General features: G+C 37.3%; 1 protein-coding gene across 3 annotated transcripts; it reads right to left on the minus strand.

Moving 5' to 3' along the window:
- Positions 1-2,213: 2,213 nt before the first annotated feature.
- LOC149827556 (uncharacterized) lies at positions 2,214-56,178 on the minus strand. Of its 3 annotated transcripts, XM_090019480.1 has the most exons (14): positions 55,918-56,178; positions 46,394-46,459; positions 45,977-46,224; positions 43,931-44,060; positions 43,718-43,820; positions 39,351-39,471; positions 35,677-35,739; positions 35,442-35,480; positions 33,684-33,764; positions 33,491-33,538; positions 7,078-7,128; positions 6,923-6,991; positions 2,830-3,069; positions 2,214-2,740 (listed from the first exon to the last, which is right to left on the minus strand). In XM_090019480.1, the coding sequence occupies exons 3-14, from the start codon at positions 46,157-46,159 to the stop codon at positions 2,444-2,446; spliced, it is 1,425 nt and encodes a 474-aa protein (XP_089875606.1). In that variant the 5' UTR covers positions 46,160-46,224; positions 46,394-46,459; positions 55,918-56,178; the 3' UTR covers positions 2,214-2,443. The 3 variants fall into 3 exon arrangements, with proteins under 3 accessions (XP_089875606.1, XP_089875607.1, XP_089875608.1); XM_090019481.1 differs by lacking the exon at positions 46,394-46,459; XM_090019482.1 differs by lacking the exons at positions 46,394-46,459; positions 55,918-56,178 and adding an exon at positions 46,315-46,353.
- Positions 56,179-72,089: the final 15,911 nt, after the last annotated feature.

The following is a 72,089-nucleotide window of genomic DNA, read 5'->3' on the forward strand; positions in this document are numbered from 1 at the left end:
CGCTTGTGTGTGTGTGTGTGTGTGTATATGAGTTCTTGGTACCATATCCATCATTTGTTTTTAAACCAGAAAGTTACCTTATCATATGATAGTTGAAGGAGATGTTTGCACAAACCTACTCCAGTATGTTTGCACAAACCTACTCTAGCGTGGTCCAGTATAGGATGAACTTAAATTATGATAAGGGAGTTGATTCCATGATGATAAGTTTAAAACTTTGCTTATTTTCATTTTTTCTAGAATGAGTCTACTAGTTCTTTTATTTTAGTTCAGTTTGTAACAGTGTTCTTAAACTGAAAATATAACCTATATAACCACCGAGGTGGCCCAGGTTTGAATCCCTCTGCCACATGGGGCTTAAGAGATATCTGGTAGGGGTCTGCCTAACCCCAGCTTGCCTTCCAAAAAAAAAAAGAAAATAGAACCTATAATCTAAAAAACGTTATAGGGTCTGATCAACAAAAAGAGTTTAAGAAATTTGAAAATCTAAAGCTTCTATTAGGTGGAAGTTGGTACTCCAGGAGCACCTTATCATTACCATGGGTTAAACTTTTGGATATACACACGTAAACTTCTTTTATGGTTAATTGAAAAAATCAAGGGTTTGCGTTCGTCAAAGGTTTCACTGCCACTAAATGTGTGCTACAAATAACAAAACTTGGGTGAGGTTTTTATTATCATGAAAACTGTAGGTGTGATTTGAGAAATAAAAAATATATATTGTTTTGAGGGTAAACCAGAAACTTTATCCTATTAACTCAACTTGAGTTAGTGATTACCCAAGTTAAATTGATGAAAATGCGTTCTAATTAACAGAATAAATTTTAGTTGCTTCTTTAAGAATATCTAAAACTCACTATTCTTTTTACTATGGTACAAACTTTAGGTGAGTGTTAAAAAGAGAAATTTAACCTATGTTTTTTCATGTGAAAGCCAGACACATCAGAGTAAGAAGTGGATGCGAGAAGCGATGTGTATGAAGCATGAAGTGAGAAGTAAAAATTTAATAAATACTTGGATGCATGAAGAGCGAAGCCTTTAGAAAGCATAAATAGAAGCAAGCAGCAATGAAAACAGGTAAAAATTTACATAAAAGGTAGTTGAAACTTGGTATTTCTACTTAGAATGAATCTTATGCATTTTTATCAAAATATTCATTGTCTATACATTTTTTGTGCATTAAAAACATAATTTTTTAAGAAAAGAAATTACAATTCTTTTAACATGAAAAGCATTTCTAATATCATGGAAGTTCATTTTCACACAAGAACAAGCAAGCTTTCCATATTTAACAAGTGCGATTCTCTGTAAGCTTTATAACACGTTTTTTTGGTCCATGAATGTTGGTCACAAGGTCAATCTTGTGACCAAAAACAAGGGTCTTAAGGGATGAGCATACCCAAGTGAGAGTCTCTATCACAACTTCCTTTTTATGTTGTAGTAAACTTCAGAAAGTGGTATGCTTATGATTTGCAAATACAAGATCTTGAGAAAATCCAAGAATCACATAGGGCATTGGAATCTTGGTATTAGAAGCAGCGGCTTTGAAAATTTTGTGGGAGCCATCTTAGAGGAAAGCAATCCAACAGATGGTGCTTGAGCGAGGATGAACGTCACCAGAGAGACCCTTGACCGATTACTGTCAGGCGTACCCTATTGATCCACACTCATTAACATAAAAGGGCCACATGACTTATTCAAAAACTTCACATTTTCTATTCATTGCTAAATGCTCGTTAAGGGTATGTTTGGTTAAGCACCATGATTCTCATTGGGCCCCATTTTTTCATGCAAATGAGAGAATGAATCTCTTTTTTACAGATTACCAAACATGTGATTTGAAATCTCATACAAATTAGAATGAATCTCATTTGCACAGCAAAACAAACATGTGATTCCAAATCACATGAGATGCAACCAAACATAACCTAACACGCACTACTGGTCTGCTTCATATTGTACGTTCCATTGATTCTTTCACGGTTTCACCTTTCTTTGGCTATTTGTTAATTCTGAAAACGATGCCTCTTCCCCCTCCATGTAGAGCAACACAGCAGTCACCACGCAGTCACCTCTCATTATTATCAAATAGATAATAGTTGCTTTTTCCCCCATTTCTGTACAAGGTAGATGTCTCCCGTAGTAATAACGCATATATATATATATATATATATATATATATATATAGAGAGAGAGAGAGAGAGAGAGAGAGAGATGAATTACCGTTTCTTTTCTTAGATAAGAATAATTGTACAAATGTTGGGTAGCTGCTCGTACACAGCATGTGGTACACGAGTCCCTGACTCAAATGCACCCAAATTAAACAGGATAAGCAACACCCTTCCGACCTGCTTGGTCATGAATCATGATAACCTGCCTGTGACTTGGGCCTACCAGCATTCCATCTCCAGCACCCCCACACCCCCTGCCCAAAAAGCAGGGTTTATCGAAGGCAGTTATGAATGGGAAGAATGAGTGGGTGATCGGAGATCCCTGGCGTCAGTGGTTGTGGATTTCTTGCAGGCAAGGATGAGCTCTCATGGCCAATTGGTGTTTGTGTAAGAGGGTTCCATCTATCATAGATGATCCGACCTCCTCGGCCCATCCTACCATGAAACCTGAAGGTTGGCATGGTGCCACCATTTTCATTAGGCGGATCAGTAGGACCCACAATCCTTGCTGCTGCCAGTTTTTCGGGATCAAGCGGTTTGGTAAATAATAAGACTGGTTCATGGGGATCCTGCATCATCATTTTATGAGGTTTGATTCCTTTAGCAACAAACATGCAAAAACTTGACACCAATAAAGTTGGGAAAGTTTAAAGGTTACCCTTTTCTGGAACCAGCCACGTGTGGGATGCCTCCTCCTAAACTCCCGCTTTGTGCGCCCTGCTGGGACTGTCATCAGCATGGAGTCTGAGCTAGGCGGATGTTGCGTAGTGGCAGGTCGAGCATACATGAAACCGTTTGGCATGTCATCTGAGTCAACAAAGTCCTCTTCACTTGATGCCAATTTGCAAGATGGAAACCCTGGCAGTGATAAGCCGTCTTCAACGAGCTGAGTTTCATGCTGAACAAAATTGTTTGCTTAGACACTGAACTAAAAAGCATCCATTAAGCACTCACATCATCATCTAGATTGTGAATCTAACAACGTATTCTGTACGTTCATAGTTCAACAATAAAACTTTAGGGACTATTTGTCATATCATCAAAGGGTTCCTGGTTGCACATTCCAGTTCCCAGTGGATAAAAATGATACCACAGGAAGAAAGATAATGGCGAGGGAACAGGAACGCATATAAAGTAATCTTGGAAAGGTTTGTGAAAATACAACAACAACAACTACGCCTTCATCCCAAAACAATTGGGGTCGGCGATATGAACCAAAAAAGAAAATTATTCTGGGTCTTCCACATGAATCCGTCACCTCCAATCATTTCTATCCAATGCCATGTCCTCGGTGAGGTTCAAAGCATTCATATCCTTTCCTATCATCTCCATCCAAGTCTTCCTAGGCCTACCCCGACCTCTTTTAACTAATATATTTTTCCATTTCTCCATCCTTCTAACTGGAGCATCATTAGGATTTCGCCGAATATGTCCAAACCACCGTAAACGATTCTCTCTCATCTTATTTTCAATGAGTGCAACACCTACCTTCTTACGCATCTCCTCGTTCTGAATCTTATCTTTTATTGTATTTCCACACATCCATCTAAGCATACGCATCGCAGCTACACTCATTTTTTTTAATATGATGTCTCTTGGCAGCCCAACATTATCATATAGTAAAGCGGGCCTAATAGTCATCCTATAAAACTTTCATTCAACCGCAATGGCATTCTACGATCGCACAACACTCCAGTTGCACTTTTTCATTTCATCCACCCAACATTTATCCTATGATTTACATCTCCATCAATTTCTCCATACTTTTGAATGATAGATCCCAAATATTTGAAACAATCATCGACCGGTATTTCTTGCTCACCAAGCTTCACTACACTCTCATCACTACTTCGTTGCTTACTAAACCGACATTCCATATATTCTGTTTTACTCTTACTCAACTTAAAACCTCTTGCTTCCAATGTTTGTCTCCATAATTCTAACTTAGCATTAACCACAGCTCTAGACTCATCAATCAAAACAATATCATCAGCAAACAACATACACCACGACACATTTTCTTGAATTGATCTCGTAAGCTCATCCATCACTATAACAAATAGGAAAGGGTTTAAAGCAGATCCTTGATGTAACCCAACCGTTATAGAAAAATTGGTTGTCACCCCTCCACAAGTGCGAACATTGGTTACTACTCCTTCATACATATCTTTAATTATACTAATGTACTTGAGAGAAACACCTTTCTTCATCATTGTCCACCAGAGAACGTCCCTAAGTACTCTATCGTATGTCTTCTCCAAATCAATAAAAACCATATGCAAATCTTTGTTCTTCTCTCTATATCTCTCAATAAGTTGTCAAAGAAGATGTATAGCTTCCATAGTTGATCTTCCAGGCATAAAACCAAATTGATTCCCCGATATCATGACAACCTTCCTCAACCTAGACTCAATCACCCTCTCTCAAAGTTTTATACCACGATAGTTTGTGCAATCTTGTATATCATCTTTATTCTTATATAGAGGCACCAAAGTACCCTTCCTCCACTCATTAGGCATTTTATTTGTCCGCCAAATCTTGTTAAAAAGATTTGTTAACCATTCCAAACTTTTCTCTCCCAAGCATTTTCAAGCCTCGATAGGTATACCATTTGGGCCAACTGCCCTTCTTGATTTTATTTTCTTCAAAGCCTCTGCAATTTCTTTCTTTTGAATCTTGCGCATGAAGTCATGATTCATCTCATGAAAAGAAATGGAGAAGTCTCCAAGATCCTGAGCATGACTTTCATTAAATAGCTTATCAAAATAATCTTTTCATCTCTCCTTAATCTCCCCATCTTTGACTAAAACCCTTTGCGTTTCATCTTTGATACATCTAACCATACCCAGATCCCTCGATTTCCTATCTCTCATCTTTGAGAGCCTATAAATATCCTTCTCGCTCTCTTTGGTATCCAACTTATCATAAACCTCCTTATATACCTTATCCCTCGCGTTTTCGAACTACTTTTTTAGCTTCCTTCTTTGCTATCATCTACTTCTCCAAATTCTCATTATCACGACTCTTACTTAGATTTCTATAACACTCCCTTTTAACCTTAATAGCTAATTTGACATCCTTGTTCCACCATGATGTATCCTTACCTAGCGGTGCACCGCCTTTAGACTCACCCAATACCTCCTTAGTCACCTTTCTCATGCCACCCGCTATCTTATTCGACATTGATTTTGAATTCTCCTCGAGACACCAATCAACTTCCTTAACTACCTGCTCTACAAACATTCATTGTTTAGCTCCTTTCAATGTCCACCACTTAATTCTAGGATCTATCCTATGTCTATCCCTTTTGCGGCATTGTCTAATTCTAAGATCTAAAATTAAGACTCTATGTTGTGTAGCTACACTTTCTCCTGGTATAACCTTACAATCGATACAACAACCCCTATCTCTCTTTCTAAATAGGAAAAAATCTATCTGACTCGTATTAACCCCACTTTTAAATGTTACTAGGTGAGACTCTCTCTTCCTAAACCAAGTGTTTGCTAAGATTATATCATAGGACAAACCAAAATCTAAAATCCTTTCTCCATTTTCGTTTCTTTCTCTTATATCATAGCCTCCATGGATACTCTCAAATTCATCCTTACTAATGCCTACGTGTCCATTAAGGTCACCGTCGATGAAAAGCTTTTCTCCATAAGATATCCCTTGTACTACTCCATCTAAATCTTCCCAAAATTGACGCTTAATGGAATCATCTAAACCTACTTGAGGTGCATAAACACTAATAATATTAATAATATCCGTACCTAATATTAATTTAATAAGTAAAATCCTATCACCCTTCCTACGGACCTCAACTACATTATCTATAAACTCACGACTCATAACAATCCCTACTCCATTCATATTCCTATTTATTCTTGTATACCAAATCTTATATCCCCAAGGTTCTATCACTTTTGCTTTCTCACCTACCCATTTGGTCTCTTGTAGACATAAAATATTAACATCTACTAACTCTACCAACTTACCAGTTAAAGACCCTATGTTCCAAGTGGATAACCTAATTTTATGGTCTTGGACTAACTTCTTTACCCTCACCTGTCCCCAACAAAGTGAGGGAACCCTTGCCTATTTGACACCACCCCCGAGCGCCGGTGTGACGCGTCGCTTCTGGACGACGACCTAGCAACCCTTGCCCATTTATCACTACCTCCGGGCCTATAGAGTACAGTGCGTCGCTCAGTAGGGAACGCCCCCAACGAAATTCTTATATTGGTTCATATTCATAGGGTATGACTACGTTTTTATGCTGGCTGTCACTGGCCTACCGCAACCCTCCTTTATCTGGGCTTGGGACCGGCAGTATATAACTAAACAGTTATACACAGGCGGAAAGGTCTGTGAAAATAAAAGGGATAAATTATCATGCCCTAAAATGCTTAGTAGCACAAGTTCTAGAGTTATGCATTGCTTCAGCAGTGCCAAATGAATCCTGGTTTTAGGGAAATTGCAGGAACTTGGCATAAAAAAGCTATAAGACACTGTGTACTGGAAATTGGTTCGAAGTAATATCAAGCATAAGGGAATAACTATCATAGAAACTTTGATATTTTCTTCCAATAGAACTGCAAACGATGATAGTGTCAACAGAGATTATTGTACCAAGCACGAGCAGCCAAAACCTCAACTTCACAGAAATATAAATGAAAAGAGGACTTTACCTTTTCTCTCAAAAAAATTAAAAAGCATGAAATGAGGACTAAGAAAGAGAGAGAGAAAGAGACCTTGTATTTTAGTTGAATTCTTTGAAGGCTCACTTCACATTCCATGAGTTCACGTTTCTTCTCTTCTCTCTGCACAAGGTAGTTACAGATAGGGGTAGTAGAATCCCTACTACACATCTTTTAAAGATTCAAGTACATGCTTCCATATAACTTACCTTAATCAATGTTTCCACGAGTCCTTTCACTTTGCCTAAGTTCCGCATAACCTGAAATACGTGAATTTAAATCAATCAAAATAAAATGAGAAGCATAGGAACTGCATGCTACCGTTCAAAGACAAGCTGATTTCATATTTTCATGTGCAAGAATTATCTAGGACCAAAGACATTTCAGAAAAAGGATAAATGAGTTTTTAAAAAAATCACGCCTAAAGTTCAACACTTTCAACAGCTACTGTAAGCATGCAGATACAGTTTACTGAGAAAAGGTCTCACCTAACAAGGATTTTAGAAATTTACTAGCCCAGGAATTTTCTTTTAGGAGGCCTACCTTCTTTTTATTTATGAAGAAATTACTTGACACCAGAAACCATACGCCACTCCGTGTAAACTACCCACCAGTACAAGTTTAGTGGGCTGGCTAGAGTGGCTACAGATGGATGGACTTGAGAAGATCTCAGGATCTCAGCCTTTTGGAACCCCTGTGCTCCATTTCTAAAAACTCCAATGGTGGGTAAGGATGGGCTAAGCCCATTTCCTGGTGTTAGGTCAAATCCTAGATGAATCATCCTGGTCTCCCTGACGAGGTTCTCTATCATCAAAATCTAACAAAAGGGTTCTGTAATTTATGCTCCGTTTCATCAGATAAAATAACTTTGAACCCCTTTTACGGACATTTTCCAAGGCCCTATCTGGACGTATTTCATTAATTAGAAATAAAATTTACAACAGTAACACAAAAAAACTAAACATTAATAAACTGATAAAAAACAAACATGTAGACAGTGCTTGGGTGCAAATCAGGGTTACCGGAAGCGTTATAGGACCCGAGGAAGCGTGTTTCGGAAGCGCGAAATGTGGCCCTTCCGAAACGCGCTAGGAAGCGTCATAATTAAATGGGAAACACACTTCCCATTTAGGGGAAGCTCGCTTCCCCTTCTCTTTTTCTTCTTTTTTGTTTTTTCCTTCTTGTTTTTCCTTTTTTTCTGCTTCCAATTTTTTCCTTCTCTTTTTTTTCCTTTTTTTCTTCTTATTCATATTTCTCTCTCTCGATCTTCTTGTTTTTGTTATAGTTTATGTTTTTCAGTTATATTATATATTTTGTATTTCAGTTATTATAATATGTATATTATATATATTTTGTATTCCTATGTTTCATTCTGAGTTACTGAAAGCTTCTTAGATAGGTGGGAAGCTTGCTACCTGGAAACTCGCTTCGGAAGCGTGATACTCCTCGCTTCCAAAACTTGATGAGAACCTTGATTCCCCACACTTTTCCTATGCTTTCCACACACTTCATCTATTCATTTTATATGTTCTCTTACTCAACTTTTCATGTTTTTCATGTGTTTTCTCTCTTCTCACTCACTTCCATGCGCTTTCTCTAAATTGGTAATTATATTTTGTTAAAAATTTAATTCTTACACTAAAAAATCATGAAATTTAATATTAGTCAATTTTATTTTAGTTTTTATTTGTGTTTCATTTTGATTCACATTCAATTATTATATTTTCTTTTTTATTCCTCGCTTCCCGCTTCTTATACATTTTAAAATGTATCGCTTTCGCTTCCTAGTCTCCAACCTTAGTTTCGTGTATATATGTGTGTGTGTGTGTAATTCATATATAATTTGTTTGACTGTTTCTGAGTTATATTTTTAGTTGACTGCTTCCCAGTTATATAATTTATATTTCTAATTGACTGTTTCTGGGTTATATAACTTATATTTCTGGTTGACTCTTTTTGAGTTATTTAACTTATATTTCTGTGGTTGTTTGTTTCAGAGTTATATTTCTGCTTGCCAAATGCTGAGTTATATAACTTATATTTCTAGTTAGTTGTTTCTGAGTTATATTTTTGGGGGGACTTTTAGTCTTATTTATGTGATTTTTAGCTTCCCTTTCGTTTCCTACTTGCTTCCCTTTTGAATCTTTGTTCGCTTCCTAGGTCACTTTCGGTTCGCTTCTCTTCTCGCTTTCGAGATGATTCTCATTTTGCTTCTAAGTTGTCCCTTGCTTCCCGCTTCTTAAAATTTTAGAAATACCTCATTTTCCACTTTCACTTCCCGAATCTCTTCCCGCTCTCGCTTCTCCCACTAACAACTCTACAAGCATTAGATATATATATAGTTAAATGTTCCAACATATGGTTGTTTGGATGAACTATTATTCTTTACTTTTATAACTATTTACGAGAACCTATGTCACATGGGTGCGGGTGCGGTTGCGGGGATTCGGCACTTCCAAAAAAACCAGGTGTGGGGGTGCGGCAGGGGCAAAAATGTATATATATATATATATATTTTTTATATATATATATTTATATATATAAGGGGGGTCCGGGGGTTCCCCCAGCGCGGGTCAACGCACCCAGGGTCTAAAACATATAGAATTTTTTTTTAAATTCCGCAACCCATTTCATAGGGAATTTTTTTTCAAAAAAAACCAAAAAAATGGACCAAAATGACACTGAGTGCGGTCAACGCACGCAGGGTCGAGTTGACCACACCCGCACCCGCGTTGAGTCGCGTCGACGCGGGTGCGGCACCCTGCTAGCCGAATCCCTGTGACAGATAAGAACAAACAAAAATAGCTTTATTTCTTAAAAAATGTGGGCCTACTGAGGTGATATGGAGAATGAGACACAGGCAGCACCAAGACCTTCTAATGCATTCTGGTGGCACCCACCCTCTTTCCCCTTGCTCCATCAGACACACACATGCATGCTTACTTGCACACCCACACGCATGTGTGCATGTGCACATCCACATACTCATATACACGGATGAAATCAAGAAAGCCATGAGATCACGGGTAGGGATGGCAGCGGACCGGGGGGAAACGAGGCCTCGCCCTGTTTGGACCAGGGATTGAGGACATGAAACAGGGGATGGAAGTTAAAATCAAAATCCATGTGGGGATGGAGGCAAGGATGAACTTACTCTTTCCCCCTCTCCACCTCTCCCCACTCCATCCCTGATCCCCATTAAAGAAATTACTATTATACTCGTATACATAATATAAAATCTTATATATTCCTAACCATAACATAAAACCCTTTCTTGAATATTTGCTATCCTTCCTATAACGAGCCGCACAAGCTCCCATTTCTCTCCTCTCCTTCATCTAAAGGCGGCAACGGCAGAAGGACCGGGGAAACAGGGCCCCGCCTCGCCCCGTTTGGACCAGGGAAGGAGGACATGAAATAGGAAATGGACCGAGGATGGAGATTAAAATCAAAACCCGCGCGGGGATGGAGGCAGGGATAGAAGGCAAAATTTTGAGATGGGGCAGGGGTGAAGACCTTGTCCCCCACACCCACCCCGGTCCACTGCCATCCCTAATCACAAGCAGGTGCTGGTGGTGATAGGGGTGTTGTGGTGATTAGGGCACAAAGCAATGAAGCAACTGCAGCAGGTATTGCCAGCACACAAATGACAACACACCATGCTTGCTTGCACCATAGATCCATCCCCTTCATCTCTCTCCATCTTACCTTCTTTTATCTCTTTCTTTATCTTTTCCACTGGTGATGTCATTGTGCCTCCATTCCACCTCTGCAATTTCCATCCAGTGGATCCCATATCTCATCCATTCTCTGCCCGGTTCAGAAGTAATGTGCCTATGGGCAGTCTCAAGCACAGAGGAGGAATGTCGAGCAACATCTACTATTAATATGATGCTTATAAATTCTATATCCAAACATTGTTATTATTATGAACAAAAACAAAGAATCGTTTTTAAGTAGTATTTTTATTGATTGTTTATAGAAGTGCATGGATGTACGAAAAAGGGGATGCACTACATCCATGGCTTGCAAGGTTGCGACTTCCTGGCACTCAGCTGGCACTATGTCACAACTCCTCCCCAAATAGCCCAGGCCCATTTCCGACTCCACTAAACCTTCATCAGCAACTCAGCAGTCACCCTCCCTCAGCCACCTTCTTCTTCTTCAAACAACCACAACAACCAACTAGGCTGAAATCCAACACGACTAGCAGCAAGGTGTTATGAGAGGTAGAGTTTTTAATTTGAAGAAGATTGGGTCATGTGCATTGTGGTTAAAAAGAATATATGGCAGGCAGTGAAGGGGATTCTAATTCCACAAGATTGACGACAATCATTGCGCAAGTGTGGAAAAGGAGATCTGAAAATTTAATCACCCTTCACATGCCCTTCCTAAACTGCACCACTTTCCATGGAAATTTCTTCACCTTGTAGGTGTCCCAGAACCCATTGGCAAGCTTTACACGTGGCATTTCAAAAGACCAGTTGGAGGTGTACACACAACCCACATGAATTATGACTTTTGAGATGCTCAAGCTGCTTGGGAGCTGCTATGGCAAAGCTCATCTTGGACAGTCATAAGGGACAGGAACAATCGAGAGCCCTTGATAGAGACACAAATAAAAATAGAAGAAAGTCCCCATCTTGATTCTGGAGAGAGATTTCTGTTTTTATTCAGTAAGAAGTACAAAATATAAATATGAATAGGTCATACAACTGAATTTATTTCACATACGCATAAATATTTAAAAAAAGATTGTGTATCAACGCATCCAAGTACCTAAGAAAAGAACGAAAAGAAAACACTGCAAAACATTATTACCAGGTTCTTACGCCATCTCTTCTTAAAAACTAGCTGAATAGTTAGACACTGGGAAAAAACATTGTGGATGAGTGAGACTATCAAATATTTTAAAATGTCATAGTAAATTACCCTGTCACATGGGTGCGGGTGCAACACGGGTGCGGTGCGATTTTAAAATTTTTGGACACGGGGACTCGGCTATATATATATATATATATATAAAGTGGAAAGACATCACAGTCACAGTCACAGACTGTGCAGCCCCCCCCCCAAGATTTTTTTTTAAATTCTGTAGCCCAGAAAATTTTTTTTAAATCCAAAAAATGGACCAAAATGACCCTGGGTGCATTGACCGCACCCAGGGTCGGGTTGACCGAGTCCGAGCTGCACCAGTGTCGGTGCATGTCGACGCGGGTGCGTCGACCTTGGAGCCGAGTCCGTGTGACATAGAAATTACCTTTTATGCAAATGATCAGAACTATACACCCTTAGTGATTAATGTCAGCTGACCAGAAGAACTAAGAAGCTTCACTAATAAGAAAACTAAAGGAGCTACAACATACAGGGGTTGACCCCCCATGGACACACTACAAGACAAATTCTGTTGACCTTCTAACTTCCTATGAATACCCCTAATAAATAATATTATGTACACTTGAGTGGTGTAGCACCAAAGACTAGTAATACACATGATACACCTATAATGTAATGAAGTGCCAAGTGAGAGAGGCGAAATCTCCAAGAGAGAGCACGGAAGCACGTACATACACAAGAAGCCACTAATGGGCAAAATAAACCACAAAAAGTGGTCAAGCACACAAAGAGGTAAAAAAATATAGTTCACTCATGAAATGCTTCATAAGAAGCTTAAGAAATACATGGGGCCATGCCCCTTATTTATACACAGCAAGGGACCCAAGGAGGGGCTCCCATAGAGTCATTGGAGCCCCTCCAACGGTCATATTTATGACCGTTGGAGGGGTCCAACGACTCTATGTGGACCCCTCTCAATTAAAAAAGAAAAAGTAAAAAGTAAAAAAGGAAAAAGAGAAAAAAAAGGGAAAAAGAAAAGAAAGCATATCTAGGATATGCGTGTACAAGTGAAATGACAGAATTACCCCTATCGGGTATTACAAAAAATAAATATATATATTTATATATGTAGATAGACACATAGACATATATATGATAATATATATGTGTATGTGTCGTAATCTATATATATATAGATATATATATACATCATATTTTAACATATACTACACTATTTAGCACTCCCCACTAAACTAGAGATGATGCTAAAGAAAATAACCCAAATTTGGAGAGGAATGACTGAAAGTGTAACGGGGTCAAACTCTTGGTGAATACATATGCAACTTGTTCTTTTGTGCCAACATGCTCCAAAGTTGTGACTCCATCTTCATAGGCTATTCTGGTAAAATGACAGCCAATCTCAATGTGCTTTGTTCTCATGATATTCTAGGTTCTTGGCAATATGAATAGCACTCATATTGTCGCAAACTCGCAAAACACAGTAACCTCAAGTTCTGGTAAAAGCTATTTAATTCATATGATTTTTGCGATAGCTAGAACTATAGCTCTATACTCTGCTTTTGCAGTAGACAAAGAAATTTGTTGTTGCTTTTTGCTCTTCCAAGAAATCAAAGAGCTCCCAAGGAACACACAAAAACAGGTAGTCGAGAAATGATCTCTGGTTGATCTTCCAAAATCTGAATCACAAAAAGCTATTACAACTATAAAGGATGAAGATGAAAAGAACATCCCAAAATGTATAAAGTCTCTTACATACCCAATGAACCTAAGCACTGCTGCAAAATGTACTGAAGTAGAGAGGCATAAGTTATCTATGGTCTAGTAATAGTCAAATATATCAAGTTGCACACTAGTTGCCTGTATACCACAAGATCCTCAAGTTTTTTTTTTCATCTAACATCCTCAACTTGATATTAGTCTCTATAGGGGTAGTAACTCTGTTTGAGTCATCTGACAACCTAACCTTTACCACCCCTTCTCGAGTGGGCAACTTCAAGATTAAGGAAATACTTCAACCTCCCCAGATCTTTCATTTCAAAGATGTCAGCCAGTTTGTTCTTTGTATTCATTAGTTTCTGCAAAATCATCCCTTGTAATAATCATATCATCAACATAAAGAAGCAAGATATACAATTCCCTTGAGAATAGGAAGAAACAAACAAAGCAGGATCATGGAGACTTTGCTCAAATCCAAGAGATCTCACAGCAGTGATGAACTTCTCAAACCAAACACAAGGTGCTTACTTATGCCCATACAAGGTTCTCCTCAATCTACACACCCTTCCCCGAGAATCTAAATATCTAGGTGGTAGCTCCCTATATACCTCCTCATACAAATCTCCATTTAAGAATGCATTTTTCATGTCCAACTGCCAAAGACTCCGCCATCTTATTGTAGCAACAATAAGCAATGCTTTTATAGTAGTCATATAGGTAATAGGAGCAAATGTCTCTCCAAAATCAATTCAAGACTATTGGCTATATCTCTTAGCCACCAATATGGCCTTGTACCTTTAGATTGACCTATCTGCATTAGTCTTAATCTTCTAGATCCACTTACACCCAACTACATTTTTTTCTTGTGGGAGTTCAACAAGATCCCAAGTCTGCATCCTTTCAAGCGCACTCAACTCTTAAGCCATTGCACGCTGTTATTCCTTTTTAGAAAAAGCATCTGCATAGGAGTTAGACTCAACATAGGAGTAGATTAGAGCTAAGTAAACACGATGTTGAGGAGAAAAGGAATCATAGGACACAAAAAGAGTGAGAGGGACAGGTATTCTAGAGCGTCTACGTACCTGGGGAGGAGTGGGAAATGACTCTGAGCTTGTGTGCTCTGGATCAGATGGGAGAAAATCAGAATTGGCCTCTAAGTTTTCTGTTTCTACTATCTCCATCTGATCTAAGAATGGTATCCCCACTACACTTCTAGCATAAGTTTGTCCAAATCGATTGTCTCCCTCTAAAATTTCAACCTCATGAATCTCCATACTCTTGTCAGTTCTTTCCTCAGGAAATGGTACTAAACATATGGTAGTGGACTGGAGCGGGGTGAAGAACAAGGTCTCCACCCCCGATCCATCTCAAAATTTTGCCTTCCAACCCCGCACGGGTTTTGATTTTAACCTCCATCCCCGGTCCATTTCCCGTTTCATGTCCTCCATCCCTGATCCAAACGGGATGAGGCGGGGTGGGGCTCTGTTTTTCCGTTCCTTTCGCCATGGTCAACTTCCGCCGTTAGAGGAAGGAGAGGAAAGAAATAGGATCTCGTGCGGCTCGTTGGAGTAACAAGAGGAAGGGGAGAGGAGAGATTCGAGAAAAGGTTTTACGTTAGGGCTAGGAATATATATATATATATGATTTTATAATATGTATAAGGGTATAATAATAATTTCCTTAACAAGGATAGAGGACGAGGCAGGGCAGAGCGGGAGCAAGAGTAAGTCCATACCCGCCTCTATCCCTGCACGAGTTTGATTTTAACCTCCATCCCCGGTCCAAACGGGCCAAGGTGGGACAGGGCCACGTTTTCCCCCGGTCCACTGCCTTCCCTAGGTGTGTCCTCATGAAACACCACAACCTTGATATTCAAACTCTTCGTTCAATTGGATCATAACACTTATATCACTTTTGCCCATGAGAGAATCTCAAGAAGCAACACTTCAGAGATCATGGTAAGAGCTTGTCTTTGTATCTACCAAGCAACAATACAAAGCAAGTACATCCAAAAATCTTCATCATATTATAATTAGGGTCAGTACCATATAATTTTTGAAATAGAGATATACCATTGAGTGTCCCTGCTGGCAACCGATTAATTTGGTATATTGCCATCTATGTTAAATAGAAATGGTTGTTTGGCAGTAGTACCCGTGTCAACACGGCTTGACACGGGTATTGGTACCGGACGCAGCACAGGTACGTGCTGGTCCAGGTCAGGTCGAGTCCAACCCTGACCCATCCCAACTATTTTTTTTGGTTTCTCGAGCGAAAGACAGGGAGGAAGAAGAAAAGGAAAGAAAAATGAAGAGCAAGAAGAAAAAGAAAAATGAAGAGGAGGAGCAAGAAGAAAAAGAAAGAGAAGGAAGAAAAAAAAAGAGGAAGAAATATAGAGAGAGAAGGCATATCGTTAGGGTTGGGCCCAGAGTTACCAGAAGCTTCTTAGATAGGTGGGAAGCTCACTTCAGAAGCGCGATACTCCTCGCTTCTGAAACTTGATGAGAACCTCGATTCTCCCATGTTTCTCCTATGCTTTCTATATGCTTCATCTATTATTCTTATATGTTCTCTTACTCAACTTTTCATGTTTTTTATGTGCTTTCTCTAAATTGGTAATCATTTTTAGATTTTGTTAAAATTTTAATTTACACTAAAACATCATGAAATATAATATTAGTCACTTCTATTTTAGTTTTTATTTGTGTTTCAGTTTGACTCCCATTCAATTCTTATATTTCTTTTTTTTATTCCTCGCTTCCCGCTTCCTATACATTTTAAAATGCATCGCTTCTCGCTTCTACTTTCCATATTGTTTCTCACTTTCACTTCCTAGTTTGGCAACCTTGGTTAGGGATCTCCTATTCTTCTTCTTCTCCTTCCAAAAGAGAGAGAGAGTACCTCCTCATCCTCCTTTTCTTGCAACAACTCGAGAGAGAGAGAGAGAGAGGGGAAAAGGTCGAAAGAGAGAGAGAGAGCAAAAAGGAAGAAGGGCCCTTCTCCCTTTTATAAGATATGTCATATATATGGAACCTAATATAATGGATTCATATATAATCTAGACCCAAACCCAAACTCTCTCTCTCTCTCTCTCTCTCTCTCTCTCTCTCTATATATATATATATATATATATATATATATATATATATATATATATATATAGTCGTGTTTGTTAAAATGTAAACTTGTAAACATATATATATAATAATATTATTATATTTATATTTATATTTATATATAATATTTTTCTTTTTCTGTATTTTTTATTTTTCTGATTTTTGTATTTTGTCATCTAGTTCAATTTGAACTAGAATGACATAACTAGTCAAGTCTTAGTTAAGACTTGACTAGCAATAGAGTCGTTGGACTCTAGTCTAACGGCTCTATTTAGAGCCGTTGGACCGAGTCCAACGACTCGACTCTATTGAGTCCCTCATTCTCTCCCTCTCTCATACTGTGTATATATATGGGTACAGCCCCTCTTGTAATGTATGTAAAATAATTCTTAAGCATTGCTTTCTCCTTGTTTAATAAAAGAATATTTTTATTTTTATTTTTGTTTCCTTTTATACCCTTCTTAAGGGTTATGCTTAAATGTCTTGTTAAGACATCATTTCGAATCTCAGTTCATGTTTGGAAGATCATCATCTCATTTCATGGTATCAGAGCCGCGGAAGTATTAGACCTTGAAGAAAAGTTGCCTCGGTTTCCGTGCCCGTTTGCAAAAGTGTTCACCACTTGAAGAGAAGTGTTTTATCACTTAGTTGGGAAAGATTTCACATCTTGTTGTATTGTATCTCTTTCTTTTTTTTCACTTCTCTTCTTGTTTCTCTTCTATCCCTATTCTTTCTCTCTCCTTGTAATCGATGGATGCAATGATAAAGTCATCATCATGCCTATAAAATTGAGCGATACAAACTATGTAACATGGGTTTCAATCATGAAGTACCATATATGGGGAAAAGGCCTATGAGGGATTGTGGATGGTTTTGATTCGGAACCTAAGCTATCTCTTACTAAAAATGAGAGAGATAAAGAGGTTCCTCTATCGGAAGAAGAGAAAATCAAGGCTTTAGCCTCTTACGAGAAAAAATGGAAAGAGTGGAGAATATCTCATGCGAAGATAATGTCATGGTTTATCAATAGCGTTGATATTAAAAAATGTTCAAGTCTTGCCAAGTTTGATCATGCCGATAAGGCATAGGAATACCTTAAAAATATGTATTCCCTTAAAGATATTGCACACGTATGCAATCTCCAAGAAAAAGTTCGAATGATGACTCAAGGAGACAACAATTTGTGAATATTACAATGGTTTGTCCGAACTTTGGGAACAACTTTCTCTTTTAGAACCAAAGTGGCATTGTGTCGAAGACATCGAGCTTCGTCAGAAACAACTCAATGTTGAACATTTTTACCAGTTTATAACTAAATGATGCCGGAATTTGAAACCACTAAATCGACCCTCTTTCACTGGAAAAAAATTCCTTCTATTGTTGAAACTATTGAAGAATTAACAACAACAACTACTACGCCTTCATCCCAAAAACTATTGAAGTTAATAGAAAATCGTCTCCGGAAAGGTTCTTCTAAAACTGGAGATGATTCTGTTCTAGTTGTGTCTAGACCAGGGAATCATGTTTGATCTTATAGACCTCCTCACTTTAATCGTCAAAATGGTGACTATGACAAGAAGAAAGTTATTTGTCATCATTATCATGAACCGAGACACTACAGGCCACAATGTCCCAAACTTAAGGAGCTGAGAGAGAAAAGAGTTGCAATTGCTGGATCGGAGCCCAAAGATCAAGATGCACCAGTTTTCATGGCCCAACTAATGGAGATTTTTTAGCCTCTCATCAAAAGTGTCTCTTCTTCATTTGAAGCTTCCACCGGCGCAGCAGCCTCATCTTTTTCCGATTCAGGTAAAACTTCTTGGCTCCTTGACTCTGGTGTATTTTTTCATATGACCCCAAATAATCAAAGTCTATCCGAATGTGTTAAAAACAAAACAAGTGTGTCAAAAGTCTTTACAGCCGATTGGACTTCTCTTAAAATAGAAGGAATAGGAAATTTTAAAAAAAATTATAAAACAAAGAAATTTTCTATTCCAGAAATTAGATATGTTCCTAAATTGAATTTAAATCTTTTATCTGTATCTCAAATTTCTGACTATGGGTGCAATATTTTTTTTTCATCTCATGGTTGTTGGGTATAGGATCGCCAGTCAGGCAAGCTGATTGGGGAAAGCCATAGAGAAGGAGGACTCTATTACATAGATTTTTTGGAAATGCCGAAGAATGCTTTTTGCTATAACATTCAGAAAATTGAGTTGGAACTGTGGCATAAGAGACTTGGTCACCCACATATAGCCAAAATCCAACTTTTTCCAAATCTAGGAAAATTTTGTAACTCATAATCATTTGACTGTAAAGATTGTATTCTTGACAAAATAAAAAGATTACCATTTCAGAACAGAACTTTTTTCTCTTCAAGACCACTTGAATTAGTACACTCGGATGTTTGGGGTCCTGCACCAGTAATTTCTAAAAGAGGATTTGCTTACTATGTTATTTTTGTCGATGATTTCTCTCAACATACGTGGATTTACTTTCTTAAACATAAGTCTGAAGTATTTTCATAATTGCAAACATTTCATAATATGGTTAAAAACAAGTTTCAAAATGATATTATCATTTTTCGCACAGATTCAAGGGAAGAGTTTTTATCCACAAATTTTAAAAATTATCTTAAGTCACATGGCATCACACATCAAAGATCTTGTCCTTATACACCTCAACAAAATGGGTTGGCAGAACGTAAACATCGCCATATTATGGAAACCACTAGGACTTTATTAATAGCAAATCAAGTCTCGAAAGACTTTTGGGCAGAAGCTGCCTTAACTGCTACCTATCTGATTAATATGATGACATCCTCTTCTTTATAAAATATCACTCCCATTGAAAAACTTATGAACGTTTCTCCAGACTACTCTAGACTGAGAATATTTGGGTGCAAATGTTTCATATTTACCGACAAAAATGATAAACTTTCTCCTCGTGCGATTCTTTGTGCCTTTCTAGGATATGCTGAAAATCAGAAAGGTTATAGGTGTTTTGACTTCAAAAATAATAGATTATATGTGTCTAGAAATGTTTCCTTCCTCGAAAAGGAGAGCTTCTTTGATTTTGAAAAACCAAAGGAAGACACTGAGTACCCTTTTTTGTTATATCTAACATCAAAATCTGATGAATATGATATTGACTATAACTTTGATAATGATCAAGGAATTATTGATCTTGATCATAATGTTGACAATGAAGAAGTTCACAGAGACACTAGTATCCAATATTTCAGACGACAAGGGTCTAATCCTCCATGTGCACTTGAAAAATATTCTGACATTCCAACTAGACGATCATCCTGAGTCTCGAGGCCTCCAGGAAAGTTTGTGTCATACGAGTCCTTCTCACCTACATATAGGGCATTCATTGCATTAATTCACTCATATGAAGAACCATCTACATATCTCCAAACTAAAAATGATGTAAAATGGATAGAAGCCATGAAAGCTAAATTAAATGCACTTGAAAAGGCTTCTACATGGACTATTCAAGATCTTCCTCCGGGGAAGAAAACTATAGGATGTCGGTGGGTTTATAAAATTAAAACCAAGAGTGATGGCACTCTTGAAAGATATAAAGCATCATTAGTAGCCAAAGGTTATGCCCAAGAATATGGCATTGATTATGAATAAACCTTTGCTTATGTGGCTCGTATGACAATTGTCAGAACCTTAATTGCCTTAGCTTCTATCAAGAAATGGTACATTTCCAAATGGATGTCAAAAATGCCTTTTTAAATGGAAAGCTAGTTGAAGAAGTATACATGGAACCCCCTCCTGGTCTAAGTATTCCTAAGAGTAAAGCCTTCACTTAGAAAAAGCCCTTTATGAACTTAAAAAGCACCAAAAGCTTGGTATGATAGGTTTAGTTGTGTTATGATTGATATTGGTTTTCAATTCTGTTTAGCTGACACTGCTTTGTTTGTTAAGAATTCTGTTGCAGGAATCATTGTGCTTCTTCTTTATGTGGATGATATAATCATCACTGGAAGCGATAAACAGGAAGTTTAAACGATCAAAACACTTCTTAAATCTCATTTTTAAATGACTGATTTAGGCTTATTGAGATATTTTTTAGGCATTCAAGTTGTTTATTCTCCTAGAGGATATTTATTATCTCAGACTAAATTTGCTTTTGACATTGTTTTCAGGTCTGGTATTACTGATGATAATAAAGTAGACACTCCAGAAGTTGTTAATGTTAAAATGAAGATTGATGATGGAGAACTTCTTGTCGATCCTACTCCTTACAGACAGCTTGTCGGGGGCACTTTCCTATCTATCCATTACCAGACCAGATATAGCACATGTTGTTCACACAGCAAGTCAGTTTCAACATGCTCCTACTTCTGTTCATATGGGAGCAGTCATGCGTATTATCAGATACATCAAGTCCTCTCTTTCACGAGGACTTTTTTTGTCTTCTTCCTCCTCTCTTGATTTACTTACATATGTTGATGTCGATTGGGAAGGTGATCCCAATAACAGACATTCAACCAATGGTTTTGTGTCTTTTTAGGTGAATCATTAATCTCGTAGTGGTGCAAAAAACAGCAGAAAGTATCTCTATCATCCACTGAAGTTGAATACAGAGTCATGGCAACCACGACCATGGAAGTAGTTTGGCTCCGACGACTGTTTGCTGACATGAGAGTTGAAGCAACAAAAGCTTCACAGATGTGCTGTGACAACAAAAGTATGATCTACATTGCAAGTAACAAAACATTCCACGAACGCACCAAACACATCGAAATGGATTGTCACTACGTTAGAGAGGAATATCTACATTGGACAATTGATCTGCCATCTATGTCACATGGGTGCGGGTGCGACATGGGTGCGGCGCGATTTTAAAATTTTTGGACACGGGGACTCTGCTATATATATATATATATATATTTAAAAAAAGTGTAAAGACACAGCACAGTCTATTGTGCAGCACTGTGACACAGCCTTTTTTATATATTTTTTTAAATAAAAAATATAAAAAATGTAATTTTTTTTAGTTTTTTCACCCTACAAATGAACATTTTTGGACTCGGTCAACGTTGACCAAGTCTAGAACAAGGACGGACTCGGTCTCGACTCGTTGACCGAGTCCGACTCGACGTTGACCGAGTCCGACTTGGCGTTGACTGAATCTGGGCCGTGTCTACACCCGTGTTGGGACGTGTCGACTCGGGTGCGGCGCCTCCCTAGCCGAGTTCGTGTGACACAGTCTGTCATATGTTACTTCAAAATATCAGTTAGCAGACTTCTTTACAAAGCCTCTCGTTGCTCCCCGATTTCACTTTCTCTTAGGCAAACATTTGCTCATTGTACTGTAAGTTTGAGGGGGAGTGTTAAAATGTAAACTTGTAAACATATATATATATATAATATTTTTTATTTTTCTGTTTTTTTTATTTTGTCATGACATAACTAGTCAAGTCTTAGTTAAGCCTTGACTAGCAATAAAGTTGTTGGACTCTAGTCTAACGACTCTATTTAGAGTCGTTGGACTGAGTCCAACGACGCTATTGAGCCCCTCATTCCCTCCCTCTCTCATACTGTGTATATATAGGGGTACAGCCCTTCTTGTAATGTATGTAAAATGCTTCTTAAGCATTGCTTTCTCCTTGTTCAATAAAAGAATATTTTTATTTCTTTTTGTTTCCTTTTATACCCTTCTTAAGGGTTATGCTTAAATGTCTTGTTAAGACATCATTTCGAATCTCAGTTTGTGTTTGGAAGATCATCATCTCATTTCAGTGTTCTCGTACCTGCATTTTTTGAAATTATCGTGTCGTACCCTTCGTACCCATACCCATGTGACATAGATTGCCAGGAATACTGCATTAGCCCAATAGTCCCTAGGTACACATGTAATGAAATAAGCGGAAGAAACCAAGAATGCTAAAGCATTCACTATGTCCCACACGGACAAATGCAACAAGCACAAGAGAGAAAATCCACTAAGGGATATACAAAGGGCCTTATAAAAAGGCTACACACATGAAAAATAATATCACTATTATTGAAGAGGAGCTCTCAAGAGCAATACAACATACATGGGGGGTTCCCCCTATTTATAAGAAGAGGAGACCAAAGGGGCTCTCAATAGAGTCGTTGGGAGCCCCCAACGGTCACATATGTGACCATTGGGGGCCCCAACGACTCCATTGTGGGGCCCCTTTTCGGTATCCAAAAAATACAAAAATAAAAAATAAAAAGAAAAATAAAAAATAGTGAAATACGAGGAATAAAATAAGTACCCCTATGGGGTACTTTGTGAAATGACCATAATACCCCTGTCGGGTATTATGGTATTATTACATATGTTTTAACACCCCCCCTCAAACTTTACGGGGGAATGACCGAAAGTTTGAAAAGGAGGAACAAGAAGCGAGGAGCAGGCAGGGCTTTGGTGAAGAAATCAGCAAGTTGATATTCTGAAGTGACATATGGCAGTGTTACTGTCCCACAAAGATATTCATCACGTACATAATGACAATCCATTTCAATATGTTTCGTCCTCTCATGGAAAGTGTGGTTGCTGGCAATGTAGATAGCACTTTTGTTGTCGCAACAAAGCTTCGAAGCCCCGGTAATTTCGACTCCCATATCTTGAAGAAGACTTCGAAGCCACACCAGCTCCATTGTAGTGGTTGCCATAGCCCTGTATTCTGCTTCAGTAGAAGACAATGAGACTTTCTGCTGTTTCTTGCACCTCCAAGCAATTAGCGAATCTCCTAGGAATACACAAAAGCCAGTAGTTGAGATTCGATCATTTGGGTTTCCTCCCCAGTCAGCATCAGTATAAGCTAGTAAATCTAAGGAAGAGATTGAGGATAGGAATAGCCCTTTAGTCAAAGTATTTTTAATATATCGAATGATCCGGAGCACAGCACTCATATGCACAGATGTAGGAGCATGCTGAAATTGGCTTGCAGAGTGCACAGCATGAGCAATATCGGGCCTGGTGATAGTCAGATAGGTGAGGGAGCCTATGAGTTGCCTGTAGGGCGTAGGATCGTCCAGCAGAACTCCATCCTCCAGTCGTAGTTTAGCATTGATAACCTCGGGAGTCTCCACCTTTTTATCATCTGAAATCCCAGATTTGGAGCATATGTCTGCAGCAAGCTTCATCTGTGATAGTATATACCCTCGAGGAGAGTATGCAACTTCTATGCCAAGAAAGTACCTGAGAAAACCCAGATCAGACATATCAAAATTATGTTTTAACATATTTTTAACTTTAAGAATACCGCTTTCATCATTGTCAGTGATGATCATATCATCAACATAAAGCAGAAGGATGATGATACTATTACCTGCATTTTTAACAAAAAGAGCAGTGTCAGTATAACATGAGCGAAATCCCAATTGTAACATGATAGCACTAAATCTATCATACCAAGCCTTAGGGGCTTGTTTAAGACCATATAAGGCTTTTAATAACCGAAGGGTTTGACCTTGGTTAACACTGATTCCCGGCGGAGGATCCATATATACTTCTTCATTTAACTGACCATTAAGAAAGGCATTTTTAACATCTAATTGGAATATAGGCCATTTCTTAGATGATGCTACCGCAATTAAAGTTCTAACGCTTGTCATGCGAGCCACGGGAGCAAAAGTCTCCTCATAATCGATGCCATATTCTTGTGAGTATCCCTTAGCAACTAATCTAGCTTTATAGCGCTCTAGGGAACCATCACTTTTTGTTTTGACTTTGTAGACCCATCGACATCCTATAGCTTTCTTATTTGGAGGAAGGTGAACTATTTCCCAAGTTTTAGCTTTATTTAAAGCATCTAGTTCAACTTTCATTGCTTCAACCCAATGAGGTATACTTTTTGCTTGATTATAATGGGAGGGTTCATAGTAAGAATGCAAGGCTATTAGACAAGCTCTATATTTAGGTGAAAGAGTTTCATATGAGACAAACCTATTAGGTGGAATTGATTCTCTAGAAGAACGCCTAAGGGAGGTTTCTTCTAGAGGTTCATTAAGCCGCAAGAATTTTTCTAAAGCACTAATAGGTTGGGCTTCCTCACGCCGAGTGTATACTTGGAGATTGTCACCATTAGTTGGTGATACATCATCATCATGAGAATCATGAGTATTTTCTAAAATTTTCGGATGACTCAAAGAGTCATCATTTGAATCTTCTAAAAGATCATTGATAAACATATAATCAATTTCATTTGATTTTTCCAATATGTCAAATCCATTTTCATCTTCTAAAAAGGTTACATCTTTTGAGACAAATAACTTATTGTTTTTATGATCAAAGCATCTATAGCCTTTTTGATTTTCACCATATCCTAAAAATACACATTCTATTGCTTTAGGTGACAATTTATCTCTTTTATATAAAAGAACAAAGCATTTACACCCAAAAATCCGAAGACGATTGTAGTCGGGTGTCATATTAAAAAGTTTTTCATAAGGAGAGATATTATTCAATTTTGAAGATGGCATCCTATTGATTAAATAGGTGGAGGTTAACACGGCTTCGGCCCAAAAATTTTTAGGAATATTTTTAGAAATGAGTAAGGATCTAGTGGTTTCCAAAATATGCCTATGTTTTCTTTCCGCTAGACCGTTTTGTTGAGGAGTTCTTGGGCAAGATTTTTTATGACAAATGCCATGTTGTTTTAGATATGCTTGAAAGTCATTTGATAAGTATTCTCCACCCGAATCGGATATAAGAATGGATATTTGACTTTGAAATTGATTTTGAATTTTTGCATGGAATTCTTTAAAGAAGTTAAAAACTTCCGATTTAAAGTTAAGAAAATAAATCCATACATATCTAGTATAATCATCAATAAAAGTAACATAATATGAATAACCACCTTTAGATAGAACCGGAGATGGCCCCCAAACATCGGAATGCACCAATTCAAAAGGTCTTGTTGTCACAAAGGATCTAATAGGAAAAGGAGTAGACTTCATTTTGCCAAAAATGCAATCTTTGCAATTGATATCTTTTTCTTTACAAAACTTGTGTCCAAAAGGAAAAAGATACATTTTAGAGTAACTTGGATGTCCAAGCCTTTTATGCCAAGTTTCAATATTTTTGTCTTGGACATAAATACAAAATGAGGTATTTGGAAGCATTAAATTATCCATAAAATAAAGGTCTCCCTTCCTATGGCCTTGCCCAATCCGCTTCCCGGACCGGAGATCCTGCACAAAGCACCCTTGGGATGAGAAAGATATTTCACATCCATGGTCGGCTATTTGAGAAACGGAAAAGAGGTTAAGATTTAATTTTGGAACTATTCTAACTTTTGGAACAAGGAAATTTTGAACATTTTTAGAATCAAGAGTTCCAACACCATTTATTTTGAGAAAAGTTCCATCGGTCGTAGAGACACAAGACATTTTTGAATTGGTGTGCACATTGGTTAATGCATTTTCATGAGGGGTCATGTGAAAAGAAGCTCCGGAATCTAAAATCCAAGAGTACGTACCGGGAGGTGATGATGAGGCAATGGCGGCACCGGAGGTGGAAGAAGTGACCTTTAAGATTTGTTGAAGAGCCAAGGAGATTTGTCCAAGAGTGTCTTTGAGATCCCCGTTCTTGCCGTCATCTTCTTTGGTGGTGGATTCTTCAACGGAAGCCACCTTTGGCTTGAATGCCCCATTTAGCTTTGGGCAAACGGGTTTAATATGTCCCGGCTCATAACAATGGTGACATATAATCATTTTTCTTCCACCACTCCCTTGCTTACCAAAATGAGGTGGTTTGTATGTTTTAACATGATTGCCGGGTTTAGATACGGCAAGAACTTCCTCTATGCTTTTACCCATGCTATGCCTAGTCTCTTCTTGAGTAATCTCGGCAATAGCTTCTTCTAAGGGAGGAAACGTGGATCTATGGAGAAGTGAGGATCTCACTTGTTCAAATTCGGGACGAAGCCCAAATAAAAATTGAAACAATCTATCTTGTTCCATTTGTTTTTGTCTTAGAACCACATCCTCCATAGATACCCATTTAGGCTCTAAAAGAGCCAATTCATCCCACAAAGGATTTAGAGCACTATAGTAATCTTGTATGCTCATGTCGCCTTGTTTTGTGGTTCTTATTTTTTCTTGCAAGAAATAAGCTCTTGCAAGATCCTTTTGGGTAAATATACCCTTCATAAAAAACCAAGCTTCATTTGCCCGGCGGAATTTTGCAATATTTGCACATACCTTAAGTTCGACATTATTCATAAACCATGCAAGGATTTTTGCATGGTTGCTCTCCCAATCTTCCATTTGATGATTATAATCTTCAATGGCCTTGAGACGAGCATCGCCTTCAAGTGCTTTCTCTTGATCTCCTTCCATCTTTGTGAGCTTAAGTTGGGGTTCCGGAACGGTTCCCATTACATAACCCCAAAGCTTCTTGCCTTTGAGATTATTCTCCATTGCGGATGCCCACATCATGTAATTTTTTCCATTGAGTTTGAATGATAGATCGATCTTGACTTCCATTGCTACACAAGGAAGATGTGAGAAAGAAAGGAAGTAGAGAGAGACAAGATTTTACCTTTAGAAGATCTTATGGCTCTGATACCATGTAATGAAATAAGCGGAAGAAACCAAGAATGCTAAAGCATTCACTATGTCCCACACGGACAAATGCAACAAGCACAAGAGAGAAAATCCACTAAGGGATATACAAAGGGCCTTATAAAAAGGCTACACACATGAAAAATAATATCACTATTATTGAAGAGGAGCTCTCAAGAGCAATACAACATACATGGGGGGTTCCCCCTATTTATAAGAAGAGGAGACCAAAGGGGCTCCCAATAGAGTCGTTGGGAGCCCCCAACGGTCACATATGTGACCGTTGGGGGCCCCAACGACTCCATTGTGGGGCCTCTTTTCGGTATCCAAAAAATACAAAAATAAAAAATAAAAAGAAAAATAAAAAATAGTGAAATACGAGAAATAAAATAAGTACCCCTATGGGGTACTTTGTGAAATGACCATAATACCCCTGTCGGGTATTATGGTATTATTACATATGTTTTAACAACACATCCACCAAAGAACAATGCTCAAATAGTCTCCAAATTTCCAAAATGTGTTTGTTTTTCCTCTTTGCTACACCATTTTGCTCGAAAGTGCATGGACATGACTTCTGAAGTTCTATTCCTTTTTCCTGCAGAAAATTTTCATACTACTTACTCTCCACCTAAATCAGTACGAAGCACTTTAAGTTTAATAGAAACTGAGTCTTAATCATCACACAAATTTTCTTAAAGATATCAAAAAGTTCATTTATATTCTTCATGAAGTAAACCCATGTATATCTTGTACTATGTAGTCAAAAGCCCCGACTAGTCGGTCTAGGCGTAAGTAAAATGCCTAGGCTTTGCGATTCCTAGGTGAGTACCTGTACCAATTTTGCCGACTAGGCACCGACTAAGGCGCCTAGTCGGCGACTAAGCTTCCTCCACCTAGACACGAAGGCAATTTAGTCATGTATTATTATATATTATGTTTTTTTTATATATTTGTGCACGTGTTTGTGATTTGTTCTGTAAAATGATGAAAACATGCTTTTATATATATATAGTGTTACTTTGCTTTTGAGATTTTTTTTTGAAACATTGAAAGCATACACAATTAATTTTAATTGATTATGTTTTTTTATATATGTGTGACTTTGTTTCTAATGAATTTTTCTATAAAAGCCTGAAAGCATGTTTAGTATTATGGATTATGTAATATGTTATTTATATATGTATGTGTATTGTACTTCTGTGAAAGGCTGAAAGCATATTTTGTTCGATTATACTAAATATGTGAATAATTGAATATATATATATATATGTGTGTGTGTGTGTGTGTGTGTGTATTTTGGTTATGTATATTAATATATTTTGTGAAAGCATGTGTAATTTTGTACTTGTGTGATGAAAACATCTTATTAGTAAAAGAATTAAACATATTTCTATGTATATTTTGTATACTTTTTTATATTCTAATTGGGGGTACCAACTAGTCTAACCTAGTCCTCGACTAGTCTTTTTAGGGGTCTACTAACTAGGCACCGCCTAGCACTTTTGACTACATAGATCTTGTACAATCGCCTATAACAGTGAAAATATAAAGAATCACCCTTAGACAAAATGGGTAAGGACCCCACACATCTGAATGTAAAAGATCAAAAAGAGACTCAAACTCTCTATCTCTCGCCCCGAATGGCAAAGCACGATCCTTTGCCAACCTACAGCTTTCGCACTCATGTACACGCTTAGACACAACTAACTTTGACCTACCCAAACTCCCTAATGCTACCAAATGTTGCAACCTAGATCTGGAAATATGCCAGAGCCATTAGTGCCACAAAACTGACTCATCCAAAACGGCCGCACTCAGACCAGCTCCATATCTTTTTTGCTCGCGCATGTGTAGCCGATCCAAATAATAGAGATCCCCTTTTTTATGGTTGATCCAAATCCTCTTCTCGGATACTTGATCCTACACAATACAATCAACAAGAAAGAAGGTGACATTACAATTGTATTTAGTAATTTGACCAATAGAACTGAGACTCATGGCTAACGAAGGAACATAATAAACTTGTATGATATTCAACTTGCAACCAGGATAAGAACTTGAAGAAATGCAACAAATTTTGGATACTATCATAGAGGAGCCATCTGTAGTGCAGAAAACACCATTGCAGGGTTGACAATGGGTTAGAACATATTCATTTGCCGTCATGTGACAGGACGCACCTGAACCTATCAACCATCCTGAAGCACAGTCAAAGATACCTGCAAAAGCAATACCGAAGGAAGAAGGGACAGAGGAAGAGGCAGTTGATCACCAAGAGAGGAGTTGCAGTTGAATAATTTGCCACTGCATCTTCTATAAAATCTGAAGTTCACCACCACTCGGCTGTTTTCAGGATTTCTCAACAGAAGAAGCGATAGAATGAACACCAACCTTAGTATGGTCATCCTTAGGCTTAGTGCCCTCACCATTAAAAGACACTACATAAGCTCCACCTCTCGTATTTTTCAAAACTGGACAGGAATTCTTCATATGGCAGAAACTCTTGCAATAGTGGAATTGAATGGAGCTCATGTCACCTTTACCTCTAGCTCTACCACCACATCCTACCACCTGACTACAGAGGAACTGCAATCACTGAATCATTGGAAGGATACGCTCCAAGAGACTTCAGTTAGTCTCTTCAGCAATAAACTCAGCTAACGCATTGGTCACAGAAGGCAAGTGCCCTATGTAGTATGGCACTCCTCACCCTATCAAACTTTGGGCGAAGAGCCATAAGAAACTCAATCAACCTGCTTGTCTATATATGTTGATCAAGTATACTCACAGACCTTTCAACCACTGCACTTCTCGCACTTCATACACTTTTCACAGTTACTATACCGTTTCATGTGTGCAAGTGCATCCCATAGCCTCTAAATTTCTGAGCAGAATTCTTTTATAGACTTGTTCCTTATAGATCTTGCATGAGTTGATATTACTTGGCCCAGTTTTCGTGCTTATACACTTGCTTGAGGTACCCCTAGGCTTCCTTGGCTTCTTGAAATTTGGACAAGCATCCGCAATAAGAAATTTTCTGTGTCGGAAAAGAAATGTTTTTTTGGAGATATACTATTTCACTAATCGAGTCACAAGTGTAACATATTCATACCTAACGATTTTCCACAAAGTGGTGACAATGTATATAACTTTACAAATCTCAGCCCCTTTCAACTTATTGTCAGCCTCTTTCATATATGAATCTATCTGATTCAGAAGGGAAGAACTTGCATCAGTATCTCAGTTTCAATTCAAACATGGGTTTGATTCACACTCCATGTTGTGAGAAATATTTACCATCTACAAAAAACAGAATCTTTGTCCAAAGAAATGCGTTGAGAAAGGCAAATGTATAGAAGCCTTTCAATGAGATGTTATCACAGATATTTCTTGCTCAACTGACCCCAATATCCAAGCCTTAACCCTTGCATTATTTACAATCCAATCCTCAAACAACTTGTCATAATCAGGATTCGTTTGCTTGGGTTTTGCCTTTAAGCCATTCAAGTATCCTCCAAGCCCTTTTCCCGCAATTACAACAGTCATAAAGACTGCCCAATATGAACAATTCATTCCGCCAGTTGTATGCCTTCTCCCTTCTTCAAACCTCACTACAATTTTAATAAACCTGCACGAAAAATCAACAAGCAAAGCACACTTCCAAGAGATAGAATATTATTGTGCTACAACACCCTGCACAATAATATTTAAAGCAAGTGCACACCAACGATAACAACCAAAGAGGCTAGATGCAACCCAAATATAAGCTATCCTCACCGATAGCAGCCACCCAAGATAATTTTGAACACCAACACTCGAGCAAAAGTATCACCAAGAAACAGCCCGAGCGAATACTTCACAAGAAAGACCAATCTCCAATCAACCAAAATGAAAACAAGTAGAGTCCACACAAATCTGATGCAAAGCACAACTCTACACAGCAATATAGGTCACGACAGCCAAAAGAGTAGACTACCGTCCCACATAACCACCTCAATAAATCAATAGAGCTCCTTCAAAATCAGTATGACACCCAAAACACTTCTAACCAGTGTTATTAAAAACGCGCCTCAAGGCGCAAAAAGCGCGCCTCGCCTCAAGGCGAGGACCTTTCTGCCTTGAGGCGCAGGCATAAAGCGTAAAAGGCTCGAGGCGTACGCCTCATACGCCTTGAGGTGTACGCCTCATACGCCTTGAGGTGTACGCCTCATACGCCTTGAGGCGTACGCCTCGAGGAGAAATGTGCCTCAATGTGAGGCGTTCACGCCTCATTTGACCAAAAATGAAATTTTAAAAAATCATGCCCCCCAACCCTAATTAGGGTCGGGGGCCCTAATTTTTCAGTCTCTCATCTCTCTCTCGCCTCTCATCTCTCTCTTGTCTCTCGCAGCACTCGTCTCTCGCAATCCCTCACGTTGCACTCGTCTGTCTCATCTCTCTCGCAGTCCCTCACGCTGCACTCGTCTCTCACTCACAGTCCCTCACTTGTCGCTGACTCATCTCTCTCTCACAGTCCCTCACTCATGTCTCTTTCGTCTCTCACCTCTCGTGATCGAACAAATTTGTTTGGAGAATCACAGAAGGTAGGCTTTTCTTTCTCATGAATTTATCAGAATAGATCAACCTTACATGTTTGTACATTTATATTTATTTTTCATTCTTTTTGGTTTTGTCATCTAATGAAATTTCGATTGCTTGAAAAGATATTTTCATTTTTTTTGAAGTGCATTAGACCGATACCACTACATAGATTGTGGAGGTGCTTAGGAGCTTAGATAGATAGAGAAAACATTACATTACTCAATTAATTGGTGCAGCCTTGTCCCTCTCAACATACAATGTGTAAGTATATGAGTTCATTCCTCATTTTTTTTCTATGACAACCTTATCAGCATCATTTACAGATATGTGCAACAAAATTTAAGATGACAATCTGGAGATTCTAGGGGGAAATTGCAGGACAGGGAAATTAGGATTGTTTACCAACAGAGATATCGGTTAGCAATAAATTATACTAGGATGCTCCTTGAGTTCAGTTTTCCAAGGCAACAAAGATTAAACATGGAGAATATAGAAAGACCATGAACTGTTTGTTAAGAAAAACGCGAGCAAGAAACAATCAAAGGAAACAATGAACCCAAAAAAAAATTGTTCTTGGGGGCTCTGCCCCCCCTGGACCCCCGCCCGCTGAACGCGCAGCGGGACCCGCACCAGGGGGAACCCCCGGCCCCCCTTTCTGTAAGGGCAAAAACTCTGAATCAGGCTCCACAACTCATCATTGTTATCATTCACATTGAATCTTTTCCACCTTTTAGATAATTTTTATAGTTTTTTAAGTTAAATTTTTTTTAGGCTTACGCTTTGCGCCTCGAGGCTTACGCCTCACCTCGGATTTCGGTGGAGCGCCTCGCTACGCCTCAACGCTTTTCACAACACTGCTTCTAACTGATAACATGATAAAAAACGACCAGAATGGAGTGCAACCCAAACATTAAAGTCACCCAATATGATCAGTGTAGACCAAAAACTCAAAACCAGGCACTGTTACTGCCTCTACAGGAAAATCCATAACAAATCAAATACTGCCAAATGAGTGTGACTTTTTATTCACAGATCTACTAAAATCACACTCTACACAACCTCGAAATCAATTGAGTCAAAATCAGATCATCACCTGACGCTGCTGATGTTATGAGCACACAGCCCAAGACTCAGCAACAGCACAGTGACGCCAAGGATGAAGCCTCCAAAGTCTCTCTAACACACCTAATGATCTCCTCTCTTGAGTAGATATGTCTCTGTTACCTTATCAGCTGACCAGAAGAACTAAGAAGCGAGGAAAAGAGAGGAATTCTTGAAGCTTCTTTAACAAGAAAAATAAAGGAGCTACAACATATAGGGGTCGACCCCCATGGATACACTACAAGGCAAATTCTGTTGACCTTCTAACTTCCTAAAAGATTATATGAATACCCCTAATAAATAATATTATGTACACTCGAGTGGGGTAGCACCAAAGACTAGTAAATTAGTAATACACATGATACACCAAATATTACACTATTCAACAATTAAGACACAACTCACACAAGCAAATTGTCTTCCATAATAGAGCATACATCAAAGCAATCAGCAATAAAAAAAAATTATGTAAGTAGATTAAAAAAAACTGCAGATTGTGAAACTAAGGGTAGAACAAAGCTATGTAATGAAAACAGTGGAAGAACATGAGAAGGGTAGACAACCATACTTAGTTAAGACATGGAAGTTGTTAACAAAATGTTACTAATGAAAATAAAAAAACAGCAAACACATTGGTGTATGCATGATCAGAAACTGTTAGCATGACTGTGAGAACAAATCCAGACCTGGCGAAGCTTGTCAAAGGACTGAACATTGTTTTCCCGTCTTTGCATCTATAATGAAGCAATAAATAATTCAATGTCACAAATGAACACCACAGTAATTCTATTGGAGTAGAAAAAAGTTCTAGTAGTAGAGATAGAAACAGAGGAGATTTATACATCAAATCACATTAGAACACGCCCAATCTAAACTTACCCTTCTTGTGTGTAGGCGGTGGACTTTCTCTCTTGGCCTGAATACATTGTATGGATTTGTATCATTGACTGGTGGTGGGGGCTGCATATATGAATAACGAAATTATCAGATCATCAGCTTTTAAAAGGCAATCACATGCAAGTGCATTTGATAATTTGGACTAAACATATGATTCTGTCATACTTAAAACTGTTGACTTAACCCATGACAAAGTACCAACTAACCATAAGCCCAAAATAAAGCATAGTTTAAATTAAACATCACTTGAATATGCAACAATACATGAGCAACTTGGTAACTAAGTTGTCTAAGGCATTGAAACTTCTCTGCTAAAAATGGCTTCTATTGGATTTATCAAAGAGAATTCATCTAATGGCCTACGGTCTAGTGACAGTCTCTTTTCGTTCCATTGAAATTGATTGACTTCTGAACCTGACCTTTCCACTCCTTATCTTGCCCTATCCTCGCAGACCTAAATCAAGAAATTTCAGCTGCAAATTGCCCAAAGAAATTCTCTTTAGTTCATTCTTTTCTCAAATCCTGGAATTCACCTGGCTCAAATCAAATTACGAAAATTTTCATTGAAAATAAAAAATTTCAATTCATTCTGATCCTGTGTCACATGGACATGGATGCAGGAATGGGCACCATGTGGGTACGCTTGGTACAACACAACAGTTCAAAAATGAGGACACAGAGACGTGGTTGGACACACACATACAGATGTGTGTATGTATATATGTATATGCAAGTGTGTGATGTAACACACACACACACACACTTCTTAACCTAAAGCAATAAAACATGAATATCATCTCAAATGCAGGGTCTTGAACAAAAATTCTAGATCAATATAATTAAAAACCTCATAATAAAATTAACAGGAAATTGAAATGTAATGTAATAGAATGCAAGCAAATACAAAATAAGTAATCAAGATCATAAAAGGAAATAGATAAAGTTAATGATACAATGTTAACTGTATCTGACACTTATTTGACTGTGTCCATGAAGTGTCCTGATGCTTCCGAGTGTCGTGCCGTGTTGACACGGATATGCATGCTAAGTATCCATGTCACAGTTTTGATCACATTCCAAAAATCAAACACAATAAATTCTATAAGATTGTAAAATTTGTATTAAAATTTATTACTTCCCAAAAGTTTTCTATATGTGAGACTGTAAAAGCCACTAGAAAAGAGATACAAAATAAGGAAAATTAAAAGAATTAGTTGTGTTGTTTTGTTGAATATTAACAACCTGTTGCAGTGGCTGTATGTAATTCTTTCCAAATGAGAGAGCAGGGATTCAGTCTCCTACCTCTTCTTAAGAATAATGGTCCATGAACAAAGGCCTCGCTTGCATACATTTTGTTACAAATTGATGAGAAATAAAAATGCACCAAAATTTAACTATTGATCAGATACAACTAAAATAGAATCCATCGTATGGTCTGAAGGCCAGATTTAACTCCTACAAAGAATTATTAACCTAGTCAACACAATTAGAAAAAATTATCCAATACCTAGAAACAGATAACTTTATGTGTAACATGTAAGAATCTGGAAAAGGATGAAATATTATATAGTAAATAGAAAAAGATCAAACAAATACACATAAAACAAATAAAATGAGATATTCAAGTATTAAAATGTACTCCGTGCATGTGAAAATAGATGGCAGAAACACTTTCAACAAGGAACAAGTTCAATATGACAGAATTTTAAATTTCATTCTTTATAATTCCTGTAAAATTACCTGTAACTTTCGAAGAATAGGCTTTTGCCACCTTTCACGCTGACAATGAGATAATAAAGCATGCATTAGCTCTGAGGACCATGAACTGATGCTCATAAGTATTAGAGAGCACCTCGTGTGATAAGTAATTTGACAAAACGATGACCAAGAAAGTAGATTCGTAAGCCATTCAAGGTAGATATTCCTATATACTGATCATAACAAAAGATCAGCATTTCAAAGGTTTAATATGAACCTTTGCTTTCCAGTAATTATATACAGACTGAAAAACAGCATATCTCATATTCTGGGACAAAGCCTGCAGATGTAAAACAAAAAACATAAAATCAGAGAGAATTCAAAGTAAAAGACCCGAATATATATATATAATATATATATATATATATATCAGGGCAGAATTGTTGTAAAGACAATTAGAAATCTAAATACAACAGCCACTGTTAAGAACAGTGAAATCAACTATGAAAGTTTGTGCCTAGGATATGAAAATTTCAATGTTCAAAAGAGCAAGTACAGAAGTAAGAAAGCCCAACAATGTGTCGAACAAATATAAAAAAAATTCAAAGGAGGGTTAACCGTTAACCGTTAACCTACTAATTTCAGGAGCCTCGCAATAGTAATCAAGTTTTCAAATTTCAACTATATACATGAAAATAGCTACATTCAACAGAAAAATAAAAAACGACCTTTCAGCCTCAAAAATATAACTGTAGAAACCTGTGCTTTGCCATGCAGAAGGTAGCTAAAGACCTAGAGACAGCTTTTGTAAATTGAAATCATGTCCACTAAAATGAATAAGCACTTAGCAGTGCAGACAACTAAAAAATGTCCTTTTATAATATACTGGATAAGAAGATACAGAGCACTTCTAACAATGGATATTTTAGCACCATATCATCATACTGAAACCATGAGAGAAAATGTGTATTGACAAAACAGAATGCAATGTAATGACAGGGTTAGCCAACATTGAATTAAGGCTTAAACATCCTCTCAGATCCTTCTTAACAAATACAGAAGTCACTGGAGTAACATGTTGCAATATAATGGTTAAAAACTACATCATAAAAGCCATTTCTTGCGATTTTTTCAAGTGCTACTCTTATAGATGGGCACCTAGGAAATAAATTTGCAGTCTAGGGTTATCAAGTTTTTGTTTGCCCTTGAATAATGGAAACATCATCATATTGTTTCTCTCATTTCTTCTTTATTGTCTTCTTCCTCCGTATCTCATCCTTTTTTATCTCTTCTCCTTCACTTTTACGGTTTTACCAGGCCCCTGTGCCCATATCATACTGTGTTCAGGGTACTGATACTGGGTACTTCTAGGTACAGGCCAACTGGGTTCTAGATCTGAACCAACACATTTTACCCATTTTATGGCCTGGTCAACTTGCGGTTAATGTGTGGGATGAAAGATGCCTAATGTCATTATTCATTATTAATTATTAGTTAGCTATATATCTTTGACAAGTTTTAGTTTTTTAGATCATAATTAACAGTCTATAACTCTATATGTAAAGATTGTAAGATATAGCATAATTGTGAGGTTCTGTATGTGCATTTATGTGTGTATTGCCATTAGGGGTGTCAATGGGTCGGGTTTGACCCAGACCTGACCCGTACCAAACCATATAGGGTCAGGGTTTGGTGATAAGAAAAAAGGTACGATTACAATCCAGGTCAGACCCAAAGGATCCAATTAATATATGGAGCCAGGTATGAAATTTCATACCAGACCCGGCCCGACCCGAGTTCTGACTAAGATCTGCAATTTTCCAATGTAAAAAGGATAAAAAATATTATTTCACCGGGTCTGGTTCATGTAATCCTTATAGGATTCGGGTATGGTTTCTCTTATGGTGGGTCCGATTGGACTCGGTTCCGGACCCAGTACCAGTATCTCAAATAAGGTCTGGATCTGGTTTCACCTGGGTCCGAACCAAACCCGACCATTGGACACCCCTAATTGCCATACCCTCATGCCCATCTTTTTAAAATATTTTCATCTTGTACCCTTAGCAATCACATCATAACCAGTCCCCAAACCCAACATAGGTTATATTTATACCCCTCTACCATTAAAGTGTAAGAATATGGATTACAATTGAACAGAGTCCGAACTGCAAAGCCTTAAGGGTTGTTTGTTTCACCCAATTTACACAGGAAAATGGGGGTTTACATATGAAACCCTCCATTTTCATATGCAGATGAAACAAACATGACAACTCCATTTTTCTGTAAGGCCCACAGTCACCATGGGTTTCTTTTCACATTGACCATGCTTTTATTATGTAAATCCATACAGACCACCCCCAGTGAATGGATTTACGTATGCATTTTTTCACATATGGGATTGCCTCCCCAACATGGGATGCCTTTCCATGGAGTCTTTTCTTATTGGTGGGAATGAAACAAACAACCCCTTAGTGTACTGATGGACATTAGCAAAGACTACAACAAACAGTCCTAGGATAAAGTCATTCAAAGTAACGGCAATTGCTATAGGGAGAAAGTGGCTCTAGGGATCATTTGAGCCATCTCATATATTCCAGTGGTGTTGGTGAATTATTTTTAAGTTCTTACCATTTTGATTCCTTCCATTGGAGAGATAAATCCTCGTGCCATAAGAACAAAGTGCATTGAGAAGGAAAGGTGTATCTAACGGTATGTAAAGTGCAGGTCAATTCTTTGCCCACACATCTGAACTTACAGGAAGCAAGTGCTGGAATGGTTTGAGTCTTTGAGAAGGTTTGAACTAAGGAAAGAGTCTGTGGTGGAATATGTGATGTTCTTCCTACTTTGGTTGGTGTTTTCCTCTCCTAGTTGGAAGAGGGTGGGTGAAGTTAAAAGCCCCATTATAAGTGATTTCACATGGTGTTATCACTAGAAGCAAACCCTAGCCATCAATGATACTTCAAGGGTCATTAACAAACTGCTGAGAAAAGACATACTTCTTGGCAATGGACAAAGCATTTCGCTGAATCAGAAAGGTTGGGCAAAATTATTCAATGGAAGCTTCAAACCCCATATGCAATTTGAACTTGTTCATCAGATTGAGACCCAAGTCATTAGATCTCCCTGCTTTATAAATGGTTGCAAGAAAAGTAGAAAGGGATGATAGGCCCATCGTTTTACTTTCACTAAGGCCGAGCCAAGTTAGCGGAAAGACCCTGCCAGGCTCCTCGACACAAACTGCACATGAGAATTTCCTTTCATTTGGCTTGAATCATTCTCAGACACCCAGAGGGAATCATTTCCTTGCTTGTTGGGCTAATTCACGCACAACCAAGCACGAGGCCATGACTATGATCCTATGCTCACTTTTGCGCTGCTCTAAGAGTTACATACTGGAAAATTAAAGACTCTAAACCTAAGATTTGAGAAAAGAATCGTTCATTTGACCCACAAATGGAGTGGAATCTAGCAAGCCCTTACATGTTCTTCCCTTGCCCTTGAACGATAGAAGAACTACTTCTCTTCTCTTAGATAGTGATATTTTTGTGATGAAGTGAGCAACTCTGTAATCTTTTGGAGGACACATAAAGCACCTGATGGACATTTTATGAACAGTTCATGCCTTACTATTGCATTAGAAGAATGGGTTCGCTAAATTACCTGGTTGGATAATGTCAACCTGGACTTCATTATATTCCACATAAAATGCATTTAAGATTCTCATGATGCATTGTGGGGACAGATTTTTCTTTTTCCTTTTGATCGGTATTATGGGAAAGCATTATCAAGAACCATATTCTAAACTTTACTTAATAACAGATGGCTCTCTTTTGGGATTCAAAAGGTCAAAAAAAGGCAGATAAATACATCAAAAGAATTGTGCCTTGAGAAAAGATCTTTTTGGTTTCCTATCTCTTGCACTATATAAGCAAATGACACCAGAAGATCTACCTCAGTTGCAGCATCAAGATGGAGGACAACCGGAACAGGAGAACCAAGTGAAATTATGATTCCTCCCCTCTCCCTGGCCTTATGGTCCAAAACTTCCAACCGAAACAAGAGACTTTCAAACCTACATGGAGGAAAATGAACAAATAATAATGACACAAGAACATAGACAAACTAAACAAGGAAGGCAACGGAAACTGTTCCAGCTATATCAAATAAAAGTGATTAACAGAATATCATTCCAGGTACTTTAATATTTCATAAAGCATGAAAGTATTAACCATGTCAGGCAATTAAATACGTGAATCCCAAATAATATTGATAAAAAAGACGGATATCAAAATGGACTACAAGCTAAAAACAATGAAGAGTTAAAATCATTTCATAAAACATGAGGAGTCAATCAGTCACAAAAGGAAAAAAAAACTCATGACAAACAAAAGAACCAATACACTTATTTCAGTTTCTTGCCAAATTTCAAAGAAATTAAAGTAATCATGCCTTGCCTTTAGTAGTTGATTGGCTTTTTCCCCTCTTTATTGAACAAAAAATAAAATATTATTCAACAAAAAAAAAGATTGCCCCTCTAGTAGACAAACAAAAAACAATACAAGCAGGTAAGATTAGAGAGAGAGAGAGAGAAAGACCTAAGCTATCAAATATCTGTGAGTTCCCTCATTTCAAATTCTCTATTATGAAGTAGACCATCTATAAACTTGCCTAGTTTTACAATTTTACATCTTCAGCCATCCTAACTAACGACCATATACACCATTTCCACTGGAAACCAAAATCAACTCATCCTTCTTGATGCTTTATATTCCAACCACCTACTACCTCAGACACTAAGCACAGCCTCCTGCCGTCAGTATGACCAGATATTATGTTCAAAGTCTCTGTTTATGCATTCCCATCATAAGGATACCTAATTACCCTTGAGTCCTATGCCTCGCTTTGACAGGCACATGGAAACCTACACACTGTCTGTAAGGACACATTGAGAAGCAATAGCAGTTTCAAAGAAATAGAAATTGAGAATGTATCCAACATTGGTCAGTTTGATTATCTAAGCAGGAGATAAAAAGATACAGCCCTTGACAGTGCGAAGAATTCAAAGGAAACAATAAAAGAAATATATGGAAAAGGGCTTTTAGCCTCACATAAATTTACTTTACATGCTTTAAGGGAATCCCCTAAACCTTATCAATCAAAGGTACTGTTTCAAGCAGTGTTGTAAGTAATGTACCATATCATACGGTACAATACGTATCATTACTTTGGGCCAAATCGATACGATACACACCCATAATGAGATATGAGTGTGTATTGTACTTGTACCCTGTATCGTACGATACACCCCAATACAGGGTATATCTTACGATACACAATTAGTGCATTTTATGTTGCACTCAATTTGCTTTTTCTTTCTTTTTTTGAAATATATAAGAAGACTCCTTAAGGTGAGTTTGTGTTCACTCCTAAAGAACTTGAGAGTGATTTAGAACTTGATTTCTTGCAAGAAGAATAAGAAGTCTTCATTTTTGTTTGAACTTAAAATAATTTGGTTATGTAATATTTTTAAGTATTGAACACTTGGGAATTTTGTTTTTGTTGATGTAAACATGCACTATTATGGATCTTATGACTTGTTAGCTTAGTGTTGTTTATCATTTCACAATTTACATTTTTCTTATGAGATATGCATGCCATTCATAGCAGCTCATGGAGACATAAAAGCTTCATATGTGATATTATGGTTATATTTTGTGCAATTCATCATTATTTCATGTGATATGATTTTTTTAGAATTTTTGTTATTTTTTCTGATTTTTCTTGATTTTTTGAATTTTATTTAAAATTTATGATACGATAGGTTGTTACTTTGAGCCCGACCAATACGGGTAACAATACGAAACTTACAACCTTGGTTTCAAGGTTATCAGGCTACTCAAAGAATTAGTTGCTTACCTATTTATATTGATTCATTTTCATAATCTCTGGACCCCGAGTTTCATTCCTGCAATCAACTATATAGCCATAGGTTATTTGGTTAGCTGATTAATGCATGAACATGCACGCTAAAATTTCCAAGAGATTCGTGGTCATTTAATTTTCTACTGTATTCATTTTACCTCATAACCTTTTTTGCACGGAATATACAGCTCATAACAGTTGAATTAAGCATAAACTTCATATTATGTGGTCAATGTTAATGAAGGCACATACATCAACTATTTATAGTAGGATATTTCATTTTTATTTATTTTATACACAAATTCTTATTCAGCTTCTTAGATTCATATTTTTTCTCTTTTTGTAGAAAATTTTTCATTTGTTCTTTGAGGAATATAAAATATATTTAGTAAACCGCATTCAGTTCAATGCTTTAGTTTAATAAGGGACAGTCATGCCCCAATGCTTGGAGAAAAAACTCTATTGTTCTACCCAGAGTTACCGGAAGCGCCTATGTAGTAGGGGAAGCGCGCTTCCCCGATACGCGTTTCGGAAGCGCGAAACATCACGCTTCCGAAACGCGTGGGGAAGCGTCCCTTTTTTTGGGGAAGCACGCTTCTCTTTTATGGGAAGCGTGTTTCCCTTTTATGGGAAGTGTGCTTCCCTTTTATGGGAAACGTGCTTCCTATTTATGGAAAGCGCGCTTCCCATTTATGGAAAGCACGCTTCCCCCACACTTCCCTCTTTTTTTCTTTTTAATTTTTTTAGATTTTTTTCTTCTTTTTTCGCTTCCTAGGTCGCTTCTGAGATGGTTCATGATTCGCTTCTAAGTCATCCCACGCTTCACGCTTCTTAAAATTTTGAAAGTGCTTCGCTTCCCGCTCCCGCTTCCCGTATCGCTTCCGGCTCCCGCTTCCTCGACTGGCAACCATGGTTCTACCCAACAAGAGTCAAAAGGATTACCAACACCTCTGATGATTTATTCGCCTCCATAAAATGCCAATGCATTCGAATGGGCAGTTCTAAAGGCAGCTCCCTTTTATTTTGAGAAATGGCAGCTGTGAGCACATTTACTTATCAATATCTTCTCTAGCCTTTCTTGAGAGAACACATTTTTATGGAAAAATAAAACATCTTGTAGTGGCACCTCGTAATGATTCTCAAAGGACCCTGCCCCTCTGGTTCTTCAAGGAACCCTTGATGCATTATGTTAGGTATCAAGGAAAATCAATTATGGCTTCAAGGTGTACTAATTTACTGATGAAGAAATGGAAATATTACCTTGTCAATTTCTGGCAATGTCATTTTCACTTATGGTCTCAACCGGGTGGGATCCATATAAATGAATTATCCAATCATTCTTTCTATAGGGATAGGACAGCTAATCCAGGTTGATCTGTGTCATCGTCTTGAGTTATGATGCAGCCCAAACCAGGTTTACGCCTGGCATGCCAAAAGCCCCGGCAGGTTTGACCATCCCACAGCTCTATGATGAGCCATCGGCCAGACAAACTCAAACCCATTCTGGCCAAGCCCATTGCCGATCCTTACGTTTAATGTCATGAGAAGGTTGGAAAGAGTTAGGAAACGAACATACATGTGGAACAAAGAAGGCACATAGTTGAGTTATAGAAAAGCCCAAAATCACCAACACGGAATAGAAGACCTTGCTGGGTATCATTGGTTCCTAAGGAGACATGTTTATTTGATTATACATATATTATCAAGCAGATTAATATGCCAATCAATTTGTGAAGCTGCCAATCAATTTGAATCAACATTTTCAGATTTTCCTTTCATCATTAGCACAAGAGCATAATTTTATGCGAACTCAGGACACAATACCTTGAACAACAGTCGACAAAAAGATTTGCAATCCACTCAATGAACATATGTTTGTAGAACCCAAGTGCCTTAAAAAGGTCTCATTCTAGTGTCTTATTACAACCTACCTTTTTTTTTAGAAAAATCTCCAACCTAAGTGTTATTAGTCTTATTTTTACATGCCCACATTTCAAGAGCTAATGCTTACACCTTGCCTCGGCAAATACACCTCCTATCTGACTTGTTTTTTAAAAACCTTGAGAAAAGCAAGGAATTGGTTCGAGACAGAAACAACAGGTGGAATCATAGCACATTGATCCTTTATTTATCAAGTGAAATAGTGGCCAAGTGACATCTTGAAGCCTTTTTCTCTATTTTTTCACAAATAAAAGAAATGGCAATTCAGAAAAAACAACACGCATCTCTTATGATACAGTAGGGGTACATTAACATCTTAAGAAAGCTAAGACATTTAAAAAATGCCCACTCAAGCTCCATACCAAATTTATTCAGTAATTCAAAAGGTGTAGAACCACCAATAAGAAGAAAATGTGAAGTGTTCCAAAATAAAAGTTTGAATCTGCAAAGATTACTTTTCAGGAGTGAGAATCTTCCTCTCGTTGTTAAACTCTTGAAGCCAGTCTTCATCCTCGTTGTCAAGATCATACTCAACAAAATCCCCAACTTCAGCCCTAGCTGAAAATCAAAAGGAATGCCTATATTAAGCAATATAATTTTAAAACAGAATTATCAAAAAGAGATAATGACCTCCAGGAAGCAAATGAAAGTAGTGAGATAGTTTTTACCTCCCCTTCCACGTACATATGAAGTTGGATGCGTAAAAGAGCATGAATAATCTCTTTCATATGTGTCAACAACAACAAACTGTGGGGTGGGTATTTCAGAGATTATCTTCCTGGTTTGGATTTGATGAACCTAAAATATTACAGATTTAATCTAGAAGTTAGTAACCAATTCAGCAACATAAATTCCTTCTGGTAGTACATGTAAAAGAAAGGATTGAGAATGCATGCAATCTGGATTTATTTACATTATTGCGCATCTGGAATCATTTAAAGCAAAAGCAGGCATCATTACTCAAGAGGCTGAAACACTATGATATTCAAATGGTATCAAATATCAACCAATGTTGCCTGTATTGTACGATACGTTACGATATGTATCATTGCTTTTTAGAAAAATGATAGATACAAGTGTGTATTGTATCCGTATTGTACGAAAATGTGTCGGCGGACTTTAAAAAGGGCTGAAAAGTAATTTTGCATTTTTGGGTTTTAAAAAACTCTTGAGAGCCAACTCCCTCATTTGTGTAGAAGTCATTAGAGAGGTATTCACGCACCCTAGGAGCTGTAGAGCGATTTGGAGACCAGTCCATGCCCAAGAGAGAGGGTTTTTGTGATTTCATCAATTAAGAGTGTGCATTTTCCACTATTTTTCCACTCAAGAAAGTGGGTTAAGGTAAAAAAAACTATTAATATTTTGCATTGTTCTTGTGAGATAGTTGATGATTGATGATGTTGTATGTAGCTCATAGAAACAAAATGCTTCATATGTGATTTTATAGTTGCATTTTGTGCATTTCATCAATCATAGTCATGTTTTTCTAAACAATGTTTTCCTTGCTCCTTATCTCACAAAAAACGTGTTTCTATGTTACAAATGTTTAGAGATTACTATACGTGCCATATCATCTTTGTCTTTGCCTTTGATTTTCTTTAGTAAAATCAAAACTATATTTTCCTTGCAACTTATTCACCTCAGATATATGGAGTGTTGTACTTGTTAATTCCATGTTTGGCTTCAAATATTATGTTATTTCATGGATGACTTCATTAGACATACTATCATCCCCATAATAATTTTAAAAGTACCACAGTGATTCCATATATTAACACCGTTTACAAGAGGTATTTAAGTAATTACAGAAAGAGCCATATAAATGCTTATTAACTGCACTTTGGAAATGAATGGCATCCATGTGTTTACAGTGTTCAAATTTACCAAATGTGCCTGTGATAATGACTGTTAATATCCAACCATGGAACCTAAAAATTTCTTTCAGAGACAAAAATATGTAAGTCCAGGGACACTAACCTCCCCCCCCCCCCCCCCACACACACACACACAACACACAGATTAGGCCAGAATGTAAATTCTAGACCCACACCTAAAACTCCATCTTTGAGCAAGCTTCCAGCCTCAAGGAGACAGGCACCTGATAGGGATGATCTGTATCTATCAACCATCAAGTTTCTATTCTGGTCGAAATAAGAAAGAAATCTGAAATACGGTTGCTTAAATAAATTAACTGACATATATGTCCATAATTGTTGGGCATCAGAAATGACACCTGCCAAGAATAGTTTGAGCCAGAATTTGGCAAGGCAGTGGGTATAAAATATCCCACATCTAATGCAGGTCCATTCAACACCTAAAGCATCTTGAAGAGGGCTGTTTCAAAGAAACTATAGGAGGATGGGACAAGGAAAGGAGGTGCTGCAAGGTGAAATCTCAAACCCTTATGTAAATGATAATCTTGACAAAACTTGCACACTACATAATGCTTTTCAAAAGCAATCATTGTTAGTTGGATGAAAAATTGATGCCACTGGCCCTAACAAAAGCAACAAAAAAGAAAACCATACAGCTGCAGTAATATAGATACAACAGCTCAGCATACAAGCAATGTATTGCAATAAACAATTATCTGAATTGCTCTTGAAAAAAAAATGTATAAAACACTATGCAGAAATTTCATCCTGCCATAAGAGAAGTTCTAAGAATTAATCCAATACAATAGGAGAAGAAGAAAAAAGAAAGAAATTAATTACCTCGTTCTCAGCCTCTGAAGCAAGACGTGGTATCTGTGAATTGCGAGTAGTTGCAGTTGTACCAGTATTATTGTTAGTAGCAGAAGTAGAAGCCTCATCATCTTCAAAGTCCCTGACAGATCTTATAATGGGAAGCCTCCTATTAAAGTCAAGTGGACGAGGCCTGATTTGCAGCCTAGTCATGTCCACTCATCTCCCAAATGAACCAAACCTTTTACTATGGTCATGACAATACCATCGAAGGAACACTGAAATTCAACAAAGAAAACCAGTTAACTAAAATAACAGCTCAAAGAAAATAATAATATGGTAGAAGATGCAGAGCAAAGTGAGCCAACCAACAAAACATAAATACAAGCAAATTCTGAATGTGGAATGCCTGCAATAGTTATGCACTTAGTTTGTTGGACAATTTACTCTTAGAACTAATCAAATATATATGTAATTGGGTGGCCATCTTGGATATCGACCAACAATACTCCCCTGAAAAGCAAAAAAAAAAAATAGTTTAGTTGATGATAGCCAAAAATCAACTAAGGAGTACACACCCTACAGCAATTGGGCACAAAGAACACATTGTAATCCGCACGCTTGATTGAAAAGGTGAATTTTTCACTACTAACTCAGTTTTGCTTATGAGCAAGCAGGGTAGAATTGGGAGTTAGACATCCAATGCGAGAGTTGAGAAGTGGCATGAAACTCATACTAAAAGAGCATAAAAAAGAATATATTCACAAGAACTTTTCCTTCGCTCGACCAAAAAAGGAACAAGTTATTGCAATGATAACACAAAATGTAGAGGCACCCTAATTGACTGGTCCTCCAGTAAGAGAGTTGAGTAGACACATGGAACCCGTTCTTGAAGATCAGCAGAGAGAGTATATTCACAAGACTTTGCTCAACCAAAAAAGCACCAACTTATTGCAATAACCTTAACATGCACAAAAAGTCGAAGTGCCCTAACTGACCCGCCCCCCCTTTAGACTCTAATATTCAAAAGAATAGAGCTTTCTAATTGACCTAACACACTTGGAACCACTCAAACACAAGGAAGAAAAAAGGAGGAAGGGAATATGCTTTGTTGTGGAAATGCCTAGATTGGACAAGGAAGCAAAGGAGGTTTGTTGGGATATGGTTCCTCGCATATTACAAAAAAGAATATATTCACAAGAAGATCCCTTCACTTTCTTTCAAATTCAAGCGGACATGTGTCTCCAAAATCCGTCAAAAACATCAAAGTTTGACGGGTGTGAATACATATCCCCAGTGATCAATCTCAACCTAGAATGATGAGTGGTAAAATAAAGTTAGGTATGTGAAGGCGCAGAGAATGGTGATGGCCAAATTAGAGCATTTAGGGATCCAATCATCGGACCAAGCTAGAGCAAAAACTATGTCAGAAATCGTCAAGTCAATCTGTAGGGGGCAAGGAGGAGCCTTCCTGCTAGGGCATTGAAGGAGGGTTTGAATGTTGAAGAGAAGAAGGCAAGCTCCCAAGGTTGCCTCACAGTCTTATGTAGTGGAGCTTGTTGCTACCACCATTACATCCCTGACTCTCTCTCTCTACTGATCTAGAGAGTACATTATGTGTATCCATACGAATTTTTCCAGTAGACATAGGCTTCCAAGTTCAATGCACTTCGCTTGAGTCAGTTAGTTTGTTGCTTGTGTAGTATACAAATATACTCATGGTGTACATAGGTTGTTGATCCTAGACTAGGACACGCCAAACAGTAGTGGTTTGGCTTGGTGGGGTGGTCGAGCAAACTAAACCGGCTAGTCAAAGGGCACACTTTAAGTTTTTATGGGGTCTCTCTCAGGGTTACCGGAAGCGCCATAGTACATGCAGAAGTGCGCTTCCCCCAAGCGCGTTTCGGAAGCGCAAAACGTGGTGCTTCCGAAACGTGTTGGGAAACGCCAAAAATTTGAGAAGCGAACTTCCCATTTAGGGGAAGCGTGCTTCCTAATTTAGGGAAGGCTCGCTTTCCCTTATTTTTCCATTTTCTGTGTTTTTATTTTTATTTTTATTTTTTTCTCTTTTCTCGCTTCCCCCTCGCTTTCGAGACGGTTCCTGGCTCGCTTCTAAGTCATTCCGCGCTTCTTGCTTCCTACAATTTTGGAAGTGCCTCGCTTCCCGCTCCCGCTTCCCCGACTGGCAACTCTCTCTCTCTCTCTCATTGGCATTGGCCAGATGGGGAACCATCGGGCATTCTCCTAGTTGGTGACCTAAGGATAGATGCCCTATTTGAATAGTGAATATATGCTCAATGAGATCCAACAACCGCACAGATGTAACTTGCCCAAATTTGATTGGTCTCTCCATTGTCATCGACAACGATATGACCTATTACCATTCCATGATTCCAACAACAGAGGTGTTCCAAATCACCATATTTTGTTAGGCTTTAAACCAAATTCATGATCGAGACACATCTCTCGACTATATATTTTATTTATTCTATGGACACATTTGCAAGTAGAAAAGAAAAGTATAGCGCTACCTCCAACAAAGTGGTTAAAATTTGTTTTCTCAGGACCAAGAGAGGAGAGCATTTTCACATGAATATTTTCTCATATGGGAAAATAGATGGAAAAATGCATTCTTTTGTTATTTTTCTTTGATAAAATGAATCACATGTTTGTAATGCATTAAAGAACTTTCTGATTTGAGGAAAAATGGTCCACTTTCTAAAGTAAGAAAGTGTTTCTTAGGGCTTGTGTGCCCCACAAGTATGCACATAAAGCCTCAAACAACTCAGTTGGGGAGCCAAGGCGTATCTTACAATTGGTGGACACTAAATGTTTGATAAAAAACCTGAAAGTGGACCAAAGTTTGTTTAATAAACTATCTGAATTGGAAATGTGTTCTTAAATGGCAGGTGTGCTAATCATCATCATGAAAATGCATATTTATGGCAATTCAGCATATAGGATATGAAGTTATGTGATGTGGGTGCCACTGAAAAGCCATAATAAGTGTGCCAACAGAGTGCTGCGCCAAGTATACTAGTTGGTGCTAGACATGGCCAACAAGGAATCAAGTGCATTCACCAAGCACTCAACCACTTTTGGCCAATTTTTATAATTAGTCAACATTCACTAGCTAATTTTGTCATCCATTTGAAACTGTACCCTTGCTTTTGTGCTTGACAGAAATATAACTTACAAGACGTATTACATTTAAGACTAGAATGTATATCCTAGATGCATGCTTCTAGGATCCATACATGGATTACTATGTGCTGCACAACATGTATCAACCTAACAGGAGATTCTCTGTATATGAAAAAGTTGTTGCAAATTATACCAAAGTTCTTATGAGACATAAATCAATTCTATAAGGTGTCAATGCTTGTTATAGGACCACCATTGGAGCATGTTCCCACCTCTCATACATGTGTCAATTTGTCAACCTTATAAGCGAGGTTTAGAGTGTAATTATGATCTAGACAAAAGGTTCATACTTCTTACCATGTTGCACAGACACTTCATCTAAACGAAATATTTGCACTGACAACTACACACTACTACACCTCATGAATGCAATCAGACCGTGGTGAATGGTTCACACATTCCTAACTTCATGTATGTTTCTTTATGATTCCTTTACTTTTTAGTTGCCTTTTCCGGATTGATTTGATAACAATTGTAGCTCTCATTGATAACGAGTCTTGACTTGATAAATACGAATTTTGCATCTTGAACACTATATAACATATATGATATTCAAATCATTAAATGTATATGGTCCGATTCTCCATAAAGTTGCTCTACCAGCATCATCTATTAATGTCATTCTGATTTCCCATGTTTGTGTTCTTATATCTTCTTAGGAACTTTATGTGTTTTACATTTGACAGCCTTATGTTTTTTTATACCAAAATATATACATACATATATATATATATACGGGTTAATATTTGGTGCCTTTGAAGGCACCAAATTATATGGAACTATTGAGCTGAAAATCATACACTTTAGTTTCTTTTTTTTTGTAAATTAATCTTATGTATGTGATCTACGATGTTTGTTTAATGAGAAATGAGTTTTGAATCATATGATTGTGACACATATGGAGGTTTTTTAAGGGCTTCAAAAATAAACGGTCTACAATGCACTAAAATTTCATGACTCAAAAGATCATCATTTTTTTATCGAAATAACATGATCTGAGGCTTGATTCTTAGCAAACAAACCATACTGACACATTTATGTGGTCAGATTGAGTTGATAAAGTTTGATCTTATGATTTTTAACTCAATAGTTTCACATAAGTTGGTGACTTCAAAGGCGCCAAATATTAACCATATATATATAGGAACGGGAGTAGCAGTGGACGAGTTTTTCGTCCACTATTAGTCGGAAGTGCGCACATTATATGAGAAAATCCCCTATTAGTGACACGACTACCGCTAAAGGTTTTTTTTTTGCCCAGCTCTTTAGCGCTAAAGCGGCCTTTTGCATACATGCGGGCACATTGTAGCGCATCCAACATTGCTGGCATCCACCATTACGCTGCTCTCCAAATATATATATATATATATATATAGAGAGAGAGAGAGAGTGGTAGCTGCGCAACAGTGCAAAAGACGCTAAAAACACTAATAACTGTTTTAGCGGCGGGTTTTACCGCCGCTAAAGGTCACAGTTTCTGCTGTGAGCTTTAGTGGCAGCCGAGAACCGCTACTAAAAGGGTTTTTTGCATTTTTTAGGCTGTTTCAGCATTTTTTGTGAAAAAAAAAACAGTGTCCATCACTCCTGTGATGGACTCTCAGCGTCGTTACACTCAGGGTTGCACATCTCTCTCTCTCTCTCTCTCTCTCTCTCTCTCTCTCTCTCTCTCTCTCTCTCTCTCTCTCTCTCTCTCTCTCTCTCTCTCTCTATATATATATATATATATATATATATATATATAGAGAGAGAGAGAGAGAGAGAGTTACGATAATATGAGAACTAGAAATATAGGCATTTTCAACACTTTTTTGCAAATTCAACCATGTGAATGTGCTTGGCATGGTGATTTTGCTAGGAACCAACCATTGGATCACGTATTTTCGATGAAAAATGTCATTTTTGAATGCTTGAATATTTATGAAGATTATGAACCTCGTTTATGCATCAAAATTGGATGATTCAAGAGCGGGTTCTTATAAAACCAAGCATGTAGATCACATCCGTACAGTTAGATTCAAGAGCAAAGAATAAAAAATCCAGTTCTCATTATATATATATATATATATATATATATGCACACACACACACACACACAGATGAATGCATCATAGGATGCCACAGGCGTCAGACGAGGTTAGAGCGCGTCAAAAAAAATTGCAAAAAGAACCCTTTAGCAGCGGTTCCTGACTGCCGCTAAAGACCTGGTTTCCGCACAGGTCTTTAGCGGCAGTCAAGACTTCCACTAAAGAATCACAAAAACACAAAAAAAATATGTCCAGCTGATCAGGTATATATATGTATATATATAGGATCCCTGGAATATGTAAACCAGCAAACTCTGTTTACCGGATGGACCACGGAGGGCCGTCCGATCAACTCAGATCGGATGGCCCTCATATTATCAGGTTATCTTTTGAGCAGATTTCCTTTTGTACGCAAATCCCCCTTCCTTTCCCATGTCAACTTAGCCCCAGCGCTCACCCCTATGCCCTTTCATTATGACAATCCTCAGCCCCTAGCACGCGTCCCCAAAGTCTCCTCTATTATGTTTCACACACAGAGAAACCCACCTGCATGCACAAGCTCCTCCATTAGGCTCCTCCATTGGACATCTATTCGGGCAGAGAGAGAGAGACCCACCTTCACGCACTTCCATTACGCTCATGCATTGTGCATCTCTTCACGCATGGAGAGATACCCACCTTCACGGACAACTCCCTTCATTGTGCATCTCGTCAGGAAGAGAGAGATACCCACCTTCACGCACAACCCTCATCCATTGTGCATCTCTTCACCAGAGAGATATACCCACCTTGGCATGTCATTGACTATTCGGATTGGAATTTTTTGTGCAGCATGTTGTTCATGGCCTCCACTCATTAGGTGGTTGTGGGAAGCTTTATTGTTAAACAAAATAAGCCCTGTCCAAGACCACCTCTACTCAACCATGAGCCTTCATCTGCAACACCACAAAAGTCCAACTTAAGTGCAGCTACACCAGCAGGTCTGCCATCAAGAGAGGTGATGAGCACACCATCTGGGTGTCCTGGTAGCCTACTTAACCACAACGTCAGCACTGGCAGTGACACCAACCAACAACTTCCAACGATGCCTTCATGTTCATCTACCGGCTGGCCAGTGTCTCGGTCGGCCAGTAATCACAGGCATGAATGTAACATATGATGGAATATCATATTGACAAGGTTTTCAGACCCCGATCGAAGGCTCTGATTTTATTAGAGATTGATTCAGAAGACTAATAGGGTAGTTTCTGTAGGGCCTGAGAGAGGTAGGGTGAGAAATTATTCCATTGTCCAAGCTCTCTATATTGTTTTAACTCACTTAACTGTTGCTTCCCATAAGGGTGTAGAGGCATTGCCTGTTTAGGATACGTTTTGTTTTTTGTAATTTTATCTGTTGATTGATTCTCTTATTGTACCACTGTTCTTGAGGGATAAAGTTTGTGTGTGTTTTATATCTGCATCAATTGGCTTTTCTTTCAGCCATTATCATTTTATGGCGTCGGTATTCTGCTCTTTGGATCACCACAAATATGGACTGAAGAGGAAGTTATGTAGTCTGTGGATGGTCTAAACCGTGAAAATGTGGTTGAGGCTTGTTAGTGGTTTTAGCTGGTCTCTACATGAAATGAAATTCATTCATAGAATTTCATTGAGTTGCAAATGAATACAAAGGATGTTAACGAGAGTCAATAGCATGAATTTTTTTAGCTTGGATGCCAAATCACCTGAACTCATCTAGTTAGACTCGGTTGCCATAGTGCCTATTTCTGTGTATCCAAATTCCTTTTATTTTGACAATAAAATATTCAAGACAATTTACTGGAAATTTTCAAGAATAATTTTGAGAAGCAATAATAAATTCTACATTTAACCCCACCAATTACCACAAATATATCGAGAATTACCCTAAATTGTACCATGCTTTCTAGTAGAAACCACTTGTTTTTCAATATTTCATTGGTATTTTCTTGGATCCAGAATTATGGATATGATATGCACAACATATTTAATCGTAAACATGTTTTGAATTGTCTAATTGTGTCATCAAAGAGAATTTTTAAGAGCTTTAAAAATCAATCATCTACAATTCACCAAAATTGTAATATTAAAAAAAGAATCACATTTGTACATCCAAAAAGATGGGTTTATTTGTACTATGTGAAGTATGCTGGACACGTTTATGAGTTCAAGATTAGATAAAGCTCACAACCACTACTTTCTACAAGTATGGTACAGTCAAGTGGACCAAATACAATACCCAATATTGAGATCTTAAAACCAATGGGGGGCTCTGCTTGTCTCGCAGGAGCAGTTAGTGCACGTCACCTTGTGTGTGACATTGCAAGTTGTTTTTTCAATGGTATGGTTGTATAACTGGTAGGGGTCTGCCTAACCCCAGCTTTCTTTGTCGAAAACAGGAAAAAAAATATTGAGATCTTAAATATACAAGACCGAATATGTCTGAAGTGTTTTTTCCGGATATTAATCCTTTAAGTGAAATCCAAATGCAGATTCAGATTGGATTTAGTTCCGTTCAATCGGATTTGAATTCAGGTCAGGTTTGGATCAGCATCTTAAGTCAAATCTGGAGTTGATCTAATTAAAATCAGACCCAAATGCATTTTTTTACATATAAATAACTTATTTTTGTTCTATTTTTTTCAGATCTAGTATTACAATATGTATTTTGAATTCGGATTCAATCTAAGCTTCAGATTCAGATCCGGAATCAAATCTACCATTTGCATTTTAAATTTGGATCTGACAAGATCCGATCCGATCCGAATCCAACCCATTTACACCCCTAAGTCACATTTGATGTGGAATATGAACAGGCCTCCCTGTTTGGGTTGGCTGAATGCTATTTGCACTATTCCCCCAGCTCGGTTATGGAAAAAAAATGTTGATGTGATGGCACATTATGGAACAGAAATAGATCAGTGGTATTGCTCTGAATAATAATGTTGATGTATTTAATCAATTAATCCATAGACCTCAGAATTGAAATGTATTGCTCATGATAAAAACTTCAGAGTTTAATAAAAATACATTTTACATATCCATAGGGCTCTGAAACAAAAAACTTTACAACAACAAGAGCAAAACGAAAACCTCCACTCTGAAGAATAAATGTAGAAATTTTCTGCTTCAAAGATGAAAAATGTGATGAACCACAAACTCTTTATGACTGGAGAAGGATATCTCACTGTGGACGTCAGGATAATAGCAAATCCCCCTCCTCGGTTTCACTCAATGCCAGCATCGATCTACCCATTAGATACCAACCATGATGCTAAAAGCTTAAGAGTCGCTATCATATGATTTTATAAGCTCCAGATTTAGTGATGCAACGAATGCATTCAATATTCTTTACCCTGAGAAACCGCACTCTTTACCCTATGACAGCCCCAAACAACTCACTTCTCCTTATCCTGTAGAGAGAGAATGATCTTCTTGGTTTGTGGGATCCTCTGATTCAACAATATAGATGGTTGGAAGAGATAACACACCTCTTGTTTGTTGAGTCGGCTGTTCAGCAGTAGAGATGATTGGAAGAGGGGAGGGGAGGAAAAGACAGAATAAAAAAGGGCACAAAACAGAATTGTAGTGAGGGAATGGGAAGCTGGAGATGATTGGGAGAGGAGACGGCGATGTGGGAAAGAGGGCGCAAAACGAGAGGGGAAGGGAAGAGCTGGTGGTGTGAAGACAGGGAAAAGGTCTGCTGCAGTCAAATTTGTCAGACATGAAATCATGAGTTTGACTATGTGAGAGAGCGATGGGTACCTGATAAAATGAGGGCCGCCAGATGAGTTGATCGGATAGCCCTCTGTAGTCCAAGAGGTAAACAGGGTTCCCTGGTTTACACATTCCAGGGATCATATATATATATATATATATATATATATATATATATATATATATATATATATATATATATATATATATATATATATATGAGTTCTTGGTACCATATTCATCATTCGTTTTCAAACCAGAAAGTTACCATATCATATGATGGTTAAAGGAGATGTTTGTACAAACCTACTCTAGCGTGGTCCGGTGTAGGATGAACTTAGATTATGATAATGGAGTTGATTCCATGATGATAAGTTCAAAATTTTGCTTATTTTCATTTTTGCTGGAATGAGTCTACTAGTTCTTTTATTTTAGTTCAGTCAGTAACAGTGTTCTTAAAGTGAAAATAGAACCTATAAGCTAAAAAACGGTAACTTGAACAATTGTAATAATTGAATTCATTGATTTTCCAGGTACAATAAATGTCTAATTGAGCTCATTGATCTTTCAGGTCAATACAAGTGATGAACATTCCAATGAAGTAGCAGTACATATTCAATGCCAACAAATTCCAGAACCACCATCTGAAGAAAAATTTCTAAACCAAAAACACTAATCTCCAAAAAAAAGTCAAACTATGAAAATAACGATGATTATGCTCATTATAGTGAACAAGCATAGCCTAATAAGAAGATGGCAAACTACCCTAATAAGAAACCGCTTGATCTATCGCAATAATGTTTCGATCAAAGATTACACATATAATCAATATAAAAAAACTAACAAAAACGCAAATGCGATCCACCCTCAAATTTCTGAAACGAAAATCAAACTGAAAGCCATAAAAGATCAACACGAAATCCCTAAAAGTTAAAACCCTAAAAAACAAAATAATTCCCTACAAAGAAAATGAAAGAAAGAGGAGATGACGACATGGTTACCACTTACCCGTTTCTTCTCGCCGGAAATGGTAATGGCGGGAGGGCGGATCCACACCTTCACTCCTTTGGGCCTTTAGCTCTGATACGTTAACACAGAGAGGGGCAGTCTCAGAGGCAACACTACTATGGTCACCGCGTCGGCGCCGGCGCCTCGCCGGCGGTGGAATCCTAGGAGGGCGACGGGCGACGGGCGACGGGCGACAGGAGGATGGCAAAGACTAGAGCCCACAATGGAAGAGCGCACAAGAGGGCTTAGGGTAACGCGTCGAGGAGCAGGGCCGGGGGGAAGGCCCGTATTTTTTAAGTTTTGATTTTTTTTATGCTCATGACTAGTGTCAACTGGTCAGATGTAATCCGACATCTGACCCGAATCCGAATCCATGTAGTCGGATTTGATCGCCAAATTCAGATCCGATTAATAATCGGATCCAGAATCGATATTGAATTTTTTATCTGGATCCGAATCCAGATCTGATAAAAGTCTGAATTCGATTATGTGTAAGTATTGGATTTTTAGATAGTCAGGTCCAGATTCAGTTTTAACTATCTAAAACTCTCAACTCTGATTAGGTCAGACTTGGAAGTGCTGACATCCAACCAAAGTCTGACCCGTTTACATCCTTAACCATAAGAACCCGACTCGAGCCAAGACCAATACCCAAGCTCGACCCTATAATTTATCTTGGTAATCCGGCTTAAGTCCAACTCTTATGGGGCTGGAACATAGTGACAAATATTGAGAGATTTATGAAAATCTTGCAATAATATCACAAGAAATTGTCTTAAAGTTTAAAACGGCAATTTCTCACGAGATTTATGAAAAAACATAAATACCACGATTTAAACGCAATATTTACGTTTTAAACGGTTATTTATCATGAACAAAACATGTATTTTTATTTTTTAATAATTTTTATTAATATTTTCTTATAATAATTACTTTTTATATTTTTAAAATTTATTTTTTATCGTCGATATTTGGCCAAAAAAAATGGGAGATTTATGAAAAAATTTCAAATTCTTGCCATTTTTTTTACGTTTGTCACTATGGCTGGAACCCGGCTCGATGTCCATCCTTAGGAGTAGGGCAGCTCGAGTCAAACCTTCCTGCCCTCTCCTTAATGAAGAAGATGAAGGATGAGGCTCTCTCTCTCCGGCAAACGTTTTTCTTAGGGTTTCCTGGTGTACACCAAGACGAGATGGAGGGAAGAAACGGGGGAAGGGGGAGGTGTTTTTGAGCTGGGCTGGGTTCAAGTCCGACCTGGCCCGCGCTGGCCCGCGCAACAACTGGCGTAGGGGGGGGCACCAGTGCCCACACCCCTACACCTGACTCGGGCCACCCATGTGACATGAGCTCAAGGCCATGTGGGCGCGAGCCTTTGGGGTCTTAATCATCATCAATCTTTATGTCTAAATATCACATTAGCTAAGGTAAGCTCATAGAGTTTTACATTGTCAGGACAGCGACTCTTAAGTATAGCAGGCAAAGCCAGCACGGTTAGGTCTCTCATCTTGGAGGTGGGTTGTCCATGTAAATATCACATTAGCTATGGATTTGAATCCAAGTTTGTGACGTTTCAAGACGGGCTAAGTCGTGGTAAAATGTTGGGGTTCATACATAAGTTGGAGCTTAGATGCCTTGAACCAACTGGGTCACACAAAAATAGGTCAGATAGAGCCAACATCACGGTCGAACCTGTCCGATGGAATTACTTTTTCAGCATTTGAATTCATGGCAGTATTGTTCTACCTTTGTAAGCGTGAGAGCTAGAAAAAGCCAAATAAGATGTTTGAAAGTTATACTTAGCCTTGTCCTCTAAAATTAGGGATGTAAAAGGTTCCGATTAGAGTCGGATCTTACCAAGTCCAACTTAATCAGGTTGGGCCTATTCTTATTCAGATTTTAATGAAAAACATAAAGATAAAAACCAAAACCCTGATCCAACAAGCCTAAAACCCAGTATTTACACTTAATCGGACTGGGTTTTAGTCGAATTCGGGTCTTAGTTGGGTTGGGTTTCAGTTTGAATGCAAAACTTAATACCAAACCCAGATCCAAATATTAATTGAATCCACGTGGCTACTAAAGCCGCTTAATGAACTTGGATTTGGGTCGGATATCGGGTAGCACCCGGTTAAATCCCTAGCTAAAATATCTGAAGGAGGTCTTTTATGCAGACAAGTACATGCCTCATTGCTGTGAAATTCCCATGACATTTGTATTTTCAAGGACCTATCTTTTCTCAAGGTTAGATGTAAGGGTGTCAACGGGTACCCGGACCAAACGCTATAGGATCCGGGTATGGTGATAAATAAGAAGGCCCGATTAAGACCCAAGTCCGGACCCGAAGGTCCGATTAATACATGGATTCGGGTATATAACAAGGGTTGTGATAAGTAGCATTCAATTTTTCATGATCTTTCTACGATAGACATGACCATGTGTAGGAGCAAATCATACGACATTTAGAGGGAAAAAAAACAAAATAGGAAATCAAACACATCTATATTAGTATATGTACATTTTTTGGCAAAAGAACTAACAAACTGGGTTTCATCTAAACGGGTAAAACATTGGCCTTCCATAGAATTGGGATGAGATGCCAAGCCTAGTTGGAGCTTGACTCGAACCGATCACATGCAGGAATTGTTCAAGCTTGGCTCCAGATTGAACAACGAGTTAGATCCAGCCTAAGCTCAGCACAAACTCGGCTTAGTGTGCAGCCCTATACACAATTTAAAAAACACCAACTCAAATATCTGATTGTGAGCACATAAAAAATCACAATAAATTGCTCCAAAATCATTATATACAGCGATAAAACATGTGAAAGCTTGAGATATGAGAATCCACCATCAACCTTTGGTTTGTAAATCAAGATTATTGTCACTTTTCTTTTTCTATAATTATATGAAAAATGATACTATTGTACGACAAATATGACGTATTTTCCCAAATGCTCTAAATTTTTTGAAATCTGTCAATTATCTTCCCGGATAAACGTAAAATCGCAAATACCATAGTAAAATTACATATTTAATATTAAGTCATGGAAAACCATACGGACCTTTCTTCTCTTTTGTCACTTAAATCTATGTTCATACCTATTTTTTGTTGTTTCCATGAAACGCTAGAAAACAAGTTTTATGAACTTTCTTATGAACGTGACTTTGCAAATATCTTAGTAAAACCACATATTTTATATTAAAGTTGATGGATACTATGTGAACCTTCTTTTTGTAACCCACACTTAAATGCATATTCACAAGTCTTTTTTTTGTGGTCCTCACGAAACACAAAAATATAATATATGCAAACCTCTTTTAATATAACTTTGCAATACCAAAGTAAAATCACATATTCTATAAGAAGCTCACATATCTAATTATGCAAAAAGATGCAAATATGTTACTAATTATGCAAATATCTGGTACTTATAGAATGCAATGTTCTTTAATGTTTATGTTTTTTTGTGGCATAAAAAATGAGTGTTCACACTTTTATGCTATTTTTGTATTTTTAAGGGTTTCTTTGTAGTCCCCAACTTGCTTGATATTGTGCAAAAATTTGATGACTTTTTCAGCAACTATTTTTTTGTCACTCTTTCTCAACTATTCATCAATGACACTTTACCGGTGCATTCCGACGAGATTGCGGCATCCTTCACATTGTCTTCACCGGTTAGGTCAAAATGTGAGTTTCATATAAACAATGTATATATATGCATATTATTTTATTTTCATTCTGAACATTTTTTTTCTATAAAAATGAGCATTATTTAGGTCCATGAATATTTGTGTGTGCTTGTTTGCTTGTCCTATATTTTATTTAATATTTTTTACATGATTTATCATTTAAGGTTTACCATGTTGTAGATAATTTATGTTTGTTTGCTTATCCTTTACTTGACTTTCAGTGATTTTATGTTGGTGTAATGGGATCAGGGTTGACTGCGTTGGTTTAATGCATATTTGTGTTCTGCATAGATAGTTAATGATGACCTCAATATTTGTTAAACTATATTATTGTTCATTGATGATCGTATCTAGAGGTATTTAGTGATCTTAAAAAATATTAGCTATAAGGAATTTGTGACTATATTGTCTCATAAAACCGAATATAGTGAGTAGTTAGTCAACCTCCAATATACTTATTCTCCAAAGTTATGTGATGAGCAGATGTTGGTAAATGTTTTTTTACAATTATCTAAAAGCGATATTATTTAGTGGTGATGTTTACGTAATGGTTCACATAGTGCAACAAGAAGCACTTGAAACATCCCAAATAGTGAACGATGTTGATGTCCCAAACATGCAACTGTCACAAACAATGAATGTTAGTAATGTTGTACACATTGAGGGTATGTAGTTGACCGAACCAATTAGGAATATAGATGTTACGTAAGGATGCAACTGTTTCAAAACTTATAGTTGATTAAATTTTTCATGTTTAATAAGTTTAAATTTGTTAAGCTTTATGAATTGTCAAACTTAAGTATATAAATTATGAGTTTTGTCATTATTGGTAAAAAAATATAAATATTGAATTATAACTGAAAAATGATGGATTTGCGATTTTATGGAACTCCGCAAATAATTATTGTGAACAATAACCAATAGTTGCGTTTTTTTAGAATTCCACAATAAATAATAAGAAAATTGTGATCTTCTTTTAATATATATGAATTTACTCTCTTATTAGTAACATATTTGTGTGTCTCTACATAATTAGATATTCAATCTTCTTATAAAATATGTGATTTTACTCTATTATTTGTGAAATTATGGTTAAAGAATGTTCACGAGTTATATTTATGTGTTTCGTAAGGACCACAAAAAACAAGGTGCGAGTATACATTTAAGTGAGAGTTACAGAAACAAGGTTCGCACGATATTCAACGATCTTATAAAATATGAGATTTTACTCCTTTATTAGTAAGATATTTGTGTCTTTCTATACAATTAGATATGTGATATTCTTATAAAATATGTGATTTTACTATGTTATTTATAAAGTTTTGAATAAAGAAGGTTTACATGAGTTATATTTGTGTGCTTCATGAGGACCGCAAAAAACAATGTGTGAATATACATTTAAGTGAGGGTTACAGAAAGGAGGTTTGCACGGTATCCAAAAACTTTGCAAAAAATAATGTGCAAATATACATTTAAGTGAGGATTACAAAAAATAAGCATACTCATACATTGCATTCATTCAAAACTAAACAAGCTCATACAATTGCATTCATTTAATTTATTCAAAAAATGAACCTGGTCATATATTGTATTCATTAAAAAATAAATATGCTCATATACTACATTAATTTAATTTATTAAAAAATAAATCTACCCATACATTACATTCATTTTATTCATTTAAAAATTAGATCTGCTTGTATATTGCATTCATTAAATTTATTACAAAATGAACTGGCTCATACATTGCATTCATTTTATTCATTTAAAAATTAGATATGCGTATACATTGCATTCATTGCATTTATTACAAAATGAACTAGCTCATACATTACATTCATTTCATTCACTTAAAAAATGAATTTTTTCATACATTGCATTCATTTTATTCATTCAAAAAATAAACTTCTTTATACATTACATTAAATTTATTCATTAAAAAAACAAATATGCTCATATATTTTATTCGTTCAAAAATATGTCTTGCTTATACATTAAGTTCATTCTATTACATTGTTAACTAATCAACTGCAATTGCTAACCATCCATTGCTTTTCTATCCCACCCATACCATATGATTGAATTTTGACTTACTAGACGTCTTGCGTGAATTCATGAACTGGATTCCACATCATTAACCTCCCTTATGAGTATAAGTCGAGCATACTGTATGTGTGACACCAAAACCATGTGTTATAATCGAGTAAAAAATGTTTCTTGTACAAGACTTTTAACTATTTGTTTAACTTCGCAACAAATGACTTCTTTTTCAACTTTAAAGCAAGCAATTAAGTAAATGATGCTACTAAATAACATTTATTGTATATCATTATCGTCCAAAATATTTATCTGGTTATCTATGTCGGCGAATAACCACACCGAAAGCTCAATAACTTTTTTGCATAAAAGCTTTTACGAGACATCAAAGAAAAAAAAACGTTAAAGCTATTGTATTTGAAAGCTAATATAGATTTTAAATTAGTGTTACAGGTACAATAGTATACTTCAACTCTCTCAAAAGCCATTCATAACTGTCACAAGAAAATAGTTGCATGAACAAGGCAAAAAAAGTTGGTCATGGAGCAGGAATGATGCTGCATAATAAAAGATACAATTCTTCAGCAAAATAAGTAACTCATGCCAATGTTTAAAAACAAAAAACTAATTCAAGCCACTATTTCAAAAAAAAAACAAGTTCAGTTGTTAAAGATGTGCTTACTGAAAAAACTCATTGTCGTTGATTTTTCGTCGATGAAGTGCCACTGATGAATCGCCACCTACAATTCACCAAAAATTGTTGTTGGAGGGATAGAAAATGGCCTTGGGTGAAAAAAACCTAGTTTTAAACAATAAAGGTCACATTTAATGATTGTCCAAAAATCTGCTAATAAGGAAATTCGCATTGTATTCATCTATAAACTTGCGATGTATAAGAAAATTCGCAAATTACTTAAGAAATCCGCATAAAAAGAGCAAATTCACAATGGCATGATTTATGAACTTAGTACCTAATTTGCAGACTTTATTTATGAGCGTGAACTTCATGGAAAGTGGGGGTTATAGAAAGGATAAAGAAGGTTTGCACGTATCCAAAAAAATTCAGTATAAAATATGTGATTTAATTTACTAAGGTATTTGCAAAGTTATAATCACAAGGAGATTCACAAAACTTGTTTTTACAGACTTCATGAAGACTGCAAAAAAAAAAGTACTAACATATATTTAAGTGTCACTTAAATAAAAGAGAAAGAAGGTTCTCATGATATGAGATTTTGCTAAGGTATTTAAGATTTCATGATTAACAGAAAAAATGCATAAATAACATAATTTACTGTGCACTTTTTTAGGACTGCAACACAATATGTGTGAATATACATTTAAGTGTGGTCTTGCCTTAATTGACTAGCAGATTGATATATCACATGAACTTCGTGAGGTTCACTTGTGCAAAAGAGTAAAAGGTCCCAAAAAGTTTTTATTTGCAGTTTTGGACAATGGGCAGATTTCAAAAATTTTAGGGCATTTGGAAAAACTCATCATATTTGTACACTATTATTTTTCATTAATTATATGTGGTTTACTTGGTATGCCAATATTTTTTAGAGAATTCAACGAGCTGTTTCATCATGTATAGGTTAACCTTAGGAGAAAATCTTCACCCAAGCCATCAGCAATTGCGACCATTATTTTTCTTATATAGAAAAAAAAATGAAGTTGATGGAGAAGATGAACATTATGATAATATCATCAAGACAAAGACATAGTAAGTGTTTACAGGATATCAATATCTTCCAATATGGTACTTGTGCTTGATTGGTCCTCGCAACACGAATAATAATGAGAATCGCTCTCTTTTAAACTCGCAGTTGCTCGCTAAATGTTGCTAGCACTCTGTTCTATTCAGTGGCCAAATTCATGTTTGCAATGTTTGACATGGTCACTTAGGAGGCCACAATTGGATAACCAGCTGCAAAACTTGGGTTTTAAGAAACTAGGTTTTGCCTATAACAAAGTTTTTGGCAAACTTTGGTAGCAAAAAACTTGCAATTTTGGTTGTTTGGTTGACAAAAACCTTGATTTTCTAAGTTTTTCAAGTTTTCAGTTAGAAAAATTAAAAATAAAGAGATAATAAAAGAAAATTGACCTACAGTCATTTTCTGGCCACACACTGGCAAAAAAATGTTTTGAAGGATACCATCTTTTTTTTTTGAAAGGTAAGTTGGGGTTGGGCTGGCCCCTACCAGAACAACATCCGCCCCATGTGGCAGAAGGATTCGATCCTGAGCCTTCAGCTTGACACAGGACCCCACTTACCATATGTGATATCACCTCGGTGATTGGAAGGATACCATCTTTGCTGGACGGTAGGGTTGGCAAAACTTGACACGACCCACCAACCCGCCTCTTAGGCGGGTTCGGATTTGGCCTAAATGGGTTCGTGTCATAAACGGGTCGACCCGCCTAACCCGTTTATTAAATGGGTCGGGTTCGTGTTAGGGGTATGCCAACCCGCCAACCCGGCTGACCCGATTAATAAATGGGTTAGGCGGGCGGGTCAACCCGTTTACCCGAACCCGACCCGCCAAACCTCCCGCCAACCTGTTTACCCGACCCCAACCCGCCCGCTAACCCACCAACCCGTTTACCCGACCAAACCTGTTTATTAAACGGGTTAACTTTGTCGTTTCGGGTTACCCGTTTAATAAATGGGTCGGGTTCGTGTTTGCCACAGTCGACCCGTTTAATAAACAGGTCGGGTTCGTGTTGAGGTATGCTGACCCGCCGACCCGACCCACCAACCTGACCCGATTGCCACCCCTAGTGGACGGTAGTAATCTGATAATCTTATGGCCAGTGGGTGACCAGAAAATGGCCAAACAAAAATAAAGGGTAACCATTTTTTTGGCCACCTACTGCGCGTAATATGGTTGGGTTTCACTAACCATGGTTGGTGTCGGTCAGGCATTTTCTGACATGTATGTATTTGGCAAGAAAACGTCCTTGGTTACCAATGGGGGCTTCGCTTGTCTGGTAGAAGCAGCTAGTGCATGTCACCTTGTGTTGAGATGTTACAGGTTCAAAACTCAATGGTATAGTAGTATAACTGGTAGGGGTCTGCTTAACCCCAGCTTGCCTTTCAGAAAAAGAAAATGTCCATGGTTAATGTAAGAACCCCAGAAAGAAAAGGCTTGTTTAACCATTTTCTAGCCATCTATATAGCCTGGAAAATGGACGAGCTAGCAGCCATGTCCATTGGTGTCAGCCCGACCATACTTTAGCATATCACCAACAAATTGGTAACATCAAGTACCGGATAATGGGGCCCGGAGGGGGCAGCTCCTCCTCATGCCCTGATAAACGTGGTTTGGCAAAGTGAAAAAACTGCCCTTGGCATGTTTGTTACAAACCTGGCTTCCAAAACCAAGTTTTTGCCATCCAAAAGAAGTCAAAAACCTAGTTGTATTTTTGTAATTAGGGGTGTCAAAGTGTTGGGTTTGATTCGGACCCACGTGGAACCAGACACGGCCCTGACTTTCGAGTATGGTATCAGGTTCAAACTTGGGTCTAATAGGACCCATCATAAGAGAAACCATACCCAGACCCGATAAGAACTACATGAGTCAGACCGGGCAATATCCGGTAAAATAAATTTTTTTTGTCATTTTTACATTGAAAATTTATGGATCTTAATCAGAACTCAGGTCAGGCTCGGGTCTGGTACAAAATTTCACAAACTATATCTGGCTCCATGTATTAATCAGACCTTTGGGTCCGGACCCGGGTCTTCTAATTTATCACCATACCCGAACCCTATAGGGTCTGGTATGGGTCGAGTCTGGGTAAACCCAACCCGTTGACACCCCAAATTGTAACTAGGCTTTCACCCAAAACCAGGTTTTGTCACCCAAACAGCTCCCTAGAGATGAAAAACTGAGAAGATTGTTGTTTGCTTTAGTTTGAAATTAACTTGAGCACTGTGTCCGCTGTCTGAATTGAGACATGCTAACATGCAAACAATAGTTAAAACAAACGATGAAGTTCATAAGGTGAGCCCTTGATTCAAATATGACCTGCAGTTGCCTACACTGAATAACATGCATATTTTGAAGGGGTGGAGCATCCCCCTTCTCATATATATATATAACAGAATGTCAATCTAGATGTTCATTGCAATAAATAGTGGAATTATACCTTGATATGAACCTGAAACTAAAGGACATGAATGATACAAAATACAAACTCTCCTTATTGATAATGATGCAATCCAACTACTTGATCATATCCTCAAAAGTTCATTGACAGTATTTATACACACAACATATAAAAAAATCTATTCAAGTTTAGCTACATAAAAAATGATTAAAAAATTAAGTATCATATGTTCAAAATACATTCAAGAGAGAGAGAGGGAGACGTCTTATAGTTATGAGATCACAAACGAGGACAACAACACCCCATCCCTGCAAGAAGTGACATGGTCAAAAATGTCAAATATATTAAAAGAATACATGAACTATATGAACACATGTAAGTAATAAGAATGAGTCAAAATACACAACAATGTCAAGTTTCTTACTTGTGAAGAAGATGTTGAACTTTGTACAACCTAAATATAGATTGTTGCGGGCATCACCCATTAAGTCTTGAAGGGGTCTTTATTTGCATCATCATCTGGAGATGGATCCAATGTTGTCCTCGTATTAACGCCATTTAACATTTTTTTGACTGGATCATGAACCTCTATCGTATCCTTGCTCTCATCATGATATACATGCACTGCATTTACGTGGGTTTGGGCCACACTTACATGGAACTGAAAATATTCTAGACTGAAACCACATCCAATCAAGTGTATTTTGATCAGTCATAAAACTTTAAATTTTTTATTGTTATAGGCCTGACATGGGCATCACATCCTACCAACGAAATTAACATGAGCACGTGACACTTCAAGGAATCGATCAATTTCAGAAGTATAAAGTTCAAAACTTCTATCGAGAATGTGTATCCACGATTGATATATATTCATAGACGACAACACCACTATATTCAACAAGAGAATCTTTGATAAATAGAATATATGTAAGTTCAGTTATATATATATATAACATTAATATTCTAAGTAAAATCAAGCAGTCATTATTCATGAATTCGTGTTTAATAGTAATTTGAAAAAACACAAAAAAAAACTAAAACCCTAATTAAATACTCATGTTATTTGCAAGAATCCAAATCAATACCCTAAATCTTAAAAAACATCGTGCACTTATGCTAATTATAAATCCCTTAATATTCTAATAAAAAACAAGCCTTGATTACATGCATAATGATAATAAAAAAACACAATAAACCCTAATTCCTACAAACATCATGAATTATGCATTTATGATAATTAATAAAAAAACAAAATCCGACGTCGGGTGGAGGGTGGCCAAAATTCCTAGTAGATAAATGGCATTTGGATCAATATCTTGAAACCAGGAGCCTTGAACTACAACTGGTTTAATCATTTTGGAAAGCATAACTACTACATGGTATTCAACCAAGTAACATGAAAAATCAAGAAGATTCACTAGAATTATGCTTTTGGGCATTTACTCAAACATTTGGCTGGCATAACCTAATCTCATCATCAATCATCAAGATGCAATGACCAAATATACCCAAATTACAAGATCAATGAAACAAAGAATACGAAAAAAAAACATTTAACAAATAAGCATTGATTGATCTTTACCATCAAAAGTGGAATAACCAAGTAATAAGACCACCAACATTCTCACATAATACACCAAGCAAACAATGAACCAACTTAATACATACAAAATCTTGAAGAAATGACTTATCAAAAAGAACAAATTAACCAAATCAACTTATAAACACTTAATATTCTAAGTAAAATCAAGCATTCATTATTTATGAATTCATGTTTAATAGTAATTAGAAAAAACACAAAAAAAAAACTAAAACCCTAAATCCTAACAAACTTCACTCATAGATATATTAATTAAAAAAATAATACCCTAAAATTCTAACTAAACTCAAGCATGAAATCATGGAATCGTGTTTAATGTTGATTGAGAAAGAAATACAAAAAATACCTATGAAGGTGAACTGGCGGGCGAAAAATTAGAGAGAAAGAGAGAGGGATTCAAGTGAGAGAGAAATAAAGAGGGATGGAGGGGATGGTCGACGGGTGGAGGGTTAGAGAGAGATTAGAGAGAGAGAGAGAGAGAGAGATAGAGGGATCTAGATGAGGGAGGGGATGGCCGGTGGCGGCTCTGTGGAAGGTGGCCAAAATCCGACATCGAGTAGAGGCGACCGACAATTTGGCGGGTAGAGAGTTAGAGAGAGAGATCACTGAGAGGGAGAAATATGAAAAAAGCCCATAAGACCCCTTTATAAACTCTATAAAGGTGACATAATTATCATCATTATAGACTAAAACCCTATAACGCAATGTAACTATCGTCATTATTGATCTATAACAACAATATTTTTTGGCTATTAAATATAGTCGTAAAGTGTTTTAACAACAATATCTAACAATTAAGTAATCTCACTTTATTTATGAACTCCATAATGGTGACATAACTGTCATCGTTATAAATTAAATCCCTATAACGGTAATGTAATTGTCGTCGTTATAGAGTAAAATCTATAACACCGAGATCCATATCTCGTTGTTATTGATCTATAACAGCAATAAATTTTTGCCATTAAATATAGTTGTACATAAAGTGTTTTAACAACAATATGTAATGGTTATATAATATCGCAGTTATACATATATATATCTCTTTAACAACGAGATGTGTGCAAGGACAAAGGCATTCCAGGGGATATCCAGCTTACCATTATGGATCTGCTAATATCGATGAGTTTTATGACTGTAGTAGAATAACAACAGTGAGATATTTATGTCCCTGCTATTGTCTAACAATTAACGGTGACAAAAATGTCACTGTTATTGCGATATCAATAGCGAAGAGAATTTGTCTAGCTGAAAAAGAGTTGCCACTATTCACCTTCATCCTTGTAGTGTTAATAAGATACGTTGCCGTGTTGGTCAATCCTGCCAACCTATGATCACTACTACATGGGTGGTTTTCTCTTATTCTCGAAATTAGAAGTTATGAATTCTTCTATCATTACAAAAGATAAGTTTTTGCTTCAATAATACCTCAGATAGAAAAAAAAACATACTTAAACATGAAGATAAGGTCAGAGATGGACAAAATAGAAGGATAATTTCAAATGGGCATAACTTGTGAAGATGTCGATGCTGCAGGCAAAGAACAGTTGCTACCAAGTGAAAAGCTTATTCAGGGGATTATAAGGCCACTAGAATCATTTCGGTTAGTTGGAATCATGAATCACTCTTACGCCAACCAAAATTCCAACAAGATATGCTACTATCTTTTAAGCTAGTGAGAACCAAACTCCATTCTTTTATTCAAAAAAGAAACTTGAGTATTGCCTCTTGTTTCGAGTAAAGTCTGATATATTTCACTTATAGTTATAATGGTTTCTTAATGTTAGAGATAATGTTCCAGATAGTTTGGTCATCCCAACAGTTTCTCTATTGGAGTCTCAAGTTAGAGTCCAGTTGAAGAAGAAGACTGCAAAGGCTTCAAATGAAGATCACGATAAGCCTAATGAAGTTCACGATAAGGCTGTTTTGATAAGAGCCCAAAAATCGTCTATGGTCTAGCCAGATTTATCCAAACCAAAATATTATGATAGAATTGTTAAAACTCCAACCAAGATTAGTGATTCTAATCCTATGGCTACTCTTACTATTTTGGACTCTCAATGTAACACATATAGAGACGATAAGAGAAGAACCTCTATTCATGTTTTTTGAATAGAGAGAAATTATTGCGTACGTAGGTGATTATTGAACCACGTTAAATCGACTATGTATTTGTGTGAGTTTATTGGGTGTGCTTGATTCATATTATCGTGTGAGAGTGTTCGTTCTATGGTATCAGAGCCATAAAGATTTTCATCGATGACAACCTCACCCTCGTCCACCAATAATATTCAATAGCCCAGAAGCCAGTCAGAAGCTTCATGTAATCTCAATATGATTTTACCTTAACCAAAATTTTAATCCGAGCTTCATCATTTTTTGACTACCAAATTAACGATCGATAATTATTTATTATGGGAATCACAATTTCTTTCCATCTTAAAATCGTATGACCTTACTGGTCTCGTTGATAAATCTAAGCCATGTCCATTGAAATTGAAAATGGACTCAGAAGAGATCAATCTAGATTTTATATTATGGCATCGTCAAGACCAAGTTCTACTTAGTTGGATTCTATCATCGCTATCTGAATTAGTCCACACTCATGTTATGAGACTCTCCACGTTCTATGAGGTTTGAAACTCTTTGAAACTCGCTTATGCTGCCCAGTCTCGAACCCAAATTATGCAGTTGAAAAATCGACTATTTGAATTAAAGAATGGTTCTCAAAGTATCAAGGAATATATACAAGATGTGAAAAGAATTTTGCATCAACTAGCTATTGCTATTGCTATTGCTACCAAGCTAATCTCTAAAGATGATTTGATGGCCCATATTTTTCGTGGCCTATCTTCTGAATTCAATTCATTCCCTATGGCCATCACTACTCGTATCAAACCTATTACACTTAATGAACTTCATGGACTGTTGTTGATTCATGAAGCACAATTAAGTGAGAATGAGCAAGTTTCTGATATGACCATGCCCATGGTCAATCTTACTACCTGTCAAAATCCAAATCAAAAATTGAATTGGTGGGGTGGTTATAGAGGCAAGAATAACAATGAAAATTGTGGTAGCTATAGAGAACGAAATAGAGGATATTCTCCAAGCTCTAATCAAGCTCAAAGTGAACAAAACTGTGGAAGTAATGTGAATCAATCAAATAGAGTAGTTTGTCAAGCATGTGACAAACCAGGACACACGGCAAGGAAGTATTTTCAATATGCCTTGCTCTATCAATCGAACTCTCTGCAAGCCTATCATGCTGCCACTGTGATGTACGTTGATGATTTCTGGTACCCTAACTCTGGCGCGACTCACCATGTCACCAATGATATTAGCAACATGTCTCTACACTCTGAATATTAGGGCAATGATACTCTGAAAGTCGGCAATGACTCAAATTTGCAAATCTATAATGTTGGTATGGTTCATTTTCCTAAAGCTTCCTTTCTTCTCAAAGATGTATTACATGTTCCTCATATCATGAAGAATTTGATATCGGTCAATGAATTGACTAGAGATAATAACTTATTTGTTGAGTTTCATCATGATTATTGTTATATCAAGGACAAGGCTTTGGGGAGGCTTCTAGCCAGCGAAAAGAATGATGGAAGCCTTTATCTGGTTTTCCATCCAGCAGGACGGAATAAAGAAGAAATGGTGGGTAAATGTGCTATGTCTGATCAATGGCATCAACGCCTTGGTCATCCTTCTTCCAAAATTGTTCAACATGTGCTTCGTCGATTTTATTTACCTTTTCAAAAACGATTTGAGAATAAAGTTTGTGAGGCATGTCAAATTGGCAAGAGTCATAACTTGCCTTTTGTTTCTTATTCTTATCGAGTCTCTCAACCTTTAGATTTAATATGTTTTGATGTTTGGGGACCAACCCCTATTCCTTCAATTAATAATGAACGTTATTATATCAGTTTTATTGATGCATATTCTCGATATTGTTGGATTTATATGATACATCAAAAATCACAAGTGTTTGATGTTTTTAAGCAATTCAAGATACATGCTGAGAATGTTTGTTATGGTAATATTAAATTTCTTCATACTGATTGGGCCACCGGGTCTCTTGCCCTCACACACATAAACAAAATGACAACGCTGAATGCATGCAAACATCGCCACATTGTCGATGTTGGCCTAATGCTCATGGCCCACGTTGGAGTTCCCTTGAAATTTTGGCCTTATGATTTTCAAAATGCAGTTTATCCCATCAATCGACTCCCGTCGTCCACCATTTCTCATAAAACTCCTTTAGAACTTCTTTTTAAAAATCCTGCTGATTACAATTTTTTGCGTATTTTTTGTTGTTCTTGTTTTTTTGCCTCCACCCTTGTCGCCATTATAAGCTTGATGCTTGCTCCACCCTTTGCACGTTCTTGGGTTATACTCTCCATCACAAGGGCTATGTGTGTCTCAACATGACTACTTTCGAACTTTTTATCTCATGGCATGTTGTCTTGGATGAATCCCGATTTCCTTTCTCCCAAACCAGCCATCCCTCTATGGTCCCCTCCTCGGTCTCTATGCCTCCTTCTCCTATTTCTATTGCCATACCTCATCCAACAACCCCTCTTCCTACTTCTGATTCTACTTCCTTCTCTCCACCCTCCCTTCCCCTACCGGATCCTGTGGTCTCACCATCCTCTCCCTCTCCCTTTTTTCCTATCGATCATGTGTCTACTGAACCAATGTCTTATCCCTCTCTA

Source organism: Nuphar pumila, chromosome 10 (genome assembly GCF_984573655.1).
Source record: "Nuphar pumila chromosome 10, dmNupPumi1.hap1.1, whole genome shotgun sequence".
Taxonomy (NCBI): Eukaryota; Viridiplantae; Streptophyta; class Magnoliopsida; order Nymphaeales; family Nymphaeaceae; genus Nuphar; species Nuphar pumila.

What these genes read in the sequence shown, in the direction of transcription:
- LOC149827556 (XM_090019481.1), bottom strand. Translation starts at nt 46,159, where the DNA reads ATGACTAGGCTGCAAATCAGGCCTCGTCCACTTGACTTTAATAGGAGG. An exon ending in CTTCAGAGGCTGAGAACGAG is followed by an intron (nt 44,061 to 45,976) that starts GTAATTAATTTC and finishes GTAATATTTTAG; the next exon opens with GTTCATCAAATCCAAACCAG. An exon ending in ATCTTGATGCTGCAACTGAG is followed by an intron (nt 35,740 to 39,350) that starts GTAGATCTTCTG and finishes TTACATCTGCAG; the next exon opens with GCTTTGTCCCAGAATATGAG.